This window comes from Capra hircus, chromosome 2 (genome assembly GCF_001704415.2).
Source record: "Capra hircus breed San Clemente chromosome 2, ASM170441v1, whole genome shotgun sequence".
Classification (NCBI taxonomy): domain Eukaryota; kingdom Metazoa; phylum Chordata; class Mammalia; order Artiodactyla; family Bovidae; genus Capra; species Capra hircus.
Window position 1 is genome coordinate 57,052,935 of NC_030809.1, and position 71,782 is coordinate 57,124,716.

Below are 71,782 nucleotides of genomic sequence, written 5' to 3' on the forward strand. Positions count from 1 at the left end.
TAAGTGTCTCAAGAAGTGGAAGATGTTCTCTGGGAATTCCCTGTCTGTCCTGTGGTTGGGACTCTGTGCTTTCATTGGCTGGATTCCCTGATCAGGGAACTAGGATCCTACCAGCCATGCAACACAGTCAAAAAGAAGAAGTGGAAGTTGCTTTCTGATTTGCTGGTGAGAAGGTGGAGGTCTGAAGGTCTAATATTTTGGTCACCTGATGCAAACAGCCAGCTCATTGGAAAAAGTCCTGATGCTAGGAAAGATCAAAGGCAGAAGGAAAAGGGCGTGGCAGAGGATGAGATGGTTGGAACACATCACTGACTCAATGGACATTAACTTGGGCAAACTGGGAGATGGTAAAGGACAGTGAAACCTGGCATGCTGCAGTCCATGGGGTTGCAAAGAATCGGACATGACTTGGTGACTGAGCAACAACAACACAGGTGAAGGTCTAGTTATTTAGCTCATTATTAGGTGCTTGTGGATATGCATGGTTACTCAACTGATAGTATTTACTGAACCCCTTTATCCCAGGCATGGAGTTAGGCAGGCAATGCCTAATCACTGCAGATGGTGATTGCAGCCATGAAATTAAAAGATGCTTACTCCTTGGAAGAAAAGTTATGACTAACCTAGATAGCATATTCAAAAGCAGAGACATTACTTTGCCAACAAAGGTCCATCTAGTCAAGGCTATGGTTTTTCCAGTGGTCATGTATGGATGTGAGAGTTGGACTGTGAGGAAAGCTGAGCACCGAAGAATTGATGCTTTTGAACTGTGGTGTTGGAAAATACTCTTGACAGTCCCTTGGACTGCAAGGAGATCCAATCAGTCCATTCTAAAGGAGATCAGTCCTGGGATTTCTTTGGAAGGAATGATGCTAAAGCTGAAACTCCAGTACTTTGGCCACCTCATGTGAAGAGTTGACTCATTGGAAAAGACTCTGATGCTGGGAGGGATTAGGGGCAGGAGGAGAAGGGGACAACAGAGAATGAGATGGCTGGATGGCATCACAGACTTAATGGACATGAGTCTGAGTGAACTCCTGTAGTTGGTGATGGACATGGAGGCCTGGTGTGCTGCAATTCATGGGATCGCAAAGAGTTGGACAGGACTGAGCGACTGAACTGAACTGAACTGAACTGAACTAGGAGATAGTTCTTAGTGGGTCTCTCTCATTTGTCACATCTTGTGAGTGAGGCACAGGCTATATTTTGTTCTGGACCATCTTTGCAAGGATGTTTATAGAGCAAATAGTCTCAGAGGATGGAGATAGTGCCTCCCTCCAGAGCAGAGGGTGGGTATGCATACTGCCCATTTTAAGGGATTTAGCCCAGCATTTATTTGCTTTCAGAACTTAACTCACTCGTGTGGACACACAGCTGTTTGGGACTACCCACATCGCCAGTCAGGACTTGGGGACAAAGAGAATGGATGCTCATGTCCTGAACATGAACATATGTCAGAACATAGCTGTGTTCTGAGTGATGAAGCTCTCTGTCTCTGACTAAGAACTCCTATGCCTTCTGTCTGCACCTGCAGAGTTGTTATAGGCTGCCTGTTAACTCGAAAGCAGGTAAAATTTCAGTGCCTTCATGGTTGCCGAGAAGCTTATCTCCTTATTGAATTTTATATTCAAAACACCATAAAATTCAACTGTCTTTATCTTCATTTAATTTACTGAACAAAAACAGAGAAGTTAAGTAACTCTTCCTGGGTCACAGAGCTAGTTCATGTCGCAGGGGAGATTTTTGTTCAACTCTGTCTGATTCCAGAACCATACTCTCTCTACAATGTGTGGAGCTATTATACAGCAAACTAAATTGCCTGTGGCCCTAGGCCAGCTAAAATCCTGTTGGCCCTTTAAATCACCCCTGTTGCCATGATGATAAAATATACTCAGCAAGAAGGCAAAGAATTGAGCAGCCTCTCCTCCAAAGGAACATAAACAAGATAAAACATCAGTTCTTCCCATTGCAGAAGAAGTTCTGCTCTAATATTTACACAATTGGCTCCAAGCCTTGACCTACTGCCCTTTCTTCTAGGGAGCGGATGAGATCCATTTCCCACCGGCAGGATGGGTTGAGTCATGTGAAATCCAGACTAAACACCAGTGTGGCTGGCGTGATGGGTGTGCTCAGGGGGTGGCATGTCTCGGCCCCTGGGCCGTGTCCAGACCTTGATATGAGCTTAGAACTCTTGTACATTTCCACAGTGCACTGTACTCATGTCCTGTTGAATCTGCTCATTGCCACATTGCCATGATGGAGACTGACCTATTCCTCCACGGTTCTCTATTGCCCATGGGACAGAGGCCAGATTGCTTAGCCTGGGTCTGAAGGCCCTTGCTGATCCATTCTTGGTCTGTTGTACGGCTGACCTAAGCCCCGCTTCCCCTCTGAAACCTTTACTAAGTCCATGCTATCCCCCAGGTGGAACTGGCCCCTCCTTACCTGGTGTCCACACTATCTGTTCATTTCTCTTACAGCATCACTACCACTATTCCATGTACACTTAGGTGCTTACCTCCTCCTCCAAGCCATGTACCCCTTGAGGCCGGACCTATTATATCCAGCTATGTCACTCCCACACTTTGATAGGTACCTCATGCATGCTTGTAGGTTGCAGCTATACTCTCAGACTTACACATACACATATGATCCATCTGTCTCTGGGTCTGAAACGTTATCATTAAACATGCTTATTTTGGAATTGAATACATTTGAAAAGCATAAATCATCCAAGCAGGGAGGGTATGGATAACCTGATGTCATCTAGCTGATCCTTTTCCTCTTGATAAGAGTGAGTTGGGTTCAAGCTTCTGGGGTGTTTGAGGTGTAGGTGAGGTGTGATGGGCCTGAAAGCACTGACTGTCTCTATCTTGTTAATTATCTTGCCCAGGACCAGCTCCTGTGGCTCAGAGCTCCTTCTGGCCTCAGCCAGTCATTCCTCAGCCATTCTTCAGGAAGAATGAAGATGTTGACACAGGACCCCAGGCCATGGCTGGCCATGCCCGTTGGGTGGCAGAGAGCAGGCCTGAGTGCCCCAACTCCCTGGCATTCCTGAGTCCTGCTGCTGCCTGCTTTGCTCCCAGGAAGAGCGCCTGCTGATTCGCCTCAGTCTGTGGAGGGCAGGACCTCCCTTCCCCAGCCTGCTGGTGAGACAGGCCTGTATTCAAATGCTTCATTGGCTCTTAGAAGCTGTGTGACCTGCAGCAAGCCCTTCCTCGGTTTCCACAGGTGGAGAGAGAGGATGAGGCCATCCTCCTGCGGTGTTATTGTGAGGATGAAGGAGGACTATGTGCAGTGAAGCTAGGGTTCACACGGAGTATGAACCCTAGCTCTTCTTCTAGCTCTCTCCTCCACCTTTCCAACACTCCTCTCTTCCTTCCACCACCGCCCCTCTCCCCCTTCTGACTGAACAGCCCTTGGAGACTTGGGGTGTGCATCAGTTCAGTTCAGTTGCTCAGTCGTGTCCGACTCTTTGCGACCCCATGAACTGCAGCAGGCAAGGCCTCCCTGTCCATCACCAATTCCCGGAGTTCACTCAAACTCATGTCCATTGCATCAGTGATGCCATCCAACCATCTCATCCTCTGTCATCCCCTTCTCCTCCTGCCCCCAATCCCTCCCAGCATCAGAGTCTTTTCCAGTGAGTCAACTCTTTGCATGAGGTGGCCAAAGTACTGGAGTTTCAGCTTTAGCATCATTCCTTCCAAAGAAATCACAGGACTGATCTCCTTTAGAATGGATTGGTTGGGTCTCCTTGCAGTCCAAGGGACTCTCAAGAGTCTTCTCCAACACCACAGTTCTAAAGCATCAGTTCTCTGGTGCTCGGCTTTCTTCACAGTCCAAGTCTCACATCCATACATGACTACTGGAAAAACCATAGCCTTGACTAGACGGACCTTTGTTGGCAAAGTAATGTCTCTGCTTTTGTTTATTAATTGACCAGATTACAAAAATAATCCCGGTAGATACCTTAGTTCATCCTTCTAATAAGCCTGTTGATCTGGTCTTTCCTGTTGCCAGCATCTTCACCTTCTACAAAATGGGTGGTCTTTTTCTTCATTCCACCTAGTGGAGAAGACAATTTAAAGGGCCACAGGAAGTTGTTTGCTTCTTTGAAACATTTTCCAATGGTATAGATCTCATGAATCAGATCCTCCATGCAGATGATTCCGTATTTCCCAAGAGATCAAGCAGTCAACGCATTGTCTGTCAGGGCAATTTGTTTTTTGTTGATTTTGCCATAACCACGCTTGTAGATCAATGCATTTACAGACTTCAGATTTGGGTACCCCCATGCAATGTATGGCTCCACCATTCTCAGCATGTTAATTGATGCCTTGTTGAGCTTCACAAAGGTGCCATGGGAGATCTGCCGGAGGCGAAGGAGCTGCAGTACCTTTCGAACCTTTGGGCTCACACTGTTGATACCTCTGATCCTGATCACAAACACCAGTTTGGGTTCTGCAGGTACATAGAAGTTGCTGGCTTTTCGTGCCATCCTAGCCATTCGAATTTCAGTTCTGTACATCTCCCTGTATTCCTTGTGGTAATGCTTAGCTTTTTCATAGATAAGCTTCCTCCTTGCCTTTTGAAGCATCTTTTGGGCAAACTTCTTTCTCAGTCGCTTGATCTTAAGCTCTGCGAAATACTTCCTCTTTTTCTTAAGAGTTTCTGGCACAGCAGAAACCTTCTTTTTCTTCTCTTCTGCACCCTCCATGGTTCCAGCCAGGAAAGAGGTTGTCTCTGCTTTTTAATATGCTATCTAGGTTGGTCATAACTTTCCTTCCAAGGAGTAAGCGTTTTTTAATTTCATGGCTGCAATCATCATCTGCAGTGATTTTGGAGCCCCCCAAAATAAAGTCTGACAGTGTTTCCACTGTTTCCCCATCTATTTCCCATGAAGTGATGGGACCAGATGCCATGATCTTCGTTTTCTGAATGTTGAGCTTTAAGCCAACTTTTTCACTCTCCTCTTTCACTTTCATCAAGAGGCTCTTTAGTTCCTCTTCACTTTCTGCCGTAAGGGTGTGCATACTTTTTCTTATTTGCCGTGATAACATCTGTTGCAGGCCCAATGCAAGGATGCTCCAGTCCCTAATAGGGGGAGGAATCAAAGATAAAGCAAGCATACTCCCTGCCCAGTGGGAACACTATTCATTTGCACACCCATGTGTATTGGATGCCACCTGCCCATTCATGTGCCCTTTCTCTCCCTAAATTGCTCGGTCCTTGTGTGGTTGCTTCACCTCTGCAGTCAACCTGTGACTGCTCCCTCCCAGATGGCATCTACACAGAGCCTCCTTGGCTAACCAGCCTTGCAGCTTCCATGTCACTGAAATAGGAAGACGGGGAACAATCTCTAAAAGAATGACATAACCCTTAAGGACATGACATAAACTGGCTAGAGCCAGGTAGTCCAAGGTGGTGGCAGATTTGACTTCTAGTTGACTGTGAACCTCATTATATGCTCATTGTAATACCTTAGCTAAATGACACACCCACAGGTATCATGACATGTCTGAGGCTGACCATAAAAGGCCAAAAGGCGGGTGTTGGCCCAATTCTTGGAAATCTTTGCCTCTTTCCCCAAACAGTTGGAATAATCCTCCTATTCACTAACCTATGAAATTACCCAGCCCATAAAAACTAACTGCTCTATTTATGGGCCTCTCACCTTCTAAGGAGGGGCTTCTCAGGTGGTACTAGTGGTAAAGAACCTGCCTGCCAATTCAGGAGACATAAGAGACATGGGTTTGACCTCTGGGTTGTGAGGATCCCCTGGAAGAGGGCATAGCAACCCAACCCAGTATTCCTGCCTGGAGAATCCCATGGACAGAGGAGCCTGGTGGGTTATGGACCACCTGAGTCCATAGGGTCACAAAAAGTCAGAAATGACTAAAGCAACTCAGCACACACACACCTTTTAAGGTGGCCCATACTCTGTGGAGTGTATTTCTCCAAGGCTGCTCTCACTTTTTGAGATGGACTGTATTCTGTCTATGGGATGTGTGTTTCTCTAAATAAATCCACTTCTTGCCTATCACTTTGTCTCTCACTGAATTCTTTCTGTGATGAGGCATTAAGAACCTAAGCGTCATTGAGTTCTGAGACCAGATGTGATCTCAGTTAAAAGACAGTGGCTCTAATCCCCATCTGGGTTGTGTGGCTTCATCATTGCTTATGATTCCAGCTGGGCTGGGGAGCAAGATGTGCTTCCATAAACTTCTCCAGGACACTTCATAGGCCAGGAGGATGAGGCTGAGGGGAGGGGATTGAGGAAGTGAGGGGACAGGAACCCAGGTCTGATGGGCCAGTTCACAAAGTTGCATCAGTATAGGCTTCCTGGGGCTGTGGGATGAGTGGTGATGAGCATTCCTCTTCCACACAGGCACCAGGCCTCATGGAGAACCAAGGGCTCATTTTTTCCCTGGAGCCTTCTTAAAGGAAGGCACTTCTGAAACTGGGCAGGACCCTGTGGGGTTCCTGAGCACAGATGCCTTTCTGTGTCCCCCATTTCTTGTTTATAGGGAACACACTCCAGGCTCCATGACCTTCCCTGAGTTCCAAAAAGCAGGTTCAAACAGTTACTGATAGGTTGGGGGGGGGGGGAGGCAGGGAAAGCATGTGGAGACAGAGAAAGAGCAGCCAAGAGACAATAGTGCAGCCTTGGGGCAGGGTCCTGGTGCCACCTCAAGGGATACACATAACAATATCTTTGAGCTCTTATATAGAACTAAGACCCTCAACAAATGGAAGGTGAACTACCTGATGAAGCTTCTTCATTCTAGAGTGTAGGTCACAGTTTGATAACCGAGAGAACCATAGAAGCTCATCAAGACATCACCTGAGGCCCGATTAAGGAGTGCAGGCCCTGCACACACTCTGACCTTTATCAGCAAGTACTGTCTTGAATCATTTCTATAAAACTCCTCACTAAATCCCTCTGGATTGGGACACACAGTTTTCGAGGGCATGAGCCTGCTGTGTCCCCCTTTGCCTGGAAAAACAATAAAATTATTCTTTTCTACTTCACCCACATTTTGTCTCTGAGATTCAATCTGGCACTGGTGCACAGAGGCAGGTTTTTGGCATCACTTGTATGTGTGGGCTCTGGGTGCTTTTTCTGTGCCCACTGGATGGTAATCTGTGTTCACATTCCTTAAAGATGAGGCCATGTGCCCACATATTCTCAAAATCCTAAAGTGATGACACAACAAGAAGGGATATAAGAAGTCATTTAGTGTTTCCTAAAAGTGTTCTAAGGAATTCTTGGTCCACAGTTTGCAAGAGGTATTCTGGGAAGGAATGGGGTTTCTGACCAAATACATTTGGGCAGTGCTGCCTAACTCTCCCCACCTGTCATGCATAGGCTGGAATACTGGAGATGACAAGGGGACTTACACTAGTTTAGCTTTCTTTAAATAGACCATTTTCCAAACCTATCTGCACAGAACAGCTTTTTGGTTTGGGCTGTTTATAGCCGCTTTGCCAAGGTGGTGTTTGGGACATGGATACAGCCAAACCCTTTATTATACAGAAGAGAATGTGGAGGACCAGTGAGCTTGGGTCAGCCAGGGAAAGGCCTCAGTTTCAGATCAAGTCTCTCTCATCTCTGCTTCTTCCTGTTGTGACTTCCAGCTTCCTTAGATGGTGGCCATTCCTGCCTGAGCTTGGATCCCATAATTCCCCTAGGGAGAATCCTGCAAGATCTTTTTGCTGACTCCCTGTGCAGATGACTCAGCCTTAAGAAACTTGAGCTCTGGGGAGTTCCTGGTTGCCTGGGCTGCAATCTTTTACCTTGGAGCTTCATCTCTAAATTAGTGATTGCTGAGCTACTGGGACTCTTAGAAAGACCCTCGTGCAAGAAGATGGTTAGTAAGTTCACTTTAACTCATGGTTACTCCTGAGGAGCCACATCTACTTCTGCTTCATTGACTACCCTAAAGCCTTTGATTGTGTGGATCACAAAAAACTATGGAAAATTCTTAAAGAGATGGGAATACCAGACCACCTTTACCTGTCTCCTGAGAAATCGGTATGCAGGTCAAGAAGCAATAATTAGAACCACACATGGGACAACTGACTGATTCAAAATTGGGAAAGGAGTATGTCAAGTCTGTATATTGTCACCCTGCTTATTTAACTTATATGCAGAGTGCATCATGCGAAATGCCAGGCTGGATGAAGCACATGCTGGAATCAGATCGCTGGGAGAAATATCAGTGACCTCAGATATGCAGATAACATTACCCTTGTGGCAGAAAGTGAAGAGGAACTAAACAGACTCTTGATGAAGGTGAAAGGGGAGAGTGAAAAAGCTGGCTTAAAACTCAACATTCAAAAAACTAAGATCATGGCATCTGGTCCCATCACTTCATGGCAAATAGATGGGGAAACAGTGGAAATAGTGACAGACTCTACCTTCTTGGGCTCCAAAATCACTGCAGATGGTGACTGCAGCCATGAAATTAAAAGATGCTTGCTCCTTGGAAGAAAACTTATGACCAACCTAGACAGCATATTAAAAAGCAGAGCATTACTTTGCAAACAAATGTCCATCTAGTCAAAGTTATGGTTTTTACAGTAGTCATGTATGGATGTGAGAGTTGGACCATAAAGAAAGCTGAGTATCAAAGAATTGATGCTTTTGAACTGTGGTGTTGGAGAAGACTCTTGAGTCCCTTGGACTGCAAGGAGATCCAACCAGTCAATCCTAAAGGAAATCAATCTTGAATATTCACTGGAAGGACTGATGCGGAAGCTGAAGCTTTGGTCACCAGATGCGAAGAGGCTACTCAGTAGAAAAGACCCTAATGCTGGAAAAGATTAAGGGAGTGAGGAGAAGGGGACAACAGAGGACGAGATCATTGGATGGCATCACCGACTCGATGGACATGAGTTTGAGCAAGCTCTGGGAGATGGTTGAAGACAGGGAAGCCTGGTGTGCTGCAGTCTGTGGGGTCGCTAAGAGTCAGAAATGACTGAGGGACTGAATAACAATGCTCCTGAGGAACCATTGAGAAGTGATGTACTGAGGAACTTTCATTGACTGATACATACCGATTAAATAAAATTAGTTTTGAGCACCTAACACATTTGTTCCTGCCATTGACCCCGAGAGTCCACCAGGGAGGTCAAGCGATTTGCTCAAGAACCCAGGACCTGGAAAAGAGGAGCCAGGTCCCAAACCCAGGGAACAGGGGCTCTGCCACCTGCACTTCAGCCACTGGAAGCCATCATCATCAACTGTTATCATGGGAAGGATGATGTGATACTCTGATTTATAATAAATATATACTTGGTCATTCAGATAACCAAAATGTATTTCTCATATATTTTGGTCTTTGTCCACTGTTTCTGGCTTAGAGCTCCCCAAACCCTCGGAATTTAAGTGTTGAGAGTGATAAAGGTGTCTTTTGTTGGTTGAATAAGGTGACTTTCGGAAGCCCCTAAGGTTGTGGGCTGGTTGCCAGGGGAACCAACCATACAATTAGAGGTTTGTAACTTGTAGTATCACCACCTTGATTTCTGGAATGCAAATGGGTCTCGAGGTTGATGGTCAGTCACCACTGATGTATTTTTTAAAATTGAAGTTTAGTTGATTTACAATGTTTTGTTAATTTCTGCTGTACAGTAAAATGATTCAGTTTATACATTCTTTTTCATATTCTTTTACATTGTGGTTTATCATAGGATAGTGAATATAGTTCTCTGTGCTATAATGAGGATCTTGTCACTTATCCATCCTACATAATAGTTTGCAGTGTGGGTTCAATAACCGTTTATAATAAATCAATAATCTGAGTAAATCATGGGTAAACTGATTTTCCCAAGTTTTGTGAGCCCTTCTAGCACATTAATCGAACCCAGGGAGGGAGTGGTTGGCACCTCCAGTTTGTAGCCAGCTGGTGGGAAGCACAGGTGACATCTGAGAGGAGGGTGATCCTGTGGGACTGAGTCCTGTACCTGTGGAGTCTGATTCTGTCTCTGGGTAGACAGTGTCAGAGTTGAGTTGAGTTGCCTCTTGCTGTGGGGAAGCCTTCCCACAAATGTTGGAACTGGGCTTGGGAACGCTTTTCTGATGAGGTTCACTCATATTTTTAGTAGGTCCATTCTTTCTAATACCAGGAATTTGGGAACCAACACTTCAGCCAGTGCCATAGGGTATTTCTAGAGGGACACTGCACCCCTATATTTGTTTCCCAAAGTTGTGCTCATGTGGGGAAGATGCCTACTGGTCACTGGTCCCTCCTTCCCTCATGGGGCCCAGAAGCCACCTCTATAGACTGTGTTCTCTGACAACTGCCCGGTGGAGCCTGGAGCTGTGTCCCAGCATCAGCTCATGGAGTTCATCAGAGAATACAATGATCACAGCCATGTCATTTGACTCTGAATGCTCCGTTACATTTCAAATTTATTTCCAATCATTCAGAGCTGCATCAATGGGAGACAAAGGTGCCTTGGAGCTCTGGCACCTGCTGTTCCCCCCAAATGTCAAGGGCTGACGTTTGATACCATTGTCCCCAGTCAGCATGATGACAACTCACTCCTTGCTCCCCTAGGCCACCACCCTACTCACACCCAGCAAGGACTCCCACCCCCACACAGGTGGTAACCTGTACAGCCCAGGAAGACTCAGCCCTCCTCCCTCTGGCTGAGCATCCCTGGGTCCTGGGAGAGGACTCTCCAGCTGGATTTCTCCTTCGATCCCCACCCCCAGCCCGGGTGGCACCCAGTGTCCCAGGTGAGGTGCGTGTCTTGGGGTGTGGGGGGGCTTGAGGGCTGTCCGGTGCTGCAGGTGATGGGGCGGGTGGTGGAGCTGTCTTTCCTGGACGGGGACGCATGGGGGGAGCTGAGTCCTGGTAAAGTCCTTCAGATAAAGTACTCCTTTTTGCTGCTGCCACCGTTGTCCTGGAGGGATGGGTCGTCCTGCAGGGCCACGTCCGCGCTCTCGGCGAACTCCGTGCCCTTGGCCTCGTTGGTGTGGTATGTGCCCTTGTGCCGGTACATGTAGTGCAGCATGAGCAGGAGGAGGCCGACCAGCACGAAGGCCATGGCCGTGATCACGCCTGCAGGAGGGAAAGCACACACCTCAGTGTGGGGGCAGGGGCTGGACTGGGGTGAGGGAGAGGCAGGCATGCCCACGGGGGTGTGCCAGTACAGACACGCTGCTGGACAAACACCAAGCCTAGACAGGCTGACTCCTTCCTGCCTTACTGTTGCCCTGTCCGGTGCACTTGCCCCTCCACTATGCCTGTCTAAGTGACCCCTGACCTCCTCACTCCCTCCACTCAGCACCCTCAGACTGAGGCTGCAATCATCTCATAACTGACCCTGTTCTGAGCCCTCCTGGTCCACCGAGGAGGGCAGACCTCCAAGCATCATCCACGGAATTCAACTCATGCTTTTGCATGAGAAGCATGAGTTCTTCTTTAAAACTGAGAAGTTCATGGGACTTGAAACTTTTAATTTTAAATAAGTATAATTCCAAAGAATTAGGTGTTTTACATACAGATATTAAAAGAGTGAAAAAATTTATTTTATAAAGTCACGCTCATTTTGTAAAGCCTGGCAAATATAGAAATATAAATGGAAATGAAAATGTCCTTAATCCTTCTACTCAGAAATCACCAGTCAGCAACCTGATGTCTTTCCCTTCCAAGAAGCATTCATGTTTAATCAAAGGTCTCCTTCAGTCTTCAGATGAACGCATGCGTGCTGTCACTTCAGTCGTATCTGACTCTGTGTAACGCAACGGACCATAGCCTGCCAGGCTCCTCTGTCCGTGGGGTTCTCCAGGCAATAATACTGGAGTGAGTTGCCATGCCCTTCTCCAGAGGATCTTCCCGACACATCTCCTGCATTGGCAGGCGGGTTCTTTACCACTAGTACTTCAGATGAATGGCCCCCTCTAAAACTTTGTGACACTTCGGTATTAAGAACTTGCAATCATTTTCAAACTCTTCTTACCGGAGTCCATCTGGCTGATTTGTAATTCTCCAAACACTTTTTATTTGACCATTTTCCCATGTCTTTGCAAATGTTCTGTCTGCTGAAAATATTTTCCCCTCTTATCTCCCTGGTAAACTTGGATGCTGCCTTCTGAATCATGAGTCTCTACCACTTCCTCTAAGATTATCCTTCCCCTGCAGAGTGCATCGCTCCATCCCTTAGTATTTCTCTTATACTTTAATCTGAGAGTTCTCTTTTAAAAGCTGGACCGTCCCAACTGGGGATGGGACTCGAAGTGCATGGTGTTGGGAAGCCCAGCTGAACTGGCTGTCCTCTGGGCAGGAGGAAGGAGAGGAGGTGGGGGCTGTCCACGGGGTTGGGGGCAGGTTGGGTGAAAGGCGGTCTGTGCTCCTCACCCCAATCCAGTTCCCCTGTGCTCCTGGGAGGCAGGTTCTGCGGCAGGGGTCTGGTGGTGCAGTGCCAGGGCTGGTCAGAAGGACCAGGTCACTCAGGGTCTTGGAGAGAGAGGATGAGTGGGGAGGATGGAAGAGTTAGGGTAGTACTAATGCGTGGCACTCTCACAGCTTGAGAAGGGGTTCAAGCTCAGGTGTTTGCTTTAAAGTGCAGAAGAAACCCTCTGCCTTGACTTAGAAGGTAGGTTTACTGAGGGAGGGGCTGGTGGAGAATACGTAGAGGCTATAGCTGAAGCCTCTACCAGTCTCAGCTTTGTGGTACAATTTCTTTAACTTCCTGCTGCCTTTAGGCACTCCTGTCTGCATGATGTAAATGATATTACCTAAGAAAAAGAAGGTTCCGCTGTCCAGTGAGTAGGAGAACACCAGCGTGATTGCCTGCTTTTATCTATATTTAATCATGAAGTTCCCTGAGCTATGAATGAACTAGGGGAGATGTGTGAATCTCAGGACACCAAAAGCTGTATCTCACAGGCTTAGTGGGTCCTGAAACAGTTTGGGGTCATAGCCGTGACCAACAAGGACCAGTATGGGGTTCAAAGCAAGGCCGGGGCAGGCTTAGAATGGAGGGACAGGAGTGTAAGACATCTCAAGGAAGAGCGTGGCTGGAGGGAGCTGGGGAAGAAGTCAGGGAGCCTTAGTCAGCCTCCTAAACCCACCCAGCCCTGCACATTCCTCACTGGAGCGGCTCTCCCTCCAGACTCCAACCCTGTGGATCTCGGGCCTGACAGGCCCTGATTTGGCTGTCTTGGCCCCTCATCCACCAGGATGCTGTTTTGGACATTTTCTTACAGAGACCGAGTCCCTGGCCCACCTTCTAACCACCTTTGAGGGAAGGAAGTTGAGGCCATGGCAGGCCCGCCCGTGAGTCTTTCTTCTGACTCTCTTGCCTACTTGCAGGGCCCCAGGACCGCATACCTGCAATGACACCGATGTCCAACTCACTCGAGACAATCCCAGGGTCGGGATCTGTAGACAGAACAGAAGAACCCGAGATGAGAAAGGATAGCTACCCACACCCTGCAGTGTCTCCAATGAGCTTGTACCCTCTGCTTGCAGGTGCACTGGCCCAGGGTGCACAGGAAACTGCATGGTACCTGGATAGTCCTCTGGCTGGGAGCACACAGAACAGGGCCCAGGCTCTGCTTGGCTGCTGCCCACTGCAGGAGAGCACTGTGTGAACCCTAGGGCTGTCAGACACCATTATGGCATCTCCAGCACGTGAGGGACCCCTGCTGCACCCTTCTTGCACCTCTGACCCAGAGCCCTGCCTGTACCTGCTCACCAGACACCAGTGCAGGGTGTGATGACAGGTCCAATAGAGTTTAGTGCAGCATCACCTGCCCCTGCAGGCCTTAGCTTTTCTCATGATGATGGTAAAAACAGACCACGTGTGGGGTGTCTGCATATGTCAGTTGTTGGTTTAGCTGCTGTCCATCTAGTATACCAGGTACGTGGTGTACTGGGGGCTTCCCAAGTGGTGCAGTGGGAAAGAGTCTGCCTGCTAATGCAGGAGATGAACAGCAGGTGAGGAGGATGAACAGGAGATTTGATCCCTGGGTTGGGAAGATCCCCTGCAGGAGGAAATGGCAACCCAGTCTAATATTCTTGCCTGGAGAATGCCGTGGATAGGAGCCTGGTGGGCTATTGTCATGGGGTTGCAAACAGCAGGACACGACTGAACGACAGCACCACCATTTTTATTAGCCTATTTCACAGGTGGGCCACTGAGGCTCAGAGAGTGACGTGCCCACCATCACATACCTTGTCGGTGGTCAGGCTTGAGGCCGGGACTTAGGCTGCCTTCTCTGAGGGGCCCTGTGTCTCATCTCTCTTGAAGATGCCCCTCCCAAAGATCCCTCTCTGAGACCCTACACAGGCTTCTGCATTCTTCTGTGGGAGAGGCACTCTGTGTGGGATTATGCAAGTTACTGTGTTTTCCCAAAGCTCAGTGATCTGGACAGAAGGCTAGAATGTGCAGGAGAGCAGGAACCTCCCCTCTGGGAGATGAGGAGAGGAAGGATTTATTACAGCATGGAAACTTCAGTGTTCACATGGAAATCCCATGTTCCCATTACAAGGGCGCCTCCTATTAAAACAGAGAAGGCTGCTTCATAATAGTCATTTCAGTTCAGAGAGTCGCTTTAATTAGTGTGATGAGGTCATTCTCCCCAGGGAAGCTGCCAGATGCCTCTTTCTGATAAGAAGCTGGCTGGTGGTGGGAGGAAGCGGGGGTTCCAGGTTTGAGGCCCCCAGAGGAGGGAGGGTCAGGCTGAGGGCTCTGAGGCCAGCACAGAGCCTGGAGGTGGAGGAGAGAAGAAAACAAAGCCTCAAGTCAGCAAAGAGACAGAGCAGGCGTCAGGGTGGGGGAGGGAGGCACAGACAAGGGAAGGTCAAGTGGATGCTGTACCCCTCAATCCAGCATCATCAAATGCACCTTGGGACTTAGTATCTAGCACATGAAGTGAAGTCGCTCGGTAGTGTCCGACTCTTTGCGACCCCGTGGACTGTAGCCTACCAGGCTCCTCCATCCATGGGATTCTCCAGGCAAGAATACTGGAGCGGGTTGCCATTTCCTTCTCCAGGGGATCTTCCTGATCCAGGGATAGAACCCAGGTCTCCAGCATTGCAGGCAGACTCATCTAGCACATAGTAGGCACTTAATAAACATTTACTGAATGTATGATTCCTAGGATAAAAGCATGCATACAAATGAATGCATTCAGAGGCCAGCATTCTAGAACTCCCTAGATTACCGAGCCCCTCAGAGTTAAGTAAGAAAGGACAGAACCTTCCTTAAGTCAGCGTAGATGGGTATAGAAGCTCAAATACCCAAGATTGCTGTGAGGAATTTTCCAGGTGAAGGCAAGCCTTTCTTAAGTCAAGTTTGTCCAATGAAGCCAGGATTAGAAAGGACTGTTATTTCTCTTTTAAAAACAATTGACAATTGATTGCCATTTGCCAGGTACCATTCTTAACATTTAAGGTATTTTAATTCAAATAGTCCCTGTGACAATCCCATTCAGTACTAATTACTATTATTCCTTTTTTACAGATTTGGAAGCTAAGCTCCAGAAAAGTGTAACTGACTTCCCTGGTTGGAGTCTCTTCTGTGTGAGCCTGAGCAGTCTCACGTCGACACGCTTAACCCTGCAGGTCCTGCCCAGTGATGAGCCTAGGTGGGCTGGGTAAGGACCAGATGTAAGGGCTTGGATCACTTGGGGGTGAATTTCTTGGCTTATGTGTGGAGACCAGAGATTAATTTGTTCAAGTTACCCCATGTGACTGACTCCGTGGTAGTGAAACTTCAGCCTGGCCAGACCTGCCACATAGGTCAGAACAGGCATCGAGGAGGATGCTTGGGCATGTCTGGGAAGGTGGGGATGGTGTAAGATGGTGGTTCTCAAAGTGTGGTCCCTAGAACAGCAGGATTTCCTGGGAGTCTGTTAGAAATGCACATTCCTGGGCTCTACATTTTTGTATCAGAAATGCTGGAGTTGGGGCCCAGGTAATTCTGATGCACATTCAGGGTTGAGAACTGCTGGTGTAAGAGAAGGCTTTCCAGAGAGGGTTTATCAAGATGGCTCATGAAGGATGAATAGGAGTTTGCTGCACAGACAAGAGTATAAGCATTCCAGGCAGAAAGCTTAGCCCCTATAACAGTGCTCACTTCTCTCTAGTTCTCAGTTTTCTCCCCAGATAACTGCTTGCTATCCATGGCACCAAGGGTCCTAAAACCTGGGCTTTGCTCTCTTTCCTCTGGAGATGCTTCATTCAGAGTCCTCACTGGCTACCCCACCCTGTGCCGTTTCAGCTGGCAGCAAAGACATGGGATATCTGTAGAAGGCTAGTTGGAATGAGCTCAGACCCTGTGCAGGAAGTTGACAGGTTAGTATGCAACTGGATTAAGAGCCTGAAATGAAAGGTCACACATTGCTGAGGTTCAAGGGTACATATGAGCTTGGAATTAGGATCACTGTGAGCTCAGGATCTGGGGTGGGGGTTGATGGGTAACTTACGGTAGCGGGGTGGGAGGTTTATGGCAAAGCAAAGTGTTATTTATGATCAGGTGTGGGTCTGAGATCAGAAGCAGACAACAGTCTAGTCTTGAGACTGGACAAGTATGAGTGGCCTCCCCACTTTCTGTAGAGACCCAAAGTACCCTGTGTTTTTCCTTCGTAGCTCTCCTTGAGACTGCAACGCCCTCACCAGAGACGAGGGGCTTCCCTGGTGACTGAGCAGTAAAGAATACCCCTGCCAGTGCAGGAGATGTGGATTCAACCTCTGAGTTGGGAAGATCCCCTAGAGAAGGAAATGGCAACCCACTCCAGTATTCATGCCTGAGAAATCCCAAGAACAGAGGAGCCTGGGGGCTACAGTCCATAGGGTCACAAAGAGTTAGACAACTGACCAACTAACACACACATGTGGTACCTAGCTCAGAATAGGTATTTATCAGTTGTAGCCACTGGCTTGATTCTGAATCTTATTATTGATATTACTCTGGGTCCATCACCTTCAGCTGGGATATTGTTTAGGGAGCTCTGACTTCTTGTGGACACACACACCATGAGTATATCATCTGAGCCACAGTGTAAAGTGGGTTTCTTACTGAGGGTATCATTCACCATGATGTTTACAGACTGTGATTTAGACAACTAGAGAGTCTCTTGATGAGGGTGAAAGAGGAGAGTGAAAAAGCTGGCTTAAAATTCAACATTTAAAAAACTAAGATCATGGCATCTGGTCCCATCACTTCATGGCAAATAGATGGGGAAAAAATGGAAAGAGTGACAGATTTTATTTTCTTGGACTTGAAAATCGCTGCAGATGGTGACTACAGCCATGGAATTAAAAGATGTTTGCTCCTTGGAATGAAAGCTATGACAAACTTAGACAATGTATTAAAAAGCAGAGCTATCACTTTGCCAACAAAAGGTGCGTCTAGTCAAAGCTATGGTTTTTCCAGTAGTCACGTATGGATGTGAGAGCTGACCATAAAGAAGGCTGAGTGCCAAAGAATTTATGCTTTTGAATTGTGGTATTGGAGGAGATTCTTGAGAGTCCCTTGAAGTGCAAGGAGATCAAGCCAACCAATCCCGAAGGAGATCAAATCAATCAATTCTAAAGGACATCAACCCTGAATGTTCATTGGATGGACTTATGCTGAAGCTGAAGCTCCAATACTTTGGCCACCTAAATCAAAGAGCTGACTCACTGGAAAAGCCCCAGATGCTGGGAATGACTGAGGGGAGGAGGAGAAGCGGGTGACTGAGGATGAGACGGTTGGATGGCATTACTGACCCAGTGAACATGAATTTGAGCAAACTTCAAGAGATAGTGAAGGACAGGGAAGCCTGGAGTGCTGTAGTACATGGGGTCACAAAGAGTTAGACACGACTTAGTGACTAAACAACAACAACGACAAAAAAAGAAGCTAAACACTTTGTCCTATAGTGTCGGGTTCAAGGGTAGCCTGATCAAGAGAGAAGCTGACAGAAGGAGAACAAAGCACGGCTGATTTCTGCTTCACTTGCATCGTACCTGTGAAAGCTCTTGTGGGTGATGGCTGTGGAATGGCCAAGCAGTCTGATATCTCTCGGCTTCTGAAGCCCATGTGTGATCACCCAGCTGCAGAGCTTGCCAGAGGGGGCCAGGTCAAGGGAGCGGACATCAGGTGTCTCCTGTAGCTGTGGATCCAGAGAGGAAGGGAAGGGCTGTTCCTGCCCCAGCTCTCATGTGGGGATGTTACTTCCCATGGAGGTGGAGTATGAGGGTAGGGATCAGGGGAGGCTGATGTTCTAGTGAATCTTGGAAATTTTCAGGGGTGGGCACAATGTTCTAGGACTAGAGAAGTGCTGACACAGGTCCTGGGGACTCAGCCTTGGGGTGGGGGTGGGGAGCAGGGGGAGGAGGTCTTACTAGGCAGAAGGCACTGGGTGAAGTTGCCTCTTAGGTCTGAACAGCAAGCCAGCAAAAGGGAAGACTTTGCCCCTTTTTGTGAATTACAGATAATAAAATGCATGCCCAGAGAGCTCAAGTAAGAGGTCAAAGTCTCACAGATGGAAGGAGCAGCGCCTGTGTTGTAACCTGAGATGCCACAGCTCTAAAATGTGTTCTCTCTCCTCAGCGCCAGCTGCTGAAGTTGGAAATGGCCTTGCTCCTGCACCATATGTAATTTGACTGCAGCTAACTCCCTGCTGATTTCCCAGGTCTGCAGGGTGGTCAGTGCCTGTCCCCTGGTCGAAGGCAGCAGCCCTGGGAGGCAGCAGGGTGCAGAGGTGCTGCTCCTCCACGTAGGAAACGTTCTCCATTCTGCCTGGCAGCTTGGACACAACCAACAGGGCACAGCCTTAAGCACAGCTGTATTCTCAGGGGTCCAGTGGTGTTTCTCAGATGTCGCAGTGCAAGCACTGGCCCCAGGGACACAAGTTGACCCTTCCGTCACTACCAAGGGCCTCACTTCTCTTGTATTTTTCGATAAAGCTGTGCTAGGAAGTTCTTTTTCCTGCAAGGCTTTGTCTTCATACCTCCCCACCCACTTCTAATGATTTTTCCTCCTGCTTCAGAGGTCCTGGAAGAAGCACCCCATTTCTGTTTCCCATTGCCCACCTGGTCCAGCCAAGAAAAGAATTCGCACACAGGGCAGGGAACTCTGAGAAAAGGAAGAGTATTTTAGTCTTAGAATCCTGAAGGGAATCTCGGTGTGTCTCGAGGTCCTGGGTGAATTCAAGCCATGACAACAGTGCGGATGTCAGCAATGCAGTGGCAGCCACGTCTGTTGCTTGATGATATTGGGTCAGAAAAGTCACTTGGCTCAGTGAACTCGGGGGAAGGGGGCGATGGCTTTGCGTGAGTCTGACTTGGGTCCAGGGGAAGGACAGGAACCTTTGTGGCTATAGATAATTCTCTTTTGCTTGCACTGGAGTTTCTCCTTCCTTTTCTACATTCTGGCCTCAAAGACCTGATGCAAGTGAAGTAGAAATTAGCTGACAACTGATGTTTACTAACTGACTTTCCTTTGGGGTAAGAAAAAGGTCAAAGACATTTATTTTTCTTTGGTCTGTTGTTAATCTTGCTCTGAAAGGGTGTAGCACTCAAGCTAAAGCACTCCAAGGAAAGAAATGGATAGCTTGTTATACAATTTCTGTTTCTTGCAAACCAGCATTTGCCCAGCCCCAGGCTTCATGGTATGTGGAAAGGATGAGGTCTGTCCCCAAGACACTTATGACATGGTTGAGACCAGATACATTCATGTGAAAAGTTAGACTCTTTGTCTTAGAGTGTCAGTATGAGCAATAAAGACGTGCCTGGGAAACAGAATCACAGATGCAGAGAAAAAAACTTATGTTTGCCAAGGGGGAAGAGCAGGGAGGGGAAATGGGGAGAAGGAAACATTAGGAGATTAGGATTGACACACACACATTATTCTATATAAAACTGATAACTGATAAGAATCTACTGCATAGCACAGGCAACTTGACTCAACATTCTATAATGACTGTAAGGGAAAAGAATCTGAAAAAGAGTAAATATTTGTATATGCATAACTGATTCACTTTGCGTATACCTGAAACTAATACCACACTGTAAATCAACTATACTCCAATAAAAATTAATAATAAATAAAAGATGTGCCTGGGGCTGCTCTAGAGGGAACTCAACCATCAGACTCAGCCCCAGGATGCCCAGGTTCTAGGACAGTGAGGAAACAGGATTTTGTTTATTCGTTCTTTCCTTTGGCAAACTTTCTTTAGCACCTGCTACATCCCAGCAACGTGGCAGAGAGTTAAGGCAAGGTCCCTGCCTTCAAGGAACAGATCCTACAGTAGAGACAAGGATGTCTATGGGAAACTTCAGAAAGGGTAATTCTCTGGGTTCTCACGAAGGCTTCCTAGAGGAGGTGTTCCCCAAGACTGGCCTTCTGAGATGCTGAGTGGGCAATGCCAGCAGCGGTGTTAAGAGAAGGATGTCAATGGAAAGGTCGTGGTGGGAGGTGACGCAGGAGGACCTCCAGGTGGGTCTGCCTGTTGGGATACCTGGTCATCGTGGGTCAGGGTCTGGGCTCCTGGGAGCTGCTGGTTGTATGCTGGAGGAGGGGAGTTACCTGCCTGCAACTGCCAGCAGGTCACCCTTCCTATCTGTGCAGAGAGCCTGTGTCCACTTACCCAGGCTCCCAGATCAAATACTCAGGACAAAGTACCTGGCCAGGTGAGGCCCATGTGAACCTGATGTGCCTTGGTGAGAATGTGTCTGCTAGTCTCAAGGTCAAGATGATTGCCCTCATGGTCCCTTGTGTTCAGTTCAGTTCAGTCGCTCAGTCATGTCCAACTCTTTGCAACCCCATGGACTGCAGAATGTCAGACTTCCCTGTCCATTACCAACTCCTGGAGCCTACTCAGGCTCATGTCCATCGTGTCAGTGATGCCATCCAACCATCTCATCCTCTACTGTCCCCATCTCCTCTCGCCTTCAATCTTTCCCAGCATCAGGGTCTTTCCTAATGAGTCGGTTCTTCACATCAAGTGGCCAAAGTATTGGAGTTTCAGCTTCAGCATCAGTCCTTCCAATGACTATTCAGGACTGATTTCCTTAAGGATGGACTGGTTGGATCTCCTTGCAGTCCAGGAACTCTCAAGAGACTTCTCCAACACCATAGTTCAAAAGCATCAATTCTTCAACGCTCAGTTTTCTTTATAGTCCAACTCTCACATTTATGCATGACTGCTGGAAAAACCATAGCTTTGACTAGACAGAGCTTTGTTGGTAAAGTAATGTCTCTGCTTTTTAATATGCTGCCTAGGTTGGTCATAGCTTTTCTTCCAAGGAGCAAGCGTCTTTTAATTTCATGGCTGCAGTCACCATCTGCAGTCCCTTGTGTGTCACCTTATAAATAATCTCCCCAATCCCAGGGAGGCCAAATCAACGTGCAATGTCCTCACACTGCTCTGAAACCCCATCCAAAGATTCAGCCATATTTGCCTCCTCCTGGCTGTGATCCAGCTTTCCCTGTTGCCCCGGTGCCTGCTTATACTGTATAAAAACAGGGACAGGTGTCTGGTGGGTACCGAAGACTTGCAGGCTGCAACATACCAGCCGTATTGCTACACATGGGTGAAGCACTGGGACTTGGGATGGGGTGAAGAGAGGTGGGCTCCCTGCTCTGGAGAATAGAGCCATTCTTGGCATTGATAAACTGGACTTCTCCAGTTTATATGCAGACTGGGGGCAGATAAGGGGGCTGGAAAGGGGGTCTTCAGGCCTCTGGATCCTTACTCAGGGAGTTTTCATATCCAGGCATTGCTGTTTCAGGGATGTGCTCAATGGAGGGGAACTGAAAGTTGAGGATGCTATAACTCACAGCCCAGAGTATCTGCTTTCCTCCAGCTATATTTCCCTGCTATTATTCCTGAGATTTTTTTTTTTTAATAGAGTCTTATTCCAATACAGAAGTCACCACTGTCCATATGTGGATGCTCCTCTGAGAGAGGGGCCTTGTCAGCTTTGGGTTGTGTGGGGTTTGGGGCTTATTAAGGGGGCAGCAAATAGCCTCAAAGCACAGAGTGAGGAAAGGGAACCACTGTTTCCTCTCCACACCCTACCTACCCTTCTTCCTCCTGAAGATCTGAGGATTTCTAAGAAAATGGAATTCAAAAGAGACCGGAAGAAGGGGAGGAAAATATCCCAGTCTGGCTGCTGTGTGTGGTCCTGGGGAGGAGCCTGGAACTTGGTCTCCATCTGCTGCTTGGGCGGGGGCAGGGCCAAAGAAGTGTCTGGTCTAGCAAGCACCACCAGAATCTCAGATAAGGCAACACTAAGACCACCAAAAAGAGCTCAGAAGGTTCGCTCTTCCTGGGAGGAGGAGAAAGCCTATGCTCGAAACAGCTGGTGTGGCTTTAGCACAATGGAAAAGGAGAGAGGAGAATCTACCATCATATTATTAATACCTGCATATTGTTGTTGTTCAGTCGTTCAGTTGTGTCTGACTCTTTGCGACCCCATGGACTGCAGCACACCAGGCTTCCCAGTCCTGCATCATCTTCTGGAGCTTGCTCAAACTCATGCCCATTGAGGCAGTGATGCCATCCAACCATCTCGTACTCTGTCATCCCCTTCTCCTCCTGCCTTTAATCTTTCCCAGTATCAGGGTCTTTTCTAATGTGTCGGCTTGTCACAGAAGGTGGCCAAAGTATTGGAGTTTCAGCATCAGCATCAGTTGTTCCAGTGAATATTTAGGATTGATTTCCTTTAGGATTGACTTGTTTGATCACCTTGCAGTCCAAGGGACTCTCAAAAGTCTTTTCCAGCACCACAATATATTGGCTGCATCTCATCCACATGATGGAATCTTAGTTCCCCAGCCAAGGATGGATCCCCCACCCCACCCCCAGCCCCACAGCAGTAGAAGCTGGATTTTTAACCAACAGACCACCATGGAATTTTTTGTTGTTGTTCTCAACTATAATATTTATAGGCTTCCCAGGTGGCTCTAGTGGTAAAGAATTTGCCTGCCAATGCAGGAGACACAAGAGATGCGGGTTCCATCCCTGGATTGGGAAGATCCCCTGGAGAAGGGCATGGCAACCCACTCCAGTATTCTCGCCTGAGAAATCCCATGGACGGAGGAGCCTAGTGGACTACAGTCCATGGGGTCAAAAGAGTTGGACGCAACTTAGCGACTAAAGCACTACCATACATACATACATACATGTATATATACACACACATACACATACACATATACACATGTATACATACATACATGTATGCATACATATGTATTTATGTATATATTATTTAACTTCTGATTTGCATAAGTCCCTTCATCAAGCCCAGTGATCTTCATGTTGAAAGAAAAGAAGGTGGATTCTGTCTGACAGTGAGACAGGGTCCCTGCTCGACCAAGGTCAGGATCAGGCTCCAGAGCCCAGCAGCAACTGGGAGGAATTTGCTGAGCTGTGGATAAAGAGGGAACAGATAAATGTACTCACCATCCACTGAGTACAAGAAACAAGGCCCTAAGGACGGGAGGCAGTAAATACTATTAGGTATCTTACTAGTCTTCTCAAATGGTATGATATTCCACCTTTCTCATCTCGAGGGATGATGACACCTGTGGTGTAGGAAAGAATTTTGCAGGCAAGCCACCCCATGTCTCATAGCCCCCTTTACTTATCTGTAACACAGAGATAGTAAATCCCCAGCCTAAAAGACTGACAGCTGAGGCCCTGGTTCTCACAGCTGAGTGTGCATGGGAAGTGCCTGGGGCACGGGATTTGTCACACCCCAGCTCCCTGGGTCACTGCCCCCACCACCCAGATTATGAGTCAGCAGGGCCGGGTTGGGCCTGAAAGCCCACATTTCTCACCTATGCAGGTGATGCTGCTCTGGTCCAGGGGCCTCCCACTGCAAACCACGGAACTCATGACCGTAAGTGCTACTGACAGCACACAAGGCTCTGTTCAAACACAGTTACACACAGTCCTTTGAAAGGGGGACTGGGGGTGGGGGGCTGGTACCCTCTCAGCAATGCAAACAAGCAGCTACAGCCGCAGCTGCCTGGGCTACAGCCTCAACACCCTTTCTTTCAGGACCAGCTGATGGAGCTGGAGACCTGGCACAGTGACACAGTCTGAGCATTGGTCACCTCTGCTGGCTCCCCTGCCTGTCTGGGCAAGGGAACAGGGGACATTGTTCCGAGGTCTGGTCGCTACACATGCCCTCTGACCAATGACCAGTCAGGAGGCTGCAGCATTGCTCTCTGGAAATTCTGGAAGGGTCCTCAGCTGGCCCTGAATGCCCATGTGTGCCTTGAGTGAGCGTGGTGACACCCAGGGAAGGAATTAGAGCCAAGGCTGATTCAGCTAAGTACACCCGGGCCTTGATAATGTAGCAGGCAAGGGCTTCTCCAGAGGAAGTTGTCACAGGCACCAAAATGTCAAAGGAAGTGGGTTCCTGGAGATGCTCTGAGGAGCCAGAAAGCGACTGTGTGTCTCAATTAGCATGGCCTGGCTTCCCAACTCCCCACTCCTCCAGGGCCGGCTGGAGCCCAAAAGCCTCTGGACCTGCTTTTTCCAGCCCTAGCTACATCTAGCTATGGGGATGATGAGGGTGCAAGAAAGCCCCACCTGCTAGATGGGAGCCCCTGGGTACCTGTGAGCTGAGCATGACTACCTGGTTTGGAGTAGACAGGGGACAACACGAAGGGTGGTCCCGCAGGGTGACTTGAGCCCCCACCCGCCACCTAGGCCACCTTGGGGAGTGCCGCAGCCTCTCCAACCCATTTCCTTGGGGGCAGTTGCAATGGTGCTACTCTGTAGTCACCATTCATAGACCTCTTATGAGTTAGACGATCTTTTTGAGTATCACTTATCCTTGTCCAGTGTTGACACAGATTCAGTCAAAGTGGGGTTCTCACAGTGCCTCAGGATTTAATGAATCATGCCTGTGCAATGAAGTCTCCATAAGAATCTTAAAAGGAGAGATTTCAGAGAGCTTCCAGGTTGGTGAAGTAGAATGCCTCCATGTGCCACCATGCTGAGCTCCAAACCCCCAGAGGACTGAAGTTCCTTTGTTTGGGAACTTGCCCTGTGAATCTCTTCACTGGCTGTCAATCCTTTCCTTGTCTTCCTCTTTACCCTGGGGAGGCTGCATCTCCTGAGCTTCCAGGCAGCTGGTTTCCATTTACGTTGGGAGATGGTAGCAGGAAATTGCAGTTTTGGAGGACAGAGAGGAATGGTTATGTTTTCTTTGCTGCCTCCATGACGACGGCTCTTAACCAGATGGTCTTCCCTTTACAACTTCCGCTGTAACTCCAAACACACCATCCCCACCCTTGCTCCATCAGCCTCTTTTAACTATGGCTGAGAAAGACTAACAAGACCAAATTTACATGGCAGTGCTTGATCTCCTGCTGAAGCTTGAGTTCTTAACCACTTGAAACTGTATCTGCTTCTTTTCAAGAACAGAGCAACTTCACGCAATGGAAGAAGTGGGTTGCCAACTCAGAAAACCAGCGCCTGAACTACTTTTGTTCTAGATACCAGTATATAGAAGAATGCACTATTTTAAACTTGTTATGAAGATAAAATTAAGAATGCACTTTATAAAATGTAAAGCACTACAAAAATGTTCATGATATTTCATGTATTTACATGCTATTGTCTAAAGTATATGCTGTCTAGATTGCTCAAAAAATGTGGGATTCTCAAAAATGGGTACCTTTCCTTCTCTCACACATTCTTTGGCAAATATATCACCCCAAGGATCAAACTCCATTTCTAGTTATTGATCCTGGAGAAATCACCTGAAACAGCAACAAAAATTCATGCTTGGCAAAGTGTATTGCCATTGGGTTTAAGATGGAAAATAAGAGAGGACTATCTAAATGTTTTGCATCAAGAAACTGGTTCTGTAAATTATGATACATCCACAGGACAGACAGTTCTGCTGCACTTACTGAGGGACACATGGGAATTCTTAGTGACAGGGGGAAACACTCATAGTAGGATTTAATGGAAAGGAATAGGACTCTAAATATAAACTATGTTAAACATTCTAGAAAAGAGTCAGTAAAAGGAAAAAAAGGAAATACACTTTCTTGAGATGGTGGCTTTTGGGTTGTTATAGGTTAGGGGGTAGGTTATGGGGGTGTCTTTTTCTCCTAATATATAGATTTTACACACATCCTCATCCACATATATGTTCATGCATGCACCCGGGACCTGCAGCTCTATGACTATCTCCCTGGGCTGATGCAAGTGCTTCTCTAAGGCACGGTCCCCAGCCTTCACAGGTGGTGATGGTTATGCCCCAGCCAGGGCCAATCGCGTGGATGATGAGCAGATCCAGTTACAATGGGGACGATAGCTCTGTAAGGAGCAGCTGAATGTGGAGGCCCAGGGAACGGGCCAGTGAGGCTCCTCCCAGCCCTGATTTCAGGCTGGGGGACCAATGGGGACCAAGGACCTGACCTCTCCAGCTTAGAAAAGAGCAGAGGCCAGGGTTATAAAGCCTCTCCTCGCTGACGGGTTGGGGAGAGACATCTGGCTGCTCTGAAGATTTATCTGAAGAGAATGTCTCCTCCTGCAGATCCGGTGAAAGCAGAACCAATGCCCCCCGCCCCCCACCCCCACCCGCTGGCTCTGTGTGTTCTCCCATTCACACCCTGAGGTTGCTGCTGTTCTGCGCCTGCCTGGCCTGTCAGTTAGATTTGGTCATAGATTTTCTTATCACAGGAAAGCCAGGCAGTAGGTAGAAGAACTTCCTTATCCTCACTTCTCCTTTCCTCCCCCTTCCTGAAGACAGTGTGGCCCCATGGGGAGGATCAGGGGCATCCATGGACCACTTTGGGGGTGTGGGTACTGCAGGGACCTAAAGACCCAGATGTAGAGGGAGCATTCACCTGGGGTCCAAAGGGGCGTCTCCATCACCACTGCCTTCTCTGTCCCTGGCATGAGAAACAACGGCATGAGACAGGTGTGGACACCCTTACTTTTAGAAATGTGGAGAGTGAGCCCAGGGAGATCCTGGATCTCACCCAAGGCCTCTCAGCTAGAGAGCAGCAGGGCCAAGGCCCCAGCCCAGCTAGGCCCTGGCTCTCCCCCTGCCCCAGCGGCACTCAGAATGCCCCTCTCCTACTCTGACATCACCACCACCACCAGCAAAGGCAAAGCATTTGGTTGGCTAAAAATTTCCTTCAAGTTCCTGCTACCCTCTAGCTTCCACTTCCCCCAGTGACTACTGTCTCTCTTCCCACGTGAAAGCCCTCCTTTCTAGATATGCATAATGATATAATCACCATCACTTAGGGGCTCACTTTATAAGTTCCTATACTGGTGCAATTTCTCAGGAGAACGAATTGGATGCAATAATGCCCATCACTTAACAGTGGAGCAAACTAAAACCCGCCTGAGGTCACACAACAGTAACATTGTGGGTGGGAATGGGGTCTGATTCCAAAGCTTCCTCCAGAATCATCCCTTCAGAGAAAGTTCACTGAGGGCCCATCACATTCCCCTTATTAGAGTCTGAAGGTCTAACAGTGAACTGCGCTAAGACCCTCCCTTGGGGTTTTCCATTCTAGGGTAGGGAGAGACAATAGGGAGTTAAAAATAGGGATTCATGATTTAAGGCCAGGGAGGTGATAAATCCTGAAGACATAAAAAGGGAGAAAGGGAAAAAGAATAACTGAGGAGGTGATCAGGGAGGTCACCCAGAGGAGGCAACGTTTGGGCTGTGCTAGACTAAATGCTTTTGTCCCTTCTGCCTCCTACCGCTCCCCACCCCTGCCCAATTTCATATGTTGAAACCAAACCTCCAGCATGGTGGAATTAGGAGGCCATTGTAAGGTGACTAGGTCATGAAGGTGGAGTCCTTGTGAATGGGATTAGTGCCCTTGTAAAAGAGACCCCAGAGGGCTCCCTCAGTCCTTCTGCCACATGAGGACACAGATAGAAAATGCCTGGATATGAACCAGGAGGTGGCCCCCACCAGATATCAAACCTGCTAGCACTTTGATCTTGAACTTACTTCTCAGTGCCCAGACTGTCAGAAATACATGTCTGTTGCTTTAGCCCAAATCTGTAGTAGCAACTGAACAACAACAACTGTGGCATTCATTATAGCAGTCACAAAGGACTAATACAGGCTGAAATATTGGAGCCTGTGAGCCCTACAGACATTTGAATGAGGAATGTCCCAAGGAGACATTAGCCAGGCGATGTGTTCCCAGGTGAGCCAGGGACCATGTGGCCACTGCAGAGTGAGAGAGGGGCAGAGTGCTAGGAGGTGCAGTGATAACAGGACAGGTCGGACCCTGCAGCACTCTGTGAGGGATGGGAGGCCAGCACAGGGGTCCAGCAGGAGCCGTATGAGCTGTGTATGAGAGAGAATCATCACTTTGACTGCTGTGCTGAGGAGAGACCCTGAGTAAAGATGGAGAGGCCGCGGCCATGGTTTAGGCAAGCACCTGGATAAGAGCCGGGGTGCCACAGGTGATAAGGGAGGGGGACATTTGGGGTATATCTGGAATGTGGGGCAAATAGAACTTGCTGATGGGTTAGATGTGGAGTGTGCACACAAAGGAAAAAAAAGAGAGTTTTGGCCTGAGCAGGGAGGATGGAGTTTACTACAAGGGGCGTGTGGTGTGGGGCAGGGAGGGGGCAGAAATCAGCGCTGGTTGAGGATGTGTTAAGCTCGGGGATGTATTAGATGTGAAGCACAGGTGCAGGGCAGGCCATCGGAGAGAGGAGTCTGGAAAGGTGAGGGCTGAAGGGGTAGCTCCAGCATCATGGCGGCACTCACAGACATGGCCTGGGGCCACAGCCCAGCAAGTGTAGATGGAGAGGAGCCAGAGCTGAGCCCTGGGCCTTGGACTTGTGTGGCAGCACTGGAGCCCAGGACAAAGCAGGCATGAGCCAGGAGAAGCCTCGGGGTTGGGGCGAGCCACACCTGGGAGACTGGGCCAGGCTCTCCTGCAGTGGCTGGGCAGCCCTGTCACAACTTTCCTCCCACTCAATCTATGGCTGCCCTGTGCACCCCAGGGCCTGTGTGTGTACGAGACTCCACATCCCCACACACTATAAACGTCACCACTGAGAGCTCTCCTCTCTCGCCTGCATCATCAAATTGGTCCCTGCCAGCAGGTCACCCCTGACAGCACACTGTTCTGCAAACTGAAGAAAAGATAAACCGCCCTTCTTCACACCTTGTCTCCCTCCCACGCCTGGGCCCTTTCTCTGCTACCCCTTATAGCAAAACTCCTCAAAAAGATTTCTATACCTTCTTTTGATGTTTCAGAGGTTTCTTTTTCAGTGAGATAAGCCTCCCTCATAATTGGTGCTTGGAGGGAAAACAAGCGGAGGGAGGAAATGGACAGAGAGAGGTGGGGGCTTGTTGAACAGGGGATTTGGATTGGAGATCACAGCACTGAGTGGGGGGGACCAGTCAATCTGAGGATGTGTGTGTGTGAATAGGGGGTGCTCTTAGGCAGGCTTGAGTTCAGCTGCACAGGATGGGGAAGAGCTATATTTACTGATCTAAACATGAGCCAGTAGGAGAAAAGAAGAAAAGGTTAAGGGAGTTCTTATGTTCATTCAACAAAATTCATCTGGGGACATAGCAGGTAAAAAAAAATAGAAGCTGAAATTTTTCTCTTTCTAGAGTTTACATTCAAGGGAAAGGATACAAACAATACAAAGAAGAAAAACATAGGCTATGGAGTATACTAGACAGTGTGAAGACAAAAAAAAGAAAAAAAGAAAAAGAACAAGGACCATGAGCAGGAGTTACAAATTTGAGTAAGTGTGGCCAGGGAGAGGCGGCATTTGACTACCACCTGAAGAGGGTATGGGAAAAGATATCCAGTGGATATCTGGAGAAGAGTATCTCAGACAGTAGGAACCGCAGGTGCAAAGGCCCTGGGGTGGGAGCAGCTCCAGTGTATTTAAGAACAAGCCAGAAGGCCAGTGTGGCTGGAGTGAAGTGAGCCTGGCATGAGCTGTAGAAGATGCAGCCAGAGAATTAACAGCAGAGGATAATGGAGGGCCTAGAGAGCCCTGGACAAGCTTCAGTTCTTCCTCTGAGGTATACAGGGGCCATAGAAGGATTTGGAGAAGAAGAGTGATATGAACTGATTGTCATGCAGTCAGGATCACTCTGGCCACTGTTCAGGGGAAGAGGACCAGGTTGGGGCCATGGTACCGTTCAGAGAACAGAGGATGCTGGCTTAAACTTCAGTGGGAGAGGTGAGAGGTGATGGGTTCAGAACATATTTTCTAGGAGATGTGATGATTGGCTGTGGGGTCTAAGATGCTCTGCAGGGAAGTGAGTAGATGGAAGGTGATGGACAGGGCAAGTGGTCAGGTACTAGATTCAAGATGCCCACTTGTCTGAGGAATTGCTAGAGTGAAGATGTGGAATTAGCAGAGGCCTGAGCTGTCGGAGATCAGGCCACTTGAAATGAAGACTTTGGAAGTGCCCCGTGAATGTTTTATTCTGGTTATGACTGCAGGAGCTGATGCCAGGGGGGGGAATTGAGGTTAACGGGGTGTGTGTGTGTGTGTGTGTGTGTGTGTGTGTGGACAGCTCACAGAATGATGCTGGTGAGACAGCTGAGATGCTGAGACAGACAGCAGATGACTGCTTGGAAGAAGAGAGCACCATGTGTGTATTCAGGAAGGAAGGAACAACAGTGTCTCCTGTTTCCACACTGTGCCCAGTTGTAAAGCCAGGTTTCTGCTGCAAGGGAGGGGAGGTGTGTTCAGTCGGGTTGGGGTAGGAGGCTGGGTGGTTTAGCCTGCGGTCCCTGTGTGCTGAGATGCCAGGGAGATAAAGGGATCTGGGGACAGGGATAACTGGAAGGCCTGGGTGTCCAGGCGTTTGTGTGCCTTCTCCTTTCCCTGCAGCTGCTTTTCTCTGCCACATTGTTCAGTGTCCAGGTTGGACCTACTGGTGATTCAAGGGCTAACATCCTTGGCATCGAGACCACAGGGACATGAGAAGCCGGGTGGTCTGTCCCTCCCCATTGTCTCAGTGTTGGGGATCAGCCAGCCACATCCGGTCCTTTTGCTGTGCAGTGGGACACCCCACTTTTGTTGTGCAGCTCCACACCCCACTGCCCGACATTTCAGAACCTCTGGACTCTTTCAGGAACAAATCCTCTAAATTTATCCTTTATGGTTTCTTGTGTGTGGTGGACTGGTTGGCCATAAGGAAGTTCCTGGGGAGATGGAGATGCTGTACCATGCTGTAGACACTCCTGCTTAGCTATGAAGTTCAGGTCATGCCACCTCCTCTGAGAAGCCTTCCCTGATTTCTGCATAGGGCTCATCTGCTGCTTCCTCTATTCCTGCAGGAGCTGAAACCTTTCTCATAAATATTGTAGGCTTTGCAGCCCATATATGGTCCTGTTGCATATTCTTTGTTTTATCAGTTTTCCTGTTTTTTCAAACAAGCCTTTAAAAATGTGTAAACCCTTGTTAGCTAAACAGGTCACAGGATGGGTTTAGTCTGAAGGTTGTAGTTTGCTGAACAACTTGTTCAAATCATCACTAAAATGCTTTGTGGTCATCCATCTCTACACTCATTTTTGAGCTATAAAGAGGGAGGATTGTATTTTACCCCTCACTATCTGACACAATGTTGGGTTGTTGGATGAATAAGTGATGTTGCATAAAATATCCTCTGACATGTCCCAACTGACTCTTTTATCATTATTTTTTCTACACACCTGCCTCTCACATGTTAAATAAATAATCTCTCTGAGAGTCTCCAAGTGAGCCATTAAACAGTCGTCACTTCACAGAGGTACACAAAGCTCCCAGCGATATTAATGGCTCTCATTTATTAAGTTCTTGGTTTGTAGTAGATCATTGTGAAGGTGAAGCTGACATCTTGTGTGTGTGCACAGCGCATGCATGTATGGCTGTGCATGTGTTCACGTGGTCACCCATGTGGTTCAAGTACTGGCCACTTGGCCTCTGTGTGGGCCATAGTCATGCTGACATGCCTTCCATGGTCCCTGCTCTCCAGCTAGATCACGTGTGCTAATCCTTACCACTTCTCCAAGGACTTAATTCACTTAAGAAATCATATAATTGCATTTTCAGCACAATTAGGTACCTAATTACATGACTAAATGTCCTCGATCAGACTGCATGTGTAAATGATGATGATGTCGTTAGCCACGCTTTGTTATTGGGTTCCATAAGTTAGAGAACAGGAGACAGAAAATGCTTTTCTCTTCCCTTTGTGACCTTTGACAGGCAGGATCCACAGAGACCCATGTCAGGCCCGGAAACTGAAAAGGATGGTGGCAAGTGGTGGTAGGGTGTGCTGCCCTGGGATCTGGTCAAAGCCTCAGGGAGAGCCTGTCAGATGAAGGAGTAGGGTGATTGCATTCTACAGACAGACACTAGTACTTCTTCCAGAATGTACTAAGGGGAGTCCAGAGTGAACCAGACATATAGGACTTTCAATTCATGAACTCAAAAGGTGAAGACAGAGGGAATGATCCTTGAAGGAAGGAAAGCATGTTCCCCCTTCACTCCCTGGAATTCTTCTCTTCCTCCCAAGCCAGGGAGGGGGCTGCATCAAGGGACTCTGCCTTCTCCTTACCCTGGGTGGAGCCATGCTGGGCTCACTATTGCTACGTGTGCAATGGGGTCATGAGGGAGCCTGTCTCTGAGGCTATTTGTGAGGATGACATGAGATGATGCATATGATGGTGTCTGCACACACTCACAGATGAGTCTGGGCACAATACATGTTAGCTGATACTGTGAGTAATACCACTGTAGTTTTTTTTTTTTTTCCCTGCTGGAATAGTGTTTGAAAAGCATGCTAGGAAAGAGAGGGTGCATTCTGATCTAAATATTGGGAATGTGTTGCTCGAGGTGGTGGTAAAGAGAAAGGAGAATGCACATCAGCAAACTGCTCTTTACAAAAATTGTCTGAAAGTGTTTCAAGGGAGCACATTGTATGTGAAGGGAGGGTGGACTGCAACGCCAGGGAGAGACGGTCATGAATCCTGGCTCCTCCACTATGACCATCTCCAACCCTCAACTCACTGATCTGCAGAGAAGGATGCACCTGTATGGCTCCCAGGAGGTTTGTATCCAACATATGACAACTCTTCCTATCATTCCCACCTTTTTAAGAATAGGTCCCCTTCTGTCTCTCTCTTTCACACACACACACACACACACACACACACACACACACACACACACACACACACACACACGGCTTCTGGATGTAGGTGCCTGGGGGAGCAGAACAGGGGACCAGTTCTTGTGACTTGGGGGGCAGGGAGTGTTTGTCTCCTGGAATACTCGGGCTTCCTGAGTACTTCCGCTGTGCTGTTAGCATTCTTTTTGTCCTCTGGCTATCAGGGCAGGAAAGGGGCTTCAGGAAGTCATCAGCTCATCTCTTCAGTTTGCATCAGGCAATGGAGCTAAGAAGTTGCTTGGCTCTAGTTCAAGCCCCTGCATAGTCTTTGTGCGTGGGGAGGAAAAGCCACTTTTCTTCGCTGCTCCCACCCCACCACCCCTGTGTCCCACCCTCCCTCTCTTTTCCTCCCTGATGAAGATACTTTACAATATGTCTCAATCCATCACCCTGACACACTCCTGCTCTGTCTTTCCAGCATCTCTCTCCTCTAAAGGTCTTGTGATTTATGTTTCACTAACATTAATCTTTTAAAAGCAAAGAAGTCATAAACACACACATAACTCTTCCTCCTGTCAATTGAAATCCCATGACACAAATCAACTGCCATCTAAATTAAATGTTTCTTTCACAGAAAGTGATAAATGCCCTGGAAACCTAATCAAATAAAGCCAACAAACTTAAACTTTGTTTCACTCCAGAATTTTGTAGGTGGTTTATTTAAAGTCCCACAAGGGGTTAAGGTCTAATGACCAACAGGAAGGGTGAATTTCACTCTCCTGTTATTTTAATGCAGCTAATATAAACAGAAAGGATTGTCCATATTGCCTCATCAGGGATCTCAGCACCTCAAAATTGGGTTTGAAATCTAGTACATATTAGGGGGTTAAGGGAAAGTATAAACACACTTTACTATTCTTTGGACAGGGGTACCAATTTCTTAAGCAAACCAAGTAGAGAGAGCAAAAATAGAGTCAGCAAAAAAGACATTAGCCATCTACAGGGTTGGATCTATTGGAGTAATCAGGATTAGGGAGGGACTGCCAGGTAAGCCAGATGGTCTAAGACAATGTAGATTTGAAATACTTTTATCCTTTTTAGTATGAATGACTTTACATTAAAACAAATGCAATGTTTAATTTTATACCTCTTATTCGGAATAGGAAAAGGAAGGGAAAAATATCAATGACTAAATTCAGTACATGTTTTTAGTTTATTTTCCTCTCTTCCTTTTCCTTGTCTTATTACATCTTCCACCATCACTATCCCATTTGATGTCATTAATAAACTTTATCACTCATCTGCTTGGTGAGTAATGAAGAGTCTTAAAGGTGAGGTTAGATAAACTGTGTCTTCTCTTGTAGGCAATGAGCAGATGAGAGATTATAGAAAAAGAAAATCTCTAGAAAGTTTGTAGTACAGGAACGGAGAGGAAAGTCTTCTCTCTTCTAAGTTTAGAAGAGCCCTTTGGAGCTACCAAGAAAGGATCAGCATGACCCAGTAAGAGAATGACAGGACTGAGAGTAATGCACGCGGAGAAGGAGGTATAGGTGGGAGGTGGGGGCGCCAAGAAGGCACGCTTGACAATGCTGGGGGTCTTGAAGGTTAGAGAGTTTGAGGTTCTGGAAGGAGTGTGGTTAGAAGTTAGTTAAGAAGACATGTGTGTTGGGAGTGTTAAAGCATTATGAATAAGGATTTATTATTTTGTATTTAAGTATATCCAGTCATTGAATCACTTCTACAATTGCATCAGTTAAATATTAAAAATTAATTGGCTTCAGATTTTCAAACTTATACAAAAATAGGTTTTTTACTTGCTGTGGGAGGCATCCATGAACTCGATGGAAAGGATGAATAAGAAGGAAATCTCAAAAGCTTCCCTAAAAATGTTTTTAAGAGTGGGAATGCTCCATATACTCAAAGAGTCTTTGCAGTTAGGGACCTGGCCTGGGGCTTGAGACAGTGAGCTTGCTCAGAGCAGCAGGAGCCCCTGGCTTATGGTCCTCAACTCTGACTGGACAGTAGCATCTCATGAGAGCCTTTGAAAAACACTCATGTTCTGATAAAATGCAGGATGATAATTAAACTTCACTTCTAGATAAATAGCAACACAATTTTTAGTATGTCCCAAATAATGCATGACAGCTCCATGGACTGCTCAGTTCTTTTGACAACTTAACAGATGCACTGTGAGTTCCCTAATAGGGATCCACCCAGAGGAGACCACTGGGAGCTCCCAGGACCAAACTCAGAGTGACAGCCACAAGCCAGTCCAAATTCCCACATTGTCATCTCACACATTCACATCATTTCTGTCCCATGTCAGCCCCTTGTAGGTCACATGAACTCCAATTATATTTTGCACCCCCAGGTTCTGGCTGTTGCTGTGCCCTCTGCCTGGAATGTCCACTCCAACCGGCTTATCTGGTGAATGTCCACACATCAATCCACTGGCCCAATGCCACCTGTAGAGGGCATCTGTTCTGATCTTCTGGAAGGAAGTGACCTTCTGTTTCTGAGGACAGACTCATCAAACACATCAAAGAACTCTGGGGCACACTGAGGGCTCTGGCATCTTCCTTTTGGTGCCTGATATTTTGCCAGGTGACCTACACATGGTAGGTGACCATCTAGGTGATCATCAAAAGCTTACTGAGTGAAAGTTCCTCCCAGCAGTGCAGTGAAAGACAGCAGGAAATTTTCCAGATATGTAGTTACAAAAGCAGGAGTTGGCAGTGATCGCAAAACACACTGTATCAAGCATCTACTAGCTGCTAGGTGTGAAGACCATCTCTCTTGCCTTTATCACTACAGAGAACATTTATACATGCTGGTCCTCTGGCTCTCAAGATTACACAAGAGGCTTTGACTGATTCCAGGGGAGAGATTTGAGGAGTCCTGCTGTTTCTTCCATAGACACAGCTCATGAGAGCAGCCACCCTGGCTGGTCCTATTGCTCTGCCCCTCAGCCTGCCTTTTCTCTGGCCTTGAGTAGTTGTCAGCCTCAGTCAGGGAAAGCTGGTTTCTCAATACATCAGGTTCCTCTGGTTCCTCTAATCTCAGTTCTCCAGCTTGGTGTCCATCTCAGGGCAGGCCACCTGTGTGGTCCCGTTTTAGGGACTAAGAGTCAGGAGCTGCTGCTCCTCCTGGCTGTGCTGTCAACCCTTTTTAAAAAATGTGTTATTTATTTGGCTGTATCAGGTTTTAGTTGTGGCATATGGACTCTCAAGCTGTGACCCCCAGGCTCCAGAGCGTGTGGGTTCAGTAGATGTGGCACACAGGCTTAGTTGCTCTGAGGTATGTGGAATTTTAGCTCATCGACTAGGGACTGAACCCATGTCCCCTGTGTTACAAGGTGGATTCTTAACCACTGGACCACCAGTGAAGTCCCCATGAGGGTTACTTAGACAGCATTCCTGCAGATCATCTAAAGACAGGCTGTACCCCTCTGCACCCACCCTGCAGGCCTCTTCGGTGGCTGCACATCCAGGCACTGGCCCAGGATGCCAAGTGGCCCTGTAAGACCTGCCCTGCATGGAAGCCTGCTGTCTCTGCTTATCTTGGAGGGATCTTCAACCTCGTACGTATTCATGTACCTAAGCACCTGGAGCAGAGGGCAGCCAGCAGATCAACTGGGCTCCTGCTACTGCTTTTTATAGGTCTGCTCTGTGCTGGGGATTCACTCACATCATCTCACACTCAAGATGCTTCTCATTCAAAACCATTCTCATGGGACAGCCACAAATCACCAGTAGCTCTCAAGAACTGAACTCCTGCAAACAACCTTGCCAGACTGGCGTTTCCATCCCTACTTTAAATATAAAAAGACTGGAGCTCAGGGACAGCATCCAAGGACAGAGCCAGGATTCAAACGCAGACTGAGGCTCTACTGTTGACCTTGCTGCTAGGCCCTGGCCCTGTCTCCCAGTGTAGGCCAAAGCCTGGTGGTGGAACCCTGGTGACCAGTGGAGGCAAGATGCCCTCCACCTGTGAAATCCTGGGTGCTCCTAGCAGGGCACTGGACATAGGGATGACCAACCCATTTTACAAATGGGACAAATAAGGTCAGAAAGGCCAAGTCACTTTTCTTTCTTTTTTTTTTTTACATATATTATAATCAATTTTTATTGCTTATTACAGGAAAGGTATTTTTCTTTTTAAGAAAAATTTTTGTAGTTGGAGGATATTTGCTTTACAATGTTGTGTTGACTTCCGTCATATAACAATGCAAACCAGTCATAATTATATATATGTATGCGCTCCCACTTGAGCCTCCCTCCCTACTCTCATACCACCCCTCTAGGTCATCACAGAGCTCCAGGCTGGGCTCCCTGTGTTATACAGCAGCTTCCCAAGAGCTGTCTGTTTTACACATGATAGTGTATGTCAATGCTACTCTATCAATTCGTCCCACTCTCTTTTCCCTGCTGTGTCAAGTCCATTCTCTATGTCTGTGTCTCCATTCCTTCCCTGCAAATAGGTTCATCAGTACTATTCTCGATTCCATATGGCCAAGTCACTTTTCACAAAACAGTCAGCTAGCCCAGTCTGTCCTACCTCAAGGACAGGAAATTTAACAGTGACCCATGCTTAAAGGAAAAGAAGTTAATGTTTGAAGGTAGAATTTCTGTCTTCAAATGGGGTGTGGTGGGGGCAGTGGGGTGGGGAGATGAACTCTTTGATCTCCTTCAAACCAGAGCTCCCAGGAAGGGGGCAGGCAGCCTGAGCTTTTGGATCTGGCAAACCTACTTCAAACGTGATCACATCACATTAGACCAAATGCCTTAATACCTCCCCTTCCCCAGTCTTGGGGTGTCTTATCCAGGACTAAGAATAGTAGGGCCTCGCAGGGAAGGGCTCAAACCACACACTTGATCCCGATATGCCCCTGGGAGGAGTCAGCTCCCACTGTCCTGTCAGAGCCCTAAGGCCTCCTGGGGTCCTTCGTCCCATCAGCCTCATTGCCAAACCTCTGTCCCCAGTGGCTTCCTATCACATCCTGTTGCCTGTGGTCACCGGAAGTCAGCTCTAGTGCCTAAGAAAGTAAAGAAGCTTCCTGGGTCTGGCAACCCTCACTTCTGATGGGTCAGGCCCTGAGGTCAGGTTGAGAAAGCAGCTGGTGAGCTGGGCCCAGGCCCATTTTATCAGCACCAGGCCCGCCCAGTGCTGGCACCAGATCCACTGCTGCTGTCTGATAAGAGGCTCCGCTCTGCTTTCTTGAAACCGTCTGGAGCTTATCAGAGGCAGGCCTGGGTGAAGGAGCCATTTCCATCAGCATGAATAAAGGAAGGGAAGAAAAAAAAACCTGGGAGAAATAGAATGCCTTTGCATGCAGACACAGTCGGGCTATCTGCCTGATGCTGTTGCAAGGCAGATTCACGGGCATGGGCAACCCCACTCAGAAGCCAGCGGGACCTGAGCTGAAAGCAAAGAGGACGGCTCCCTGATAGTGCTGCTGGCCATGTCTCCTGTGTGGGGTGTGTGTGTGTGTGTGTGTGTGTGTGTGTGTGTGTGTGTGTGTGTGTGTGTGTCGGTGGTGGTGGTTTGGTGGCTTAGTCACTAAGTCATGTCCAACCCTTGTGACCCCATGGACTGTAACCTGCTAGGCTCCTCTGTCCATGGGATTCTCCAGGCAAGAATACGGGAGTAGGTTGCCATTTCCTTCTCCAAGTGTTGGGGGTGTGAACCAGGTTCAAGCGTGAAGCATTTATCCCCTTAGATTTTAATTTTTTATTGAAGACTAGTTGATTTACAATGTTGCGTTAGTTTCAGGTATATAGAACAGTGGTTCAGTTACATATATAAATGCGTGTATGTGTGCACGCGCATATATGAGCTTCCTAAGTGGCACTAGCAGTAAAGAACTTGCCTGCCAATGCAGGCGACATAAGGCACGTCGGTTTGATCCATGGTTTGGGAAGATCCCCTGGAGGAAGGTATGGCAACCCACTCCAATATTTGTGCCTGGAGAATTCCATGGACAGAGGAGCCTGTGGGCAACAGTCAATGGGGTCGCAAAGAATCAGACATGACTGAAGTGACTTAGCATACATGCAAGCAGTGTGTATATATTAATACTATATTAATCCCAAACTTCTAATTTATCCCTCCTTCCTTTCCCATTTGGTAACCATTCATTTGTTTTCTATCTGTGGGTCTATTTTTGTTCTGTAAATAAATTCATTTATATCTTTGTTTTAAGATTTCACATATAAACAATATCATATGGTAATTGTTTTTGTCTTACTTCAGTTAGTGTAATAATCTCTTGGTCCATCCATGTTGCTGCAAATGGTATTATTTAATACTGTTTAATGGCTGAGTAAAAAACGTCCCCTAGGTTCATGGCACAAAAAGCACTCGGCATCATGAAGGAGGATACTGCCTGCCAGTAAGTGAGCCTGTGGGGTGCAGACATTATGGAATTGAGTGACAGCTGGACTGTGGGATTGGCTCTTCCATTTGCTATTGGTGTGGGCTTGGTACAGTCATTTGTCCCTTTTCCAGGAACACTCAGGATACCGAGTTGTGTGAGGATCCCAGACCCTTCATTTAAGTGGTGTCTAAGAGCACTCCCTTCCCTGGTGGGCACAAGAACAGCCTGCCTGGCCCCTTGGCTTAGAGAGATCTCAGGGGGGGAGATCTCCACACCCTCTGGGCTGTCCCAGGCTGCAGGGAGGACCAGGCAAGATGAGAAACATGTCCATGCATTGGTATATGAGAGAGGTTCCAAGTACAAAGGGTGCTCAGGTGACCCGAAGCCCAGCATGCCTGTCCCATGGAGATGAGAAGCCAGTCACTTGAAGAGCACCTCCATTTGCATGCAGGGATGATGATATCTGAGGGCAGGAGGCAGCCAGGATGAGCTCCTGAGCCATATTTAATTGGCCGCCACACTTAACCAGATGGTTTCCAGGGCAGCTCAGCAGATTAAACACAACAGTGTATAAACCAAAAGCAGATGAAACCTCAACCTCTGTTCCCATCTTAGGAACCTGGCTGCTAGTGGGACTTTCCTCTGTGACCAGTTGCATTAATTTGTGCCTCTTACATGGGTGTGTAGAGAGACTCAGGTGGTAGAATCCTGGCTTCTAAGCCGAACTGTAGGAGCCCACACTGGTCTCATCACCCTTCTGATAATAGGGTGTTTTGTATTTTGTGTTTCTTGGCTGCTCTTTCATTCCACCAGGGACTCAAGCACACCTGTGCACACAGGCAGAGGTCAGCTTTCAGAAGCCTCTCTGGAACTGATGGTTGCATCTTCTGTGTGAAGCTTCCAGGTGAGGCTGAGGGTGTTGTGGGGACCACCTTTCCCAGGCAGGTGGCGGCTTGGGCCCCAGGAGTCTTGAGCCTGAGAGCACACTTGTCCACATCCTTTCCTGATTCTCTTCTCCACCCCTGCTGGGCTAGACCCTTCAGCCCTGGGGACTGCTCTGTGCCTTTTGCTGGACTGTTTCCCCAGGGCCTACATGGACCCAGAGCTGTGAGGGAGAAGGCAATGTCCCCCTCCCTGACTCTGCATGGGGCTCTGTCCCACATCATAACACTCCTAGCTAGTCCCTGAGAGTCCTGAGTGCCTGTGAGGGCAGGTGCCAGGAGCCTCATACCCATATTCATTTCATGTAGAGCTCAGCATGGCCCTGCAGAAAAACTCCACCCAGAATTTCAGAGAGGCTCTGAAAACCAGCCTCTGTGCGTGTGTGTGTGTATGTGCACATGTGGGCCTGCAACTAAGGCATCTTTCAGGGCATCTGAGAACACATGGCAACCCACTCCAGTACTCTTGCCTGGGAAGTCCCATGGATAGAGGAGCCTGGTGGGGTATAGTCCGTGGGGTCTCAAGCGAATAAGACATGACTGAGCACACATGCATAAACACAAATGGGGTGCCTGGTGAAGGCCTCAGTCACCACTGCATCTCAGGCATCACTTAGGAGTTCTCTGCCATCCTCTTCTCTCCTTCTCAGCTCCCAGTACGTGTCATGGCTGACTCAGAACCTTGCTAGAGCCTTAGCAGAGATGCTGAGGGGCTCCTCCCTCGGGATGAGAAACCTTCTTGCAGGGAAATTCAGGAAGGTGGTAGAATTCCAGCTGCTACAATGGGTGCTGGGAGACAGTCCCATTGGCCCTCTGCTGCCTTACCTGTCTGACTTCATCTCCTAGTCACCACTTCCCACGCCTCTCCCCGCTGCACTGCTTCCTATCAGTTCCTCGATCGGGCCAAGCCCAGTCCTACTGCAGGACCTCTGCGTGTGCTGTGCTCTGCCTCTTGTGCCTCCTCTCAGATATTCAATCCCACGTTTGGCTCCCTGGCTTCCTTTAGGTCTTTCTCAAATATCACCTTCCCCAGTGAAGATTCTCTGACCACTCTCTTTAGAATGGCACCACCTCTTGCCCTTGGGCCTCTCTCCTTTCCCGGCTTGATCTTCCTCCTCACACTTAGCATCGTCTGACTTATTGAGCACTCTACCTGCGGGTCTCGTGTCCATCTGTCCAGCACCACTGAAATGTAAGTTCTCTTTCTGGATGACTGTTGGTTGGGGCACTGTCAAATCCCCAGGGCCTGACACACAGTGGGTGCTCAAAACACACTCATGGACTGGGCTAAAAAGCTTGCTGATGCCGGTGGCAGAGGCAGAGTAGGAGTGTAGACTCAGGGAATCTATTGTTGAACTCAGGGTCCACTATCTTATAACTGGTGAAATGTGGACATACTTTTTCCTCTGAGTCAACATATCTAATCTGAGAAGAGGGATAATAACCTCCTGAGATGGGGAAAGATGTCACTAAGTTGGGTAAAGAAAATGTGGTACTTATATACGATGGAATATTACTCAGCCATTGAAAGAATGAAATGATGCCATTTGTAGCAACATGGATGGATCTAGAGAGTGTCATACTGAAGTAAGAGAAAGAGAACTAGCATATGATATTGCTTAAATGTGGAATTTAAAAAAATGATACAAATGAACTTATTTACAAAACACAAACAGACTCACAGACTTTGAGAACCAACTTATGGTTATCAGAGGGGAAGGGTTAGCAGGAAGGATAGACTAGAAGTGTGGAATTGATATGTACATGTTGTTTCATTTAAAATGGACAACCAAGGACCTGCTATATAGCACAGGAACTCTGCTCAATATTATATAACAACCTAAATGGGAAAACAATTTGAAAAAGAATACATACATGCATAACTGAATCACTCTGCTGTACACCTGAAACTAACATGTCATTGCTAATTAACCATATGCCAATATAAAATAAAAAGTTAAAAAAAGAAAAACAAAACCAGATTCAGGACAATGCTCCTAGCCCAATGCTTGGGCCCTGGTGAGAAGCCCTGTTATCTGAACGAGACAGGAGAGCTGGCTGGTCCAGGCACAGCCTGTCTGATGTGTGGCCCTTTTTCCTATACCTGCCCAGTTGGGGTGAAGATTTTCTGCAAGGCGGTAGGAGAGCCCCAGCTGCCTATGTTTACGGGGGTGGGGGTGGACGGGTGACAAGAGGACAAAAGAAGGTAAAAGCCACAAGAGGGACCCTTCCCTTGGCAGATTGGGTGGATCAGGTCACGGGAATGAGTCATTCCATCTTCACCCAGGTGAGCCAGGCCTGGCCTGATGGGCCTCCCTGGCTGCTGCCTGGTCCCTAGCCTCGGCTGCAGGTCTTTCTTCTGCGGCATCTTATCCATCCGTAAGGCTATGGCTTCCTCCAGAGAGAAGTGCAGTGGGGCCAGGTGGGCTCCAGGCCTAGAATTCAAGCCACTGGAGATGCTCCTGTTGGTTTAACACAGCAGTTGGGAAACTTTTTTTGACAAAGGGCCACACATTAAATAGTCTGTACGCCATGTGGTCTCTGCTACAACTCTGTTGTTGTCCCTTGAAGGAAGTTTGTTTATACAAACGAATGGGTGCAGCTGTGTTCCAATAAAGTGAAAGTGAAAGTCGCTCAGTTGTGTCCAACTTTTGCGACCCCATGAACTATACAGTCCATGGAATTCTCCAGGACAGAATACTGGGGTGGGTAGCCTATCCCTTCTCCAGGGGATCTTCCCAGTCCAGGAATCGAAACAGGGTCTCCTGCATTGCAGGCAGATTCTTTACCAGCTGAGCTACCAAGGAAGCCCATTCCAATAAAACTTTATTTGTAAAAACAGGCATCCTATGGGCCTTAGTCTGCAGACCCTTGGCTTAAGTCTCTGTGTCACTGAGCCTCTCTCTTCCCCCTCATGCTAATATTTGCATTGTGGTGGCTCAGTGCTAGGCCTGGGCCTTTCCTACATCTCATTTAAGGTGCGCATGAGGATGGAGCTTCGAGTGGCTAAGCCGCATCTTGAACCCAGGTCTGACATGTTTACAGACTATACTTTCAAATGGCCACTCTCTGCTCATTTTTTCTTGGGTAGGGCCCTGCTCAAGGGAGCAAGGAGAACCATAGAGAGGCCCCAGGCAGAAGAGGTACAAGTTGAAAGATCATTAGCTATAAGAACACAGGACACCATCTATTGCTGTGGCCACTCTGCACAGAGTCCAGAGTCTGGCTGCATCCATGGCTCACTGTGTCCTGAACACTCCATGAGTACGACAGGATGCAGGCACCAGGGCCGTGGAGGCCAGAGAGAGTGAGTCACCAACTCAAGTTCACCTACACTGGTTATTGGTGGGGTTAAAACAGTGGCTGATGAGATAGTATGAGAGTGGCAGGTCCCACCTCTGATTTAAACCTTGCACAGGTTCAAGGCCATCTCTGCAGTGAAGGCTATGGCCTGCCCTCTCTGACTGGGGTCTGTGCAGCTCCCCTGGCCAATTGCACTGATTAGAGAGGCCTCATCACAGAGGGTCCTTCCAGGGAATCTTGAGTCCTGAGATGTCAGATCGAGACCAGAACAAATTGCTTATTCAAGTGGTCACAGCCTGGCTACACCACGGGTTTGCTCCAGGGAGGCCTGAGGAGGTCTGGGAAGCATTTGTACAAGGGTTCCTGAGTGGAGCTGGTTGGCTCAGGAGACGTCAGGAACCAAGGCCAAGGAGAATGACCATCCTCTGTTCATTTCTTCTTAGAGGAGGGTCCCACTCAAGGGAGCTCAAAGGAGGACCTTGGAGACCCCAGGCAGAAAGCAGGGCAGTGAGCGGTCAACCTTTTATCTGCGTAGACAGTCAGGCCTCTGTTTCTAGAGCCCCAGGGCACTAGGGCAGGAACCCAGATAATTGTGCCTCTGGGCAGTGTGACCCTGTGGCTTTTACCAAAGGAACAGAGGACAGTGAACAGTTGGCCAGAGACCAAAGCCTCAGGAAATAAACAGCCCGGAAACACAGTCTCACAGGGTGTCTGAACTTTGAAGGAAAACCATGGATTTCATCTGTCTTTGACTGCAATGTCTTCAAAGATGTACTCTGACTTTCTCTAGCATTATGTGCCTTTTCAGTGAGTGACAAATGTCATTTTACTCGAGTTAGTTCTTTAAAAATAGCATCTTCCAGAAGATCTTTTCAGAAGCTCCAAGATTCTTAAATAGGAAATGACCTAGGAGTAGTGACCAAAGCCTGATATAAATAAGCGTAGTTAAAAAGCCCATTGGAACCAACCTTCTTTCACTGCTGCGGCAGAGAATTTTGTTCTCTTTTGAAACTCGCCACTGTCTACACATACAAATGGTGATACTGAGCAGGGCTGAAAAGATGGCCTTGGGGTTGGAGCACCTGGGTTCAAATCACAGCCCTGTTGCTCACAGCCTGTCCTACACCCAGAGGAGGGAGGCACCATCCACAGACCCATCTCACAGAGAAAGACGGTGACAAGGAAAGAATACTTTGAACCAACATTTGCTCAGCACGTGTGACACATCAGATCATCCACGCTCACAGCAGGTACCCCATACACTTGCACTATTGTCTGTATTTTAACATTCTTTCACCTTGTCTTAACTTCAGTCATTCCCTGAGTTAGAACATTCTCAACAATGAACGTTGGTCTGTGAACTAAAATATTGCCTGCCACATCAGTAAGCAAAGAATGCTGCAGCCATCAAGCCATCTCATCATAGTCACTCAGAGAGTAAGGCCCGAGGGAACTTAGGACGGAAGCAGGACATCTGCCATCTAGCACTGCTGCGCAGCCACCCCTCTGAGACCCAGGATAAGAAAGCACAGGCTACTGGCCCCACATAGCTAAGGTGCATATCAAAGAAATTAATTCAGTGAACGTAGATTCTTGCATCTTCCCAGACACAGAAAAGTGCTGAATTCATTAACTTAAGATGTCTAGTTTTCTTTGATAAACAGTAATCTTTTGATTACTTGATGTTCCAACTACTTGGTCTTTTGTTGAAAAACTTCTATATATCCTGGCTTTCCTTCTGCCTCTTTGGGGCAGTCTTTCAGAGCTATCTGAGAGGCTGCATCTTGGGTTTATGTCCTCAGATTTATCCACCAAATAAAACATAATTCTCAACTTTTAGGCTGTGTGTTGACAAGTTCTTCAAGGAAAAAGTCTTAACAAGATAAACCTATGCCAAGTTAAGGAGAAATACACCATAATTTAACATTAGCTGTCAATGTTAACTAATTTTAGATAGCAATTTATATTTGAGAAGTTAAGTTAGTCTTTAAATTGCTAGATATCTATTTAGCTATGAAGACTCAGAAGAAGACACAGGCAATTCAATCTGGAACCTGAATTCAGTTGCTAAGAAATTTCTCAGTAAGGGGTTTGGATGCTTTTTATTCCTGTCATGATGTGTGTTCTGCTGCACCAAGAAGTCCAACGATGCTCTGAGGACAAGGATCTTCTCTAGACTTTTTTTATCTCCTCCTGCATCCCTAGGGCAGGGGGGATACATAGAAGTCTTCAAGTTTCTGTTGATGAACCAGGGGTGTACATGGTCGTTAGTAAACGCTTATGGATAAATTGCTTCCCTAATGGAATCATCTATCTATTAGATTGGCCAAAAAGTTCATTTGAGTTTAAAAACCTGAACGAAATTTTTGGCCGACCCAATAGTTTCTAGCTTTTAAGATTTTCTTCACGGAGCCTCGAAGTTTGATAACAACCTTTCTTATGGGTTAACTGGTAAAGTAATGGACAGCTGGGTGTATGCTGCAGTCTGACTGTAGGCAAATAATTTAACCATGTATGTTCACGCATGCCAAGTCGCTTCAGTCGTGTCCGATTCTTTGTAACCGCAGACTGCAGCCTGCCAGGCTCCTCTGTTCATGGGATTCTCCAGGCAAGTTTACTGGAGTGAGTTGCCATACCGTCCTCAATTTAACCGCAGTGAGAGTATTTTATGTGATGAAAATGTCTAATATGGACAGACCCTCCGAAAGCCCCCAAATGTCATCACTGACAACAAATAGTAATGAGACCTCAGGTGGCCATTCTGGGACGCACCAGCCAGGAGACTGAAAACTGGGTTACTGAAGCCCTCGGTGTCCAGCCATGACTTGAGAGTGACAATCACAAGGGGGTCCTGGAGTGGAGTTGCCAGGCCGCCCAGCTCCACTACACAGATGGGCTTTTTATCTCTTTCATATTTCCAGACTTCATCTCGCAATTTATTTTGTAGAAATGTCATTTCTCCTGAAAATAATTGCAATGGAGATTTGTAGCTGTGACATTATTTTTTAATGTGTGTATGTTTTGGAGGTGGGGACCCCAGGTGGGAAGCCACTGCTTTTGGAGATTCAGGGATGGATGGCCTTCATTCCTTTTGGTGACCCTATGGTCCCAGCATCAGCTCCTCAAAGCCATTACATCATCCTGTCCCCACTTAAGAACCTGATGAGTGAATTTCTGTGGCAAAAACAGTGCATTCCCAAGGGAATCAGAGACATGCACCCCTACCTTGCTCCACATACTACATCTGGTTGTGTAATCCTCCTAACATTTCTGAGGAGGGTTTCTAAACATCTCACTTTATTCACCTACCAGAGAAGGCAAGTAGTGCCTCCTTTTTTTCTTTATTTTTTTAAATTGAAGTATAGTTGATTACAATGTTGTGTTAATTACAGCTGGTACAGCAAAGTAATTCAGTTATACATATATATGCATCCCTTTTAAAATATTCTTTTTCCTTCTAGTTTACCCTGAGATATTGAATATAGTTCTCTGTCCTATACAATAGGAGAACAGACTGCTGATTGCAAGGGCTAGAGGGATGGAGGGGAGATGGAGTGGGAAGTTGAGGTAAGCATATGTAGACTTCTATATACAGAATGGATAAACAAAAATTAGTGACTCCTGAATGAAGAAAGGAGATGGATTTGAGAGTGCCTAGCAAAGAAGAACACAGAGTGCAGGAATGGTCCCACGGCTGGTGGTATTTCAACAAAAGACAACTCTGCCAACGCAGGGGTGGGTCTTTGGTGCAGGCATTCCAGGAATTGGCCAGGAACTGGTGGGGGCATTATTCTCTCTGGGTGCCCTTGCAGCGACCCTGAAGGCAGCTGCCCACTGCCTCCCTGAGGAAGAGTAGGACCTGTGTGTGGGTTGGCCTCAGCTGGTATAACCGTCACAGCCCAGCCCTCGCAGGCCACAAGGAGCATTTCATCAGCAGCTGCTCGGCCACCAGGTGGGGGCTCACTGAGGAGGGCAAAGACAGAACAACTGGCCCCATGTGGGATGGATAAAGAAAGGCCTTTCCTTCCAAGGCAGGAGAATAAACTCAGGGACATATGGAGATGAGCAGACCACTGGACTCCCAGGGTCATGGGCAACCCCTCCCAGCATGCCGTCTGCCACATCCCAGAGGCAGACGGATACACCAGGCTGGCGGCCAGACAGCGCCAGTGATGCCCGGTGGGGCCCTGGGGGAATAGCCTGTTTGAACTTCAGTTTCCATGTTTCTAAGCTGGAATTAATAAAATCTACATCTGGGGAGATGGTGAAGGACAGGGAAGCCTGATGTGTTGCAGTCCATGGGGTCACAAAGAGTCAGACATGACTGAGTGACTGAAAAACAACATCTGAGTAACATCTTCCGGTTGAACAGGGTACCCTGTTTATCCTTCCTGGGTGTGGCCAACTGCACTCCCCACCCTGCCTCTGCACCTGTGCTGAGATCCACCATCCACAGTGATCAGTATGAGCCCAGCAGGCTTTTCATGGCTGCCCCCCTGGGCCCCTCACTGGGTGGCCTCCTTCCACTGAGCTCCTCCATCTGTATCTCTGCCCGGTCTCTTTATGAACTGCCTTCCTCCTGTCACCTGGCTATCCTGTAGGTATCTGAAAATCACCTCTGCTTAGAGAGACTCTTCCCACATCCTTCCTGATTTTTTATGTATAATTGTACAATGAACACGAATTGCTTCTTTCACAGTGAAACAGGAAAAAACCTTTAAACTTTGACGTGAAGAACAACAGCCTAATTTCACGGCTGAAAAAGGCAAGAGGTTAAGAGAAATACAGAGATGGAGATACAGAGATAGGACTTCCATAACAGTCCAGTGATTAAGACTCTGGGTTTTCACTGCAGGGGCCACGGGTTCGATCTGTGATTGAGGAAATAAATTTTTTTGCGCTGCCAAAGTTTTTTGTTTTTTTTTTTAAGGGAGTATTCTGGGTATCCTCAAGCATTTCCTTTTGATTCTGGCAATCTCCCAGGGTCGAGGCAAAGAGCAGGCATGGGGGAGCCAAGGTAGCCGCCCAGGAGCTCTTCCTCTGTTGGGGTGGGTAGGACTGCTGGGCAGTGGGAGAGCGGGAGGATTTGACATGGAAGCCCTGCAGAGGAGGGTCAGGGCTGTGGGCACTGGGCAGGGACCGGTGGGCACCAGGTCCTGGGGCCTGGATGGGCTGAACCAGGTGGCCTTTGTGGGCCTAGGTGCTCTGTCTTCCTGGGTCCTTTCTCCCCACTCCCCATATTAACAATCATATTTTAGAGGGGACATTGATATGAAGACAAATACAAGGTTTAGTCTTAAAAGTTCATTTTCCCCTTTTGACTGTAAAAGAAACACCTTTTTCTGTGGTTCTCTAAAAGCTCTAAGTGCTGTGCCTAATGTGTGAGGTGGCCCTGGCTGAGTCCCTCATAGAAACACCTGCTGTGCATGAGCGAGGGGTTGGTGGCTCTGGGCAACTCACGTTGCCTATTGAGTTTCTATATCATCACATGCAAAATGGAGATAAAATAATCACCGTAGGGCTGCTAGAGGGTGAAATGAGATAACTTAAGCAGAGTGCAGCCAATTTTTTATGCTCTGAGTCAGGGAGACAGTTGGTCAGTTTATAAAATTTGTGGAAAAGGGGGAAAAAAGAGAATGTTAAAAAAAAAAAAAGACAACTCGGGATTTTCAGCTAAAGCAGAACTGAATTCACTAAATTGAGAACTTTGGCAGAAACTGAAGGAAAGCTATTCAAATGACAAGTCAATCCCAGGGCACAACCAAAGGAGAGAAGGCCCAGCTTCGTAGCAGGAGTTCAAGCATGGGTTGGAGGCAGGAAGTGGTGAGAAGGGGGCCCACCCAGGAGAGAGGGGACACCAGCTCTGCACTCGCCCAATGGCAACATCAAGGGAAAGACACTGAGAGGTGGAGCAGCTGCAGGCCAGGTGGGAGAGAAGGAGCCCCATGTGCATGAAGGTTGGGGTGCACAAGGAGTGCTGGGAGGGGCAAGGCATCAGGCTGAGCTAGAGGCCACTGTGGGCCACTGAGGGGGCAGGGCTAACAGGACAGGAAAGATGCAGGTGAATATGGGAGCAACAGCACTCTCTGTGTAGATCAGACTTGCTTACACTGGTTGGAACTTCACATCTCCCCATCCCTCCACCCACCCATCCATCCATCTATCCATCCATCCCTCTCTTCCTCCATCCACCCACCCATCTCTTCTATCCATCCCTCCATCCATTCATTCATGTATGATTTTAAGGAGCCTACTCTTCCTCAAGACAGCCAAGACTCTTATTGTTAAGCAGGCAGTGAAGCTGAGGGAGCAAGGGTTGTTCTCCTCGGATGCTAGCTAAGAAGACTAAGCTGCAGAGGGTAAAATGTTGGTTCAAAGTCACACAGCTGGTGGGAGAGAACACATGTTGTCTGCCCTACCTCGCCAACTCTGTGATAAGTACTGAAAGAACAGACCCCTTGGAGGAAGCTGTCCTAGAACAGAAGGGCACAGTATCCCAGAGCTATTGCAAAAGTGACTTCTGTGCTAGGTCTGAGGGCTTCATTTGGAGCCCTAGAACCAGGGCAGACTTTGCCTCCTGTCTTTGGTATTTTCAGTGGCCAATGAGCAAATAGGGAGAGGAGCCGTACAGTGGAGAGTGAGCCAGAACTCACTGAGGACACCATAAAGCATTCAGGCAGGGACAGTGATAAATGCAGACCAGGCTTTATATCAGGAGTTTTACCCATGAGCTGAGAATAAGGGGGCCAGCACTATGTTCAAGGCCACAGTCAAGTCAGAGCCCATCCACATTCAAACCCAATGCCTGAACTCTAAAGCTGGTCTTCTAACCTCCCTGTCACTAGACAATTGAGGCCAAGTGTATTTGCATTAAACAGCTTCATAAGATACAGCAGAGGGACCTGAGCTTGAACTCCCTACTTGCTAAAGTCTGTGTGTATGGTGAACATCCCAAGAGAAAGGACATTTCACAGCCGGGGACTTTGCTGTCCAGTGAACACAGAGGTCACAGATAGGAACCCAGCACAAAAGGCAGATCAGCAGGACGATTTATCTAGTTTTGATCTGGCAAACCACAATCCCCCTCACTGTAAGACATGGCTGAAATATGTGTCCACAGCTACAAATAAAACAAGAAGACTCTCCATTCCAGGGTTCAGGGGTGTGTGTGCCAGGGTCCAGGGTCAGCTGGTAGCTGCATACTTGAACTCCCATATAAGTGTGCATTGTATGAAGGAGAAGGTGGGTGGGGGGTCCCAGCTGTGCTCCCTGCAAGTGACGTGCCAGTCAGTCCATTACAGTGGAGATAAAATACCCCCGTTAGGTGTGCAGTGAGATGATGGGGCATCCTTGTTCAGAGCATGTTCCTCCCAAAGGCCCCAAATTCAAGGCTCCTTTCCTCAGAGACCCAGCAAGGGTCACGGGTGCATCCACTGAACAGAAGAGAGTATACCAGTCACAATGCTTTGGCAGTAAGAGAAGGGAGGTGTGGCAGATACAAGACAGACTATAACAAAAGTGTCATAAAGAGTTATTCATCACAGTCGTTTTAAATTCCCAGTGTGATAATTCCCATATCTATCATGTCTGGTTCTGGTGCTGGCTTTATATCTTCAAATTGTGTGTTTTGTCTTCTTGTATGTCTTGTAATTTTTCTTGGCAGCCAGATGTGATATATTGGGTTGACCTATTGTGATGGGGCGGTGGAGGGTAGGGGAAGGGGAGCACCCTGTGGTCTAATGAGGTCTATCTGTTAGTGAGCCCATCTCTCTGGACTGGGAACTTCACAAGTGTCCCTCAGTGTTTTTCTCTCCTTGCAGGTGGGCACAGAAGGCTAGCATGGGCTGGAGGTGGGAATTTCCCTTCCTCTAGGTCAGTTAGTCTCTAACAGTATCACATCAGATCAGCTCTGGTTAAGTTTCCCTGAGGCCAGATCTTGTTAAGAACAGGTGCACTTATCCCCTCCTTCCTGCTGGAAACTCAAGATGACTTTTCTCTGATATTTACTGTGGTCACCTGGTCAAACTCCAGATAGTGGATCTCACCATATTGTATGTGCAGAGGTGGGGTGGGGCTCTTGATGACTGGGCCCCTACCCTTGGGGTTTTTAACTCACAAAGTTATCCACACTGGTTTAGCTGCTAAGTCATGTCTGACTCTTGTGACCCCATGGACGGTAGCCTGTCATGCTCCTCTGTTCGTGGGATTCTCCAGGCAAGAATATTGGTGTAGGTTGCCACTTCCTTCTCCACACTGAGTCTTGAGCAATTTATCAATCCTAAAGAGTCATGAATGAGAGCTGGAGAAGATGTTGGGCCAAGAGGAAGGGCAGGACTTCAGAGCAGGAAGATGGGCAGCCAGTGATGCTTTGATACAGATCACAGGGAGAGGCAGGCCAGTGGCTGTCTTTGACCACAGGGAACCAGCACACAGGCTCTCCAGTGGCCAGAGGGAGGGTGAGGGGAGTTGTGCGAGGTTCAGCCTGTGAAGGAGCCCAGCGTCTTGAGCTCATGCTCCCGCTGACCTGAGAGAAAGAACTGACCCTTGACAGTATCTGCCCTTGGCTAAGATTTTGCACACTAACATTTGTTCTGGAAGGATGTACCCAAATTAAAGTTTATAACGACTAAGGGCAGGAAGTGGTCTTCCCACAGAAGTTCAGATTACATAATGCTCTGAAGGAAACCCTGAGCAAAGATGGGGAGGGCAGGTGGGGGAGCAGAGGAGGTCAAAATGAAATACCAATCAGTGAATGTAGAGTAGAAGAGTTTGGTGGTGATGCCCGGGGCCCATTAGCATGTTCTTAGAATTGGTTTGGGTTTGACTTTCTGTCCACTGCAATGTTCTAGATTAGGACCTATTGAGCAGATGATTTTAAAAGGTGTTTTTGGCCCTTCGAATGGACATGGGCCCAGGAGTGTTGGCCCTTGGGTGGTTTGTGTAGTCACCTGTTCATGTCTGAGTTGCTGGCTGAGCACTTTGCTGAGCTAGGCCCCAAGTGGTAGGGGGCAGTTGGGGTCACAGAGCTTCTTAGAAGTTAGAATTCCTGAAAATGTGACAGACCTAAAAATTCCTCAGGCTGCAAAGTGTCCTCAGGGCCCCAGTGAGTGGTTTTCTGGTGTCAGGAGGACCCAGGGAGGCCTTAACTGACCAGCAGGTACAAGTGTGTGTATGGTGGGGGGCAGTACCCAGAGAGCCCGGAGGCCTGAAGCAGGCAGGTGTGAGGGTGTAGCTGGAGGGACAGGGTGGTCCAGGCAGGAGGAAGGACCCTAGGGAACGGTCCACGCTGACTGTGGAGGGCAGCAGCTGGCCCAGTGTGGGTCAGGCCTGACCACACAGAAGGGGTGATGGCAAGTAGTGGTGGACTGAGGTTGGACCACAGGCCTGGGTGAAAAGCTATGGTGTGGTTGGCAGGTTCTAAGCATCTGTGCAAAGGCACAGCCCTGGTTTCCTGGGCATGGTTCTCATGGCCTGTGGGAGGCAGAAGGCCCTGCCTGGCACACATGGGCAGCAGGCCCACATGCACCCTAATACCCCACTCAGGTTAGCCTCTGTTGGCCCTGGGGTCTCATAGCCTGAGTCCACAGCCTGGCTGTACCCTGGGGACCAGGAAGCCCTGAGGATCATCATCCTCCAGCCTCCAGTGTTTCATCTGCAAAACAGCGAAGAATATGCTTTAGAGTCCAGTCTGTGGAGGAATGACCCAGGCAAGGCTGGACCATGGGCCTAGGCATGTAGGTACTGACATTGCTTCTGTTACATTATCAACAGCAAACTCAGCTGCTTTCTGCTAGGGAGACTCTGGAGATGATCAGCACCTGCAGGTCAGGTTTGCTAAATTCTGTTAACAACAACATCTGCCAATACCACATGACTGGGCACAGCGCCAGACCCTTATTCTCTCGTTCATCACACGATTCCCAAGAAGTAGCTGTTGTGACTCCCAGTGACAGATGAGAAAACTGAAGCTCTGAGGTCTCCTATATCTCCTCAAAGTCAGTAAGTGTTGGAGATCAAGTCTGACTCCCCAGCACAGCACTTGTGGGGCTCAGGTCCACCCTCTCACTCACTATGAGAGACAGGACACTTCATTTAACTTCTGGGACATATTTCCTCATTGGGGGTAGGGAACCTGCTAGGAAGTGGGCATAGGCCATACAGGTACTTCTCCGCAAAAGAAACACAGTGTCTTACAGAAGTGCAAAAGCACGTGTAATTACAGAGGCACATTCAAAAGTGACAACATGGGTTACACAACAGATTGGCCAAGATAAAAACCACACAGTGTGAGTGAGGATGCGGGAAAACACCATTTTCATTGGCTGTCAGAAAGTGTTAGAAATGCATGTGTCCTTTTGAAGGGCATTTTTCAGTATCTAAAAACATTTCACATGTAATACTTTTTGTCCAAATTAAATTCTGAGGGAAAGTATCCTAAATGTACATAAACATATGCATATGAAACCCTACTTACAAGGTTGTCATGGCAGCACTGTGTCTGGTTAAAAAAAGAAATCCAAGACTGTACACAACACAAATGTCCATTTTTGCAGGAATTGGTTAAATAACCCATTCATATTCATACTATGCAGCTCCAAGAAGGATGGATCTATATATATGGTGAGAAAGTATACTCTGTAAAATATAGTCTTATAAAAAAAAAAAGAGATTAAAGTAGAATACATGTTTCATGTTGTAAACAAAAAAGTAATTGTATAGATATACAATACTTCTAGAAAGTTTCTCATAAATGTATAAAGTTCCTGCCCTGGAGATGGGAAGAAAGTATCCTTTCCTATTATGATCTCTTCAAACACCTGTTTAAATTTTCTTGTTTTGTTTGTAGCTTGTGCTTAAGAGTGCCTGTTGTGTTTGCTCACCCTTTGGAAGGTGTTTAGGTTGGGGTCTCAGAAGGGCATTTGATGGACTATATACCTGCCACTCAAAGGCAAACTGACTTGACTTGCCAGCTACTCCTTGCTGGTGAAGGGCCTCTCTCTCCCCATGGTAGATGGGCTGGTGAGCTCCCACTGCAAACATAGGACACCTCTTACCCCACATTCCTATTTCCCTGGAGGCACTGCAAGTCCCCAGAAATAACTGGCCAACTCTCCGCACCCTTGGAAGGTCCAGTTGCTGGCTGTGCCAAGGCCATGTGACTCCCCAAAGCCACGGATATCTGGAGGGGTTGAGCAACAGCTTTGATGGAATGTCATTTGGCACTGAACACAATCCTCCCTGCTTTTGCCAGAGGTAGCGCATTCTATATAAAGCTGCCAGACCTGGCCATCTCCTCACTGAGCCTGATCCCTCTCCATCAAGGGCAAGGCGATTGATTTCTGCACTTAACTCCTCCGCAATAATTGTGGCCTTTGGGTTTATGCACCTAGTTGGGTAGGGGAGGCCTGGCTGGGAGGGAGCAGCAGGTCCTCTCGGTTGTAATATCTGGTTCTAGGGGTGGGGTAGTGATGTAAACTGAGACAGGAAGGATATAGACACATCCTGCCTGAGTTAGCAGCGGTGGTGAGAAATAGAGCCCCATGGTTCTCCCACGGCAGAGATCCTGCCAGAAAGTAAATCCTAAGGGTAATCTGGAATGGTATGCAAGTAAGGGCTGCATCTCCATCAGTTCTGGAAGAGAAGTGTTTGCAGTCATTGGTCAAGGGTCAAGGTCTGAAACCTGAATCCTGGAGAACTGATGTAGAGGGACAGGGTGAGTGGATGGGTTGGGGGAGGGCAAGGCTCCATAAGCATGCATCTTCTCCAGACTGGAAGGACTGTAGGCCTACACTTCCTTGGTACCTGAATTAGAAAAATCACAGTGTCCTGTCCCCTCAACACTGGCCCTGAGACACACATACACACTAAATAGTATCTGATTCACACAGACACACACTCACTAGTGTCTAACTCACACTCACAGACACATACACAAAGGTAAACACTAACTCACAGGAGCTCATGGATCCTCAGTATGATAAAGAGGCTGGACATTTATTAAGCGCTTAACATGTGTTCATCTCTATGCTGAGCCACTGATGTGTGTCAACTCTCACAATCCAAACAGGCACACTATCCTATTTTTCCCACAAAGGATGATGAAACTGCAGCTAAGGGAGGTTGGCTTGCCTCAAGTTCCTGTAATAAGTTGCACACATGGTCCAAAAGCAGGCAGGGAGGAACTCGGAGCGCCTCATGGGCACACACATGGCCATGTCCACAGAGAGGCACATGGTGCACAAAGACAGACCCAGCGGTGCTCACCGGGGCTCAAGTTTGCTGCCTAAGGCCACACAACCATTTTCCAAAAAGACAAACAAATGGAGTGTGTCTCCAGTACCCATAATCATGACCCTGTTAACCACTAAATGTATCACATTAGACTCAGTCTCCTCTCTGACAATTTCTAAGAATCAGACCTAGCCAGGGTAGGGAGGAGTGATCAACACTTTTTTTTTTTTTGTCTGTTTGCTTGTTTTTTAAATGAAAATTTAATGTTTATTGCAAAAGCTCAATGCCGGGGGAGGGGGTGGGGTTGGGGGAGGCCCAGTAACATTTCTGAACATTGCTTTTGAAAAATCACAAAGAATCCCTGAGGGATTTCCTGTCCTTAAGAAAGCATGTGCCGGTTTTAAAAAGAGAAAACAGGCTCTGAAGAATTACAACCGCCCAAACGGTCAAGGCGAGCCGAGCCGATCCCTGCAACATCTGCGTGTGGCTGGTTCCCGCCCTCCTGGGAGAAGAGAGGGGTCGGGAGTTAGCAGAGTTAACTCCGAGTTTCTCAGAACGCGCCTCCACCTTCCTGCCAGCGCAGTCCTGAAAACAACTTGTTGTACTTTCTCTCTGCGCTGCTTACCGATCTGTCTCTCCCTCTTCATTCTCTTAGGGGAAAAGTTCTGGCCACAGGCACTTCCCCACCACCACACAAAGAAACAGAAAGCCAGCGGGTGGCCGCGGGGACGGAGGTGGCCTCTCTAGGCCCGGGGCGCGCAGAGCCCGCGCACCAGGCTCGGGGGACACCGACCCCGCGATGCCCAGGGCGCTGCGACGCCCGGGCTCCCGCGATGTTCGGTGACGCGGTCGTGTGGGTCCCTCGCCCACCGGGCGCCAGCCAGAGTCCCTGGGTTGCTTGGCCAGAGTTCGGGCTCGCCCCCCTCCCGCCCTCTCGGTTCCCGTCCTCCCCCCTCCCCCGGCGGGTACTCACCTTGCTGGGTCGTGGTCAGCGGCAGCAGAGTGCTCATCGCTGACCGGTGCGGGGCACGGCCAGGGGGACCGCGGCAAGGGTCGCGATCGGCCGCTCCTGACCCTCAGCGGCCGGAGGAAGCGGCACCTGTGTCACACTCCTCGGCGCGGACCGAGGGGAGGGGCTCCGGCCCGAGATAGGCAGACTTCATTTAGTTTTTTCTGCAGACTTGGCTGATGGGGTTCCCACCCATTTTTTTTTTTTTTAAACACATACACCCGCCCACTTCTGAACTCTTCTGTGTTCCGACTTTTCTGCGCGAGAATCACATTTTTCTAACTAGTTTCTGTTTCTATCTGCAGCTAACAGATAGAGGTTGTGTTTGAGAATGACCCTGTGTGTGGGTTGTAAAGCTCCCAGACATGACAAGATGGGCTTCCCGGATGGCCTTCCCCGTCGCCACGGTCCCGGACGGTGACCAAATAAATAGAGCCAGACTCGCGTTGGAGTCTTGGCGGATCCTATGAGCCGCGGAGCCTTTGTGGCCTGCGGAGAGTTCCTGGCCTCCTCGTGCCTTAGGGCAACTGCCCCAATCCATGGGCTTATGTTTGGGAAAGATTCTTAGAAAAAAAGGATGCTGGGTAAAGACCATGTGGCTTGTTTGAATCACCATTGTCTGAGGCTTTCAGACAGAGTGGAGTGTTTGGAGAATTCACTTTATTAGGCAACTAAAAGCGACAGGGATTTTGACACTCCGGTTAAATGAACTCTACCCATCTCAACCAAAAAGAATGTTGTGTGATATATAGCATTATATTCTCTTCACCCCGCAGAGAGAAAGGCAGGGAGCTCCAGAACAGGTCACGTTTATTTTAAATCCCTGTCCAAGGAAATACCCTGGCCTTCTCCTGTCTTTTCTGTGGGGTTTTCACTGCTGTTTACCTGACAGCCCTCATCTCTGCTGCAATCTCAGGGCACCTCAGTCTGTGCAATGTGTGTGCAGTTGGGATTACCACCCAGATTGAACACAACTCAAGACTGCCCCCTGGAGGTGTGCAATGCAGATGCTCTGCCCCTTTCTCCCAGCCTAAAACACTCCAGGTGTCTTTACTAGAGCTGCCTGTTTGACACAGTGGAAAGTATTTCGAATTCTCTTTTGTTAGATAATGTTTATAGCTGCTACTAAGTCACTTTAGTCGTGAACGACTCTGTGTGACCCCAAAGACGGCAGCCCACCAGGCTCCCCCGTCCCTGGGATTCTCCAGGCAGGAACACTGGAGTGGGTTGCCATTTCCTTTTCCAATGCATGAAAGAAAAAATGAAAATGAAGTCGCTCAGTCACATCAGACTCTTCACGACCCCATGGACTGCAGCCCACCACGTTCCTCTGTCCATGGGATTTTTCAGGCAAGAGTACTGGAGTGGGTTGCTCATTGGTTATAGAGCTTTAATCAAAATTCCACACTCAACATGTCTTATGTTGATGAGAAGTAAACTCTTCACAGAATGTCTTTGGCCAGGTGTGGAAATTTTTAGTCTCAGTTTCCCTATCTGTAAAATGGATGCAAGAACAATTACACACCAGAGTTTTAAAGAGGCAATGTCTACATAATGACAGTGGGACAAAAAAGGCATTTAATAGAAGCTGGCAGTGATTACTGTAACAGTTTAACATTTTATTTTGTAATACATGTAGGTTCATGTTGGATAATAGTGTCGCCTGTGCTCAGAATTCATAAATAAAGCAACTGCAACTATCTGAATGGCAGCTGGGGAACTGAAGCCAAAGACCAGCCAGGTAAGCAAAGACTGAGTCCCGAGGTCTTTGCACCTCGCTATTGGGAGGACATCACCAGATGGTCAACACCAAAATCAGATTGATTATATTCTTGGCAGCCAAAGATGGAGAAGCTCTATACAGTCAGCAAAAACAAGACCAGGAGCTGACTGTGGCTCAGATCATGAACTCCTTATTACCAAATTCAGACTTAAATTGAAGAAAGTAGGGAAAGCCACTAGACTATACAGGTATGACCTAAATCAAATCCCTTATGATTATATAGTGGAAGTGAGAAATAGATTTAAGGGACTAGATCTGATAGAGTGCCTGATGAACTATGGACTGAAGTTCATGACATTGTACAGGAGACAGGGATCAAGACCATCCCCATGGAAAAGAAATGCAAAAAAGCAAATGTCTGTTTGGGGAAGCCTTACAAATAGCTGTGAAAAGAGATGCGAAAAGCCAAGGAGAAAAGGAAAGATATAAGAATCTGAATGCAGAGTTCCAAAGAATAGCAAGAAGAGATAAGAAAGCCTTCTTCAGAGATCAATGCAAAGAAATAGAGGAAAAAAACAACAGAATGGGAAAGACTAGAGATCTCTTCAAGAAAATCAGAGATACCAAGGGAACATTTCACACAAAGATGGGCTCGATAAAGGACAGAGATGGTATGGACCTAACAGAAGCAGAAGATATTAAGAAAAGGTGGCAAGAATACACAAAAGAACTGTACAAAAAAGAGCTTCATGACTCAGATAATCACGATGGTGTGATCACTAATCTAGAGCCAGACATCTTGGAATGTGAAGGCAAGTGGGCCTTAGAAAGCATCACTATGAACAAAGCTAGTGGAGGTGATGGAACTCCAGTGGAGCTATTTCAAATCGTGAAAGATGATGCTGTGAAAGTGCTGCATTCAATATGCCAGCAAATTTGGAAAACTCAGCATTGGCCACAGGACTGGAAAAGGTCAGTTTTCATTCCAATCCCAAAGAAAGGCAATGCCAAAGAATGCCCAAACTACCGCACATTGTACTTATCTCACATGCTAGTAAAGCAATGCTCAAAATTCTCCAAGCCAGGCTTCAGCAATACATGAACCATGAACGTCCTGATGTTCAAGCTGGTTTTTGAAAAGGCAGAGGAACCAGAGATCAAATTGCCAACATCCGCTGGATTGTGGAAAAAGCAACAGTGTTCCAGAAAAACATCTATTTCTGCTTTATTGACTATGCCAAAGCCTTTGACTGTGTGGATCACAATAAATTGTGGAAAATTCTGAAAGAGATGGGAATACCAGACCACCTGACCTGCCTCTTGAGAAACCTATATGCAGGTGAGGAAGCAACAGTTAGAACTGGACATCGAACAACAGACTGGTTCCAAATAGAAAAGGAGTACGTAAAGGCTGTATATTGTCACCCTGCTTATTTAACTTATATGCAGAGTACATCATGAGAAACGCTGGACTGGAAAAAGCACAAGCTAGAATCAAGATTTCCAGAAGAAATATCAATAACTTCAGACATGCAGATGACACCACCCTTATGGCAGAAAGTGAAGAGGAACTAAAAAGCCTCTTGATGAAACTGAAAGTAGAGAGTGAAAAAGTTGGCTTAAAGCTCAGTTCAGTTCAGTTGCTCAGTCGTGTCCGACTCTCTACGACCTCATGAATCGCAGCACGCAAGGCCTCCCTGTCCATCACCATCTCCCAGAATTCACTCAGACTGACGTCCATCGAGTCTGTGATGCCATCCAGCCATCTCATCCTCAGTCGTCCCCTTCTCCTGCTCCCAATCCCTCCCAGCATCAGAGTCTTTTCCAATGAGTCAACTCTTTGCATGAGGTGGCCAAAGTACTGGAGTTCCAGCTTTAGCATCATTCCTTCCAAAGAAATCCCAGGGCTGATCTCCTTCAGAATGGACTGGTTGGATCTCCTTGCAGTCCAAGGGACTCTCAAGAGTCTTCGCCAACGCCACAGTTAAAACGCATCAATTCTTCGGTGCTCAGCCTTCTTCACAGTCCAACTCTTACATCCATACATGACTACTGGAAAAACCATAGCCTTGACTAGACGGACCTCAGTCGGCAAAGTAATGTCTCTGCTTTTGAATATACTATCTAGGTTGGTCATAACTTTTCTTCTAAGGAGTAAGCATCTTTTAATTTCATGGCTGCAGTCACCATCTGCAGTGATTTTGGAGCCCCCCAAAAATGAAGTCTGACACTGTTTCTACTGTTTCTCCACCTATTTCCCATGAAGTGATGGGACCAGATGCCATGATCTCCGTTTTCTGAATGTTGAGCTTTAAGCCAACTTTTTCACTTTCCTCTTTTACTTTCATCAAGAGGCTTTTTAGCTCCTCTTCACTTTCTGCCATAAGGGTGGTGTCATCTGCATATCTGAGGTTATTGATATTTCTCCCCGCAATCTTGATTCCAGCTTGTGTTTCTTCCAGTCCAGCGTTTCTCATGATGTAGTCTGCATATAGGTTAAATAAGCAGGGTGACAATATACAGCCTTGACGTACTCCTTTTCCTATTTGGAACCAGTCTGTTGTTCCATGTCCAGTTCTAACTATTGCTTCCTGACCTGCATACAGACTTCTCAAGAGGTAGGTCAGGTGGTCTGGTATTCCGATCTCTTTCAGAATTTTCCACAGTTTATTGTGATCCACACAGTCAAAGGCTTTGGCATAGTCAATATAGCAGAAATAGATGTTTTTCTGGAACTCTCTTGCTTTTTTGATGATCCAGCGGATGTTGGCAATTTGATCTCTGGTTCCTCTGCCTTTTCTAAAACCAGCTTGAACATCAGGGATTTCACGGTTCATGTATTGCAGAAGCCTGGCTTGGAGAATTTTGAGCATTGCTTTACTAGCATGTGAGATGAGTGCAATGTTTGAGCATTCTTTTGCATTGCCTTTCTCTGGAATTGGAACGAAAACGGACCTTTTCCAGTCCTGTGGCCAATGCTGAGTTTTCCAAATTTGCTGGCATATTGAGTGCAGCACTTTCACAGCATCATCTTTCAGAATTTGAAATAGCTCAACTGGAATTCCATCACCTCTACTAGCTTTGTTCATAGTGATGCTTTCTAAGGCCCACTTGACTTCACATTCCAAGATGTCTGGCTCTAGGTTAGTGATCACACCATCATGATGATCTGGGTCTTGAAGATCTTTTTTGTATAGTTCTATATCTTCTGCTTCTTAGGTCCATACCATTTCTGTCCTTTATCAAGCCCATCTTTGTGTGAAATGTTCCCTTGGTATCTCTGATTTTCTTGAAGAGATCTCTAGTCTTTCCCATTCTGTTGTTTTTTTCCTCTATTTCTTTGCATTGATCTCTGAAGAAGGCTTTCTTATCTCTTCTTCCTATTCTTTGGAACTCTGCATTCAGATGCTTATATCTTTCCTTTCCTCCACTGCTTTTTGCTTCTCTTCTTTTCACAGCTATTTGTAAGGCCTCCCCAGACAGCCATTTTGCTTTTTTGCATTTCTTTTCCATGGGAATCGTCTTCATCCTTTTCTCCTGTACAATGTCACGAACCTCATTCCATAGTTCATCAGCACTCTATCTATCAGATCTAGACCCTTAAATCTATTTCTCACTTCCACTGTATAATCATAAGGTATTTGATTTAGGTCATACCTGAATGGTCTATCAGTTTTCCCTACTTTCTTCAATGTAAGTCTGAATTTGGTAATAAGGAGTTCATGATCTGAGACACAGTCAGCTCTCGGTCTTGTTTTTGTTGACTGTATAGAGCTTCTCCATCTTTGGCTGCCAAAAATATAATCAATCTGATTTCGGTGTTGACCATCTGGTGATGTCCATGTGTAGAGTCTTCTCTGGTGTTGTTGGAAGAGAGTGTTTGCTATGACCAGTGCATTTACTTGGCAAAACTCTATTAATCTTTGCCTTGCTTCATTCTGCATTCCAAGGCCAAAAATGCCTGCTACTCCAGGTGTTTCTTGACTTCCTACTTTTGCATTCCAGTTCCCTATAATGAAAAGGACATCTTTTTTAGGGGTTAGTTCTAAAAGATCTTGTAGGTCTTCATAAAACCGTTCAACTTCAGTTTCTTCAGCATTACTGGTTGGGGGATAGACTTGGATAAGGGTGATATTGAATGGTTTGCCTTGGAGATGAACAGAGATCATTCTGTTGTTTTTGAGATTGCATCCAAGTACTGCATTTTGGGCTCTTTTGTTGACCATGATGGCTACTCCATTTCTTCTGAGGGATTCCTGCCTGCAGTAGTAGATATAATGGTCATCTGAGTTAAAATCACCCATTCCAGTCCATTTTAGTTCACTGATTCCTAGAATGTCGACGTTCACCCTTGCCATCTCTTGTTTGACCACTTCCAATTTACCTTGATTCATGGACCTGACATTCCAGGTTCCTATGCAATATTGCTCTTTACAGCATCAGATCTTGCTTCTATCATCAGTCACATCCACAGCTGGGTATTGTTTTTGCTTTGGCTCCATCCCTTCATTCTTTCTGGAGTTATTTCTCCACTGATCTCCAGTAGCATATTGGGCACCTAATGACCTGGGGAGTTCCTCTTTTGGTATCCTATCATTTTGCCTTTTCATACTGTTCATGGGGTTCTCAAGGCAAGAATACTGAAGTGGCTTAAAACTCAACATTCAGAAAAGGAAGATCATGGCATCTGGTCCCATCACTTCATGGGAAATAAATGGGGAAGCAGTGGAAACAGTGTCAGACTTTATTTGTTTGGGGCTCCAAAATCATTGCAGATGGTGACTCGCAGCCATGAAATTAAAAGACGCTTACTTCTTGAAGAAAAATTATGACCAACCTAGATAGCATATTCAAAAGCAGAGACATTACTTTGCCAACAAAGGTCTGTCTAGTCAAAGCTATGTTTTTTCCAGTGGTCATGTATAGATGTGAGAGTTGGACTGTGAAGAAAGCTGAGTACCAAAGAATTGATGCCTTTGAACTGTGGCATCAAAGAATTGATGCCTTTGAACTGTGTTGGAGAAGACTCTTGAGAGTCCCTTGGACTGCAAGGAGATCCAACCAGTCCATTCTGAAGGACATCAACCCTGTGATTTCTTTGGAAGGAATGATGCTAAAGCTGAAACTCCAGTACTTTGGCCACCTTATGTGAAGAGTTGACTCATTGGAAAAGACTCTGATGCTGGGAGGGATGAGGGCAGGAGGAGAAGGGGAGATGAGATGAGATGGCTGGATGGCATCACTTACTCGATGGATGTGAGTCTGAGTGAACTCTCTGTGATGGACAGGGAGGCCTGGCGTGCTGCGATTCATAGGGTCACAAAGAGTCAGACACGACTGAGCGTCTGTACTGAAGTGAACTGAACGGGAGGACTTCCCAGCACCTCACTTACAGTTAACTAGTCTTTGGACATAAGGCTAAAATTTGCTTAATTAATTTCTTAGTGAAAGTGAAGTTGCTCTGTTGTGTCCGACTCTGAGACTCCTTAGACTGTAGCGTACCTAGCTCCTCTGTCCGTGGGATTTTCCAGGCGAGAGTACTGGAGTGGTTGCCAGGTAGGACAGGTTAAAAGCACCAAAAAGTACCACAAGTTCCTTACGGACAGGAAGCCCAAAACTAAGTAACTAAACAACTGAACAACAAGAGTAGAAAGCTGAACAAACTATTCAGATGAGATACAAGAGCAAAGTAGCATTCTAAAACGTCTTGGCTCCTTAGGGTTTTCTATGTAGAGGATCATGTCATCTGCAAACAGTGAGAGTTTTACTTCTTTTCCAATTTGGATTCCTTTTATTTCTTTTTCTGCTCTGATTGCTATGGCCAAAACTTCCAGAACTATGTTGAATAGTAGTGGTGAGAGTGGGCACCCTTGTCTTGTTCCTGACTTTAGGGGAAATGCTTTCAATTTTTCACCATTGAGGATAATGTTTGCTGTGGGTTTGACGTATATAGCTTTTATTATGTTGAGGTATGTTCCTTCTATTCCTGCTTTCTGGAGAGTTTTAATCATAAATGGATGTTGAATTTTGTCAAAGGATTCTCTGCATCTATTGAGATAATCATATGGCTTTTATTTTTTCAATTTGTTAATGTGGTGTATTACATTGATTAATTTGTGGATATTGAAGAATCCTTGCATCCCTGCGATAAAGCCCACTTGGTCATAGTGTATGATCTTTTTAATGTGTTGTTAGATTCTAATTGCTAGAATTTTGTTAAGGATTTTTGCATCTATGTTCATCAGTGATATTGGCCTGTAGTTTTCTTTTTTTGTGGCATCTTTGTCAGGTTTTGGTATTAAGGTGATGGTGGGAGGGGGGTTCAGGATGAGGAACACGTGTATACCCATGGTGGATTCATGTTGATGTATGGCAAAACCAGTACAATATTGTAATTAGCCTCCAATTAAAATAAATAAATTTAAATTAAAAACAAACAAACAAACAAAAAAACATCTCGGCTCCTTCCTTAAGGAGAGAATGTGACTGCACCCTTGGGCTACCAAGGAGCTGAGGCTTTGGGACTCCATCTGGTTTTGTGGCTTTACTGCCTTCTAGCTGGTTTACACTCAGCATTTTACTTGACTTCTCTGAGCCTCATATTTCTCATCTATGAAATTGAAGAGATCTGCAAAGCTTGTTTGTTATGAGTAATACATTAGCCAGTTAATCATGAAACAGACAATATGATGTCTTACTCAGCACATAGGAGTTAAAGTTATCTGTTCCTTTCTCCTTCACTGGAACACTTGGTTTATGGTAAGGACCCCAGGCAAATCTGAAAAGAAGGTAAATAGTATTTAATAGTCCCTGGGGTCTCAAAGAGTGGGACATGACTGAGTGACTAAGCACACAGCACAGTCTTTAATAGTGAGAAGTTCAGCTAGTAGGGACATGTTTGATATTTTAGAAGATTTAATCATGAAAGTACCTAATATTAAAGAAATGAGGACTATTTTAAAAAGATATAATAATTATATGAGATAGATAATATGGCAAGAGTCTGACATTAAATCACAGAAATCCGTTACTAGTGTGTCTTAATGTGTTAGATATTTATTAATGAGGTAAAAAGCTCAGCTCTGTCTTGAAACAATAAAGCAGTTCTCATCTCACTTAGTTCCCATGAGTACCTTCAAACAGGATGTTGTCAAGGGCCCATTTTATTTTATTTTTAAATTAACTTTTATTGGTGTATACTTGCTTTACATTGTTGTGTTAGTTTCTGCTGTACAGCAAAGTGAATCAGCTATACACATACATAGCCTCTCTTTTTTGGATTTCCTTCCTTTTTAGGGCACCACAGAGCACTGGGTAGAGTTCCCTGTGCTGTACAGTAGGTTCTCATTAGTTATCTATTTTATCCAGAGTATCAATAGTACATATATGTCAATCCCAATCTCCCAATTCATCCCTAGCCCCTTTCCCTCCTGAAGGACACATTTTAAAGGTAAGAAAACTGAGGTTGGGAACAGTGACAAGAATTTGATCATGGCAGTAGAACCAGGATTGAGTCTCAGCCCTGGCAGACTCTAATGCGTGTAGGACAGGGTTGGTGTAACCCCCCTACAACCCTCCAAGGGATAAGAGGGTGCGATGGAGGCCATGTTGGGGATTTTCTCTTCCTTCCAAGCACCATACAAGGTAGGAGTTGCCCACAAGAGGTGTACCCCTGCCTGCTTTATGCCCACCCCAGACTAACATACACTTGCTGCTGGTCCCCTTCTTAGGAGAGGGCTATGAGTTCTTAGAGGCAGAGGTGGACAGATTTTACTTGAGGGCTTTAATTTTTTAATTTAAATGAATTTCTAATAAAAAGTTTAAAAATTCTAATAAAAGGTTTGTCCTTCATCAAAGGAATAGATGCACTTAGTGTAAAAAGGCTAAATGGAGAGGGGAAAAAAAATCAAACCCAATTCTAACAACTGCTGTTAAGCTCTGATACCTGTCATGTATCAGTTAGTCATGTCTGACTCTTCGTGACCCCACAGACTGTAGCCTGCCAGGCTCCTCTGTCCACTGGATTTTTCAGGCAAGAATATTGGAGTGGGTTGCCATTTTCCTCCTCCAGGGGATCTTTCCAACCCAGGAACTGAGCAGGTATCTCCATGTCTCCCGCATTGTAGACAAATTCTTTACCTGTTGAGACATCAGAGAAGCCCTAATTTCTGGACGTGAAGGTATTTTTATTTCTAGCTTTTTTTTTTTTTTGCATCTGTGGACCTTTGTTTTGTACTACTGAGATTTCCTTGACTAAAATTTCCCAGGTGGCACTCGTGGTAAAGAACCTGACTGCCAATGAAGGAGACGTAAGAGGTGCAGGTTTGATCCGGGATTGGGAAGATCCCTTGGAGGAGAGCATCGCAACCCACTCCAGTATTCTTTCTTACCTGGAGAATCCCATGGGCAGAGGAACCTGGAAGGCTTACAGTCCATAGCGTGATAAAGAGTCGACACTGCTAAAGTGACTTAGCACACAGCACACGTGTAATTTTGAGTGCTGAGTTTTCCCTCCCAAACATTATGTCATAACCATTTTTCCATGTAGAAATATGAAAGAATTTTAACTCATTTTAATTACTAAGTTGTTTCCTTTTCTTTGTTAAACACTGCTTTCATAAACCCTGTGAACATAAATATCTTCATTTCATGTATTTTTCCCTCTTAGCTAGTATTCCACAAGTGGAATTATTGAATCAAAGAGTCAAAGTGTGTTTAAGGCTTTTGGTATATTTATGAGCTGTGCCTATTCCAATTTGTATTCTCCCCAGTCAAGAGTGCCAGTGCTCATCTCAGAATTAAGCACTAGATTTTAAGTCATTCTGTAGATTCTGTAGATGAGAAACATGTAGTTATCTGAGTTTGCATTTTCTTGATGACTTGTGAGGTTGAATATGCTGTCATAGGCACATTTACAAATTATGTGTTCTTTTAGGTGAGTATATTTTTCATGCTATTTCCAAATTCAGAGAGGAAGCTAATGTTTTTCTTATTGATTATCTGAACTCTTAACACACAAAAGGCGGCAGCAATACTTTTTCATGTATATTGCAAATATTGTCTTCTTGGGTCTTTTTCTGGTTCTTCCTCATCGACATAGAAATAGTTTGACTTAGCTGATTGGCAAGTTGGCAACTTTTCAGGAAAGCAGGCTGTGGCTCTGTTATTTTAAGAGTAGTGGAGAGAAGGTGTTTGGTTCAGTAATGCTGCCACAGTTGTGAGTATTGAGGAGAGTGGAGAGCAGCGTGGAAAAGGCAGTGCACAGAGAAGCACAGACAGATCTAGGGCAGTACACCCCCACCACACACACTTCCCCAGTAAACCCACCCCTTCTCCAGGAGCACACAGGTCTTTCCAAGGAGGAGCATTGGTGAGGAAGTATGAAGTCTGAGAGGGAGAGAACCTGATGTTGGTTGCTGATGCTGACCTGCTAGCCCACTTTGATCTAGACTGCTGAAGGCTGGCTCTCAGCTTACCAGGCAGAGAGGAGGGTACCCCAAGTTCAAAGTCAGTGAGACTGTGAGACCTCGAGCCGCAGTTCATACCCCTGACTTACAGGGAACCTCATCCAAGGGCAGATCTTGAAGCATCTGTAATGGTCTGTGTCTGACAGTTTATAATCTGAAGCTAGGGGAAATGGACTGCATAGAAACCCAGCAGAAACACCAGGTTGTCTGAGATAGTTTGAAACTACCATAGGCAAAAATCTCATGCAGCGGGGGACAGCTCTAATGTCAATTTATTAGGAGCTAGGATTGAAATGAGCCAGGAAGCTTCATGCTGGGAAAACAAACAAACAAACAAAAACCAAACAGAAGCAAAATAAATAAACAAACCCCAAACCAACCAAACAAAGAAACCAAACAGGAAGAGCACAGAAAACTGTGGGGGTGGAGCTGGCTGGAATCTTAGAAGAGCCTGGGTAAAGGGCACAGCCTGGAGGTCAGCCTGGCTGGTTCCCACACAGTGGGGAATGTGTGAATTTTCAGGGAAACACATCCCCGGAAGGCATAGGATTATGTAGATAGAGACAATTTCCTGAAGACATAGGATGTGCCAGACCTGATGCTATGTTGAGGACTCTCATATGTGATTATTGCTAATGTCATAGTGTCCTTACGAGGCAGGAGGTGCTTTATTTTTGTTTGTTTTTCCTTTCTATCTTTTTCATTTTACAAGAGGGGAAACCGGGCACCAGAGGTGAAGGAACTGCTGAGGTTCACACAACTACTCAGTGAAGGCTCTGCGGTGGGGAAGGGCTGGCAGTTCACTCTCCTTAGGACCCTTCCTGCTCAGCCTGTGTTCCTTGGTGATTCACTGGTTTCCTGCTCAGCTTGATAAGGTTAGGTTATTCATACCTGAGGAAAGAGGCAAAAAGTTGCTGGACGAATTTCCACTGGTTCCCCTCAGAACATAGGGAAATAGAATTTTCCAGCATTTAGTGAATTACAAAGTTCCAGGGAGCCCTTTCTGGGTCACAGCCCTTTCCTCTGGATTTAAGTTTGGATATAACTGAACTAAAAAATGGCTTCTCCAGCTGCTCCCAGCTGAACTCTTGGCCCAACAAAGGAAGAGTCAGCTTCCTCCTCTTTTACTGACTTGGGCCCAAGACGAGGGAGGAATTCTGGGCATGGAGTCTGTGACTGGGAAGACGGAGTGGTGATTCTATTTGCTGTGAGCTCCACTTATTTCATGCCAGAGCAATGTCACTAGTAAGGAAGGACCAGGATTGGGAATGTGGTGATATGATTTCTCATTTGTGGGTCACCACTTGCCACTTTGCCAAGTGTCTTTGCCTCCAAAGTTTTCTCATGTGCTAAGTGGGGTTAATGATGCCTCCATCTGGTGTGCTTCTAGGGAGCTGTTGCCGGACGCCCTTGGAAGCTCACACATTCATTAAAATGATAAAGGTACAGGCTTCACAGCACTGTAGAAAAAGTTTAAAATATCATGTGAATAAACACACGCAGACATAAATGTGTGTCATGATCTCCACCAGATATAATTGGTCCACCTCCAGATGATAATGGTCATGGCAAGGCCATGTGGATGTGAGTGTCTAGTTATTTCTTTCCTTTATAAGTTTCTGCAGGTGGGCGGCTCTAAACAATAAAATTAGTGTATTTCATACTCTCTCACTTTCAATAGCCCATTACAATTATATGAAAGGAACAATAAAAGAAATTAGTTTCCATGTTGCAAAAAGTCAGACATGACTTAGCGACTGAAGAACAGTAACAATTATAAACAGAATGAATAAATAACAAAGTCCTATTATATAGCATATGGAACTATATTCAGTATCCTGTAGTAAATCTTAATGGAAAAGAATATGAAAGTAATGTATGTATATACAAAGGGCTTCCCCTGGTGGCTCAGTGGTAAAGAATCTGCCTGCAATGCAGGAGCTGCAAGTGACGCAGGTTTGATCCCTGGGTTGGGAAGATCCCCTAGAGGAGGGCATGGCAACCCACTCAAGTATTCTTGCCTGGAGAATCCCATGGACAGACGCGCTTGGCAAGCCTGGCAGGCTACAATCCATAGGGACACAAAGAGTCGGACATGACTGAAGAGATTTAGCATGCATGCATACGTATATGTATGTAAATATACACACATGCGTAAACATGTGTATATATATACATAATGGAAAATCTTAATAGAAAATAATATATATACAAATATATATATACATATAATCTTAATGGAAAAGAATATGAAAATAATGTATATTATATGGCTTCCCTGGTGGCTAATTGGTAAAGCATCCACCTGCCACAGCAGGAGACACAGGTTTAATCCCTGGATCAGGAATATCCCCTGGAGAAGGAAATGGCAGCCCACTCCAGTATTTTTGCCTGGGAAATCCCATGATCAGAGAAGCATGATGGGTTACAGTCCATGAGGTTACAAAGAGTCACTCATGACTGAACACACATACACACACACATATAACTGAATCGCTTTTCTGTACACCAGAAATGAATACAACATTATAAACCAAGTGTACTTCAATAAAAATAAAAAAATTTAACTTCCAAAGGGAAGATGCTTTAAGGAGATCCTTCAGCATATAAGAGATTTCAATAACTGTGGGAAAATGGATAGGGTGTGAAGCATGCTGAGTAGAGGAAATAGGGAAACAAAGGCTCCAGCTCTGGGGGAGGCCGATGGGTTAGCCATGGGGAGTGAGTGGGGTGGGGAGGGTACCATTAAGTCTTTCAGAGACACAGAGGTTTAGGCTCAGTGTCAGCCGTTGCAGGGTGGGAGTTAGAAGTGGGGATGATGGCAAGGAGACGTGTTGAAGATTTGGGGTGGAGGAAACTCCCCTCTCCCATCTTTTGGGAATAAAATGCCAGCCCCCAGCCACGGCCCCCACCCCAGACAAAAACAAGTGGATGTACTTAGGAAGCGGAGAAGGCAATGGCACCCTACTCCAGTACTCTTACCTGGAAAATCCCATGGGCGGAGGAGCCTGGTAGGCTGCAGTCCATGGGGTCGCCAAGAGTCGGACACGACTGAATGACTTCACTTTCACTTTTCACTTTCATGCAGTGGAGAAGGAAATGGCAACCCACTCCAGTGTTCTTGCCTGGAGAATCCCAGGGACGGGGGAGCCTGGTGGGCTACCATCTATGGGGTTGCACAGAGTCGGACACGACTGAAGTGACTTAGCAGTAGCAGTAGCAGTTCTTAGGAAAATTAAGAAAACTTGTAAATGAACCAAGGCTGCTAGTGTGGGAAGGAGCTTTTTTTTTCCAGCAAAACTCTCCTCTTTCTGGGATTTGGGGGCACAGAGCCTGTCAGAAAATTCCTCTTCCACATACTTTAAAGCAGAGATGGTGTAATTTAGAAACATGGATCTTCCAGTCAAATTTTTCCTTCCAAAGAAAGGCTGATTAGGAAACAGATGGATTCAGACAATAAAAGAGGAAGTTCTTAACAACACTTTAGAATAGTCAGCCTGGTCTTTCATTTTTAAATGTTGATAGACAACAGTATATGACAACCAAGTCACGTACAAGAACCAGAACATGGGAGAAAAGGGCCAAGTCAAAAAGAAAAAAAAACAGAAAAGAAAGAAACTAATGTCAGTTAAAG

General features: G+C 46.8%; 1 protein-coding gene and 1 pseudogene across 2 annotated transcripts; both read right to left on the reverse strand.

The window, feature by feature from the left end:
* Window positions 3,968-4,730, reverse strand: LOC102188362 (annotated as a pseudogene).
* Window positions 10,383-57,341, reverse strand: GYPC (glycophorin C (Gerbich blood group)). 2 transcript variants are annotated; one of them, XM_005676274.3, is made up of 4 exons: window positions 56,923-57,341; window positions 26,833-26,877; window positions 13,347-13,397; window positions 10,383-11,072 (listed from the first exon to the last, which is right to left on the reverse strand). In XM_005676274.3, the coding sequence occupies exons 1-4, from the start codon at window positions 56,957-56,959 to the stop codon at window positions 10,876-10,878; spliced, it is 330 nt and encodes a 109-aa protein (XP_005676331.1). In that variant the 5' UTR covers window positions 56,960-57,341; the 3' UTR covers window positions 10,383-10,875. The 2 variants fall into 2 exon arrangements, with proteins under 2 accessions (XP_005676331.1, XP_005676332.1); XM_005676275.3 differs by lacking the exon at window positions 26,833-26,877.

Excerpts from the sequence above, each read along its gene's own strand:
- GYPC (XM_005676274.3), bottom strand. The coding sequence starts at position 56,959 with ATGAGCACTCTGCTGCCGCTGACCACGACCCAGCAAG. Across the intron at positions 13,398-26,832 it reads GACGCCCCTTTGGACCCCAG|ATCCCGACCCTGGGATTGTC; the intron begins GTGAATGCTCCC and ends TTCTGTCTACAG. Across the intron at positions 11,073-13,346 it reads GGACATCGGTGTCATTGCAG|GCGTGATCACGGCCATGGCC; the intron begins GTATGCGGTCCT and ends TCCCTCCTGCAG.